We start from the raw sequence: 72,089 nt of genomic DNA, 5'->3' as shown, positions 1-72,089 counted from the left end.
AGATACAATAAATTAGCAATTTCAGTAGAGGTACAATTTGATTTACTTAGTCAAGTTAACACTAGTGAGTGGGTAACAGTTTGAAACACCGAACGCGTGTTAGAACCCGAAGAGTTTAAGTTAAACCTGAAGTACAGTGGGGAGGGGGGGGTGAATCAGGTAGCAGTAAGAGAGCAAACTACAGAAGAATAGCCTTTAAGAATTATCGAAAAAGGGTCTCCCCAAGATTGACAACGTGAGCAGAGTTAAATCATTTAAGATTGTGTATGATAGTTGTGAATACATTAGCTTTCCGTTTATGTAAGTAATTTAGTTTTTCCTAGTAAGAAAGATTGATTAGAAGTATGTTGGAAAATGAGTCATTATTGACGTAAAGTGCAAAGAATTGCAGAAGATAAGGAATGTTGTTCGGATCACAACAAAAGAGAATGATCCGCAAGTATAAGATCTTAAGCTTTGGCCTAAAGGGGAGTTGTGAAAATTATCAGTAAGTCCAGTTGGAGATTTGATACCCGAAAAGTTAGCATGGATACGAAAAATGATATAATTACCACCAGGAATGTTCCTAGCGTGTGTAAGAAATATGAAGTTAGTAGAATGTTCATGAAACTCTAATCTTCGGTGTACTGGTCAAATACTTAGCTCGCATCAATACTATAAGTGTTTGCAGGAATTACCTTAAAAAGATAGCCAAGTATGGGAAGTATAGCTCATGATTGAGGTAGACAAGAGAACTCTGGTGAAAGACGTTCACTGCTTAGTCAACTTAGGAGTTTGACTTTCGGACTTCGAAGATAATGGAGTTGTTGTCCAGAACAGGACTTGTTCCTCCTTAGTAGCCGAAGTGAACGAGAAACACTTTGATGATCCTTACTTGTTGTAGCTGAAAGAGGGGATTCACAAGCATAAGATGATGGCTTTTGAACAAAGGGGAAGATGATGGTACTTTGAGGTACCAAGAAGGATTGTGTGTCCAGACATAGATGAACTTAGAGAAGGAGGATCATGTTAGAAGCCCATAATTCCAGGTATTATATCAACCCCGGTTCCCCAATGATGTATCATGCTCAAGGAGATTTATTGGTGGAACGACATGAAAAGGAATATAGCAGACATTGTGGCCAAGTGTCCAAATTGTCAGCAAGTGAAAGTCGAGCAGCATAAAACCAAGTGTTTATCTCAGAATACACATATCCTTTAGTGGAGACGGTAAATATGGACCTTATAATAGGATATCTCGCTCATTTAGAAAGCATGATTTGTATGGGCGTAGGTGTAGATCGCCAATTGGTTGGTTCGAAGTTGGCGAAGAAGAGTTGTTGGGATCGGATTTGGTCTATCAAGCTATGGAGAAATTCAAGTTGATTCAAGAGCATTTGAAGACGGCTCAGAGTTGTCAAAAGTCCTATTCGGATGTGCAGTGTAGAGACTTAGAATTTCAAGTTGATTATTGTGTGTTTCTGAAAGTTTTGCTCATGAAAGGTATTATAAGATTTGGGAAGAAAGGAAAGCTAAGTCCCAGATATATCGGGTCATATAGGATCCTATGAAGGATTGGGCAAGTAGCTTATGAGTTAGAGGCAAGAATTGGTGGATGTACACCTAGTATTTCACGTGTCATGTTATAACATTCAAGTTTCCAGTATTCAGATCTCATGTCACGACATTTATCTTTCCAGTATTCAGATCTTATGTTAGAACATTCATGTCAGTTCAGTACTCTGATACTCATGTCAGTCCAGTACTCATATATGCATGCCAGATTAGTACTCAAATATTGATGTCAATTCAGTACTTAGATATTCACTTCACTTCAGTATTCATATATCCACGTTAGTTCAGAATTCATGTATCCATGATAGACCAATATTCACGTATATGTTTCATGTTATGTGTCTTATGATGTCTTGTGAGGCTTGTGGTATGCTCTATTAGCTGGCAGGTATTTTGGAGAAATATTGAAGGTAACTAACCTTTTCATTCAGACCTTATAATATAATCTCCATGTCTTTCAGTATTCAGTCAGCTCAGTATTCAGTCAATTCAGTAGCCATTCAGCTCAGTACCTATTCAGTTCAGTAGCTCAGCAGTTAGTAATCATGTATTCATTCAGTTTAGTATGCGTGTGTTCATGACAGTTCAGCTTTCATAGGTTTCCATCCGTCCCGTTAAGGTCCAGAGTTAGATGTAGTTATAATAAGGACAATCATTCGAGGATGAATGATCCCAAGGGGGATATAATGTAATACTTTGTAAATCTGAATTAGTTGTGGATGCATTAAATGAGTATTAATGTGACCTTTTAACATGTGAAGTCCTATCGGGATGAGTATGGGTGGAAACAATTATTTTAGAATCAAGACCGAGAGTGAGGTGCATAAAATACGATTGGATCAACTAAGTTTATGGGAGGTCTGTCTTATAGCCTTAGACAGTGCAAGGCCATAAAAATTCATAGTCATAGATAGTGCAAGACCATGAAAACTCACGGCCATAGAAATGCAAGGCCATAAAAACTCACGGCCATAGACAGCGCAAGGCAATGTCCAGGGAATTAACCTCAGTGCCCCTGACAGTTCAAGTCATTGTCCAGTACATCAAAGTCAGTGCCCCTGACAATGCAAGGCACTGTAGTTTTGGCGCCTCTGATGGCGCCTTGCACAGTTATTTTGGCGCCTCAGTTGATGCCTCGCGCCGATGATGTTTATCCGAGCTACTTTTATTTCTTTCTCAATTTTTGGGACGTGTACACTTATTTAAACCCTACCTCGTTCCCTCCAACCCCAAACACGTAAGCTTGCTCAAGAAAGGGAAGCTCTCAAGAACCCAACTTCCCCAAGGTCCCTCTCTCATCCAAGGTGAGTTCTAAAGATGATTTTAAGTTAATTTCAATTCTCCAACACCTTATTAACATGGGTAAATTCTTCAAATCATTAGATATTTGATCGAGACTCCATTGTTGAGAAAAGAAACCATAGAACTCGAATTCAAGAGGATTGAACTTCAAAAAAATAATGCTTCTACTCCTTACATTTATAACTATGAATTGATGAGTTTTTGGGAGAATAGTAAATGGGTTTGATAAAGAGAACCATAAGAACTATGCTAGGGTTTTGGATTGTTGAATTATGATTGTTGTAAATATTTGGGTGATGAGAAATTGTGTTAGTTACATCTATTTGGGATTGTAGGATCACCTAGAAGTAGTAGAATGAGAATTAGGTGAGGAAAACACCATTAATGAGGGCTATGAGACTTTACGCCCAAAAGGTGTTTGATAAAATTCCAAGGATTTCAGACCAACTAGTCTAATAGGAAGTATCTATAAATTGGTGGCGAAGATCCTTGCTGAAAGAATGAAAAGAGTTATTGGGAAGCTGGTCTCTAGCTAACAAAGTGCCTTCATCAAAAATAGGCAAATCACAGATGCATCCTTGATTGCAAATGAAGTTTTGGATTGGAGAATCAAAAACGGGGAAACTGGCTTAATGTGCAAACTCGATATTGAGAAGGCTTTAGATCAATTAAACTAGTCATACCTCATCAACATGTTGAAGATGATGAGATTTGGTGACAGATGGATTAGGTGAATTTATTTTAACATTTCTTCAGTGAAGTATTCTGTGCTGGTGAATAGGAGTCCGGTAGGTTTTTTCTCCCCACAAAAGGGCCTCGGTCAAGGAGATCATCTTTCTCCATTCCTCTTTTTACTAGCCATGGAGGGCCTTACAAAAATGTTGGTCAAAGCTAAGGAGATGAATTGGATACATGGGTTTCAAGTGGGCAGAAATCCAGCTAATTCAGTCATTGTCTCCCATTTGCTATATGCAGATGATACACTGATCTTTTGTGGAGCAGAGAGACTCCAAGTATCTCATCTCAATCTCACTTTGCTCATCTTTGAATCCATCTCTGGATTACACATCAACATGCTTAAAAGCACCATATACCCAGTCAATGAAGTCTCCAACCTAGAAGAATTGGCAGAGATCTTGTGTTGTAAAATAAGATCTTTTCCCACTACATACCTTTGGGTGCTAAATATAAATCAATCGGAGTATGGAGCGATGTTCTAGAAAAAGTGGAAAAGAGACTTGTAACTTGGCAAATGCAGTATCTCTCAATGGATGGCAGACTCACTTTAATTAGCAGTGTTCTTGACAGCACCCCTACTTACTGTATGTCCTTATACCCTATGCCAAGCTCAGTTCTAAAACAGCTAGACAGATTGAGAAGGAGGTTTCTATGGGAGGGCAACAACACAACTCACAAATTCCCTTTGGTGAAATGGGCCAAAGTTATTCAGCCTAAATCTAATTGGGGAATGGGACTCATGAACCTAAAGCTCCATAACAAAAGCATGTTAATAAAGTGGCTATGGAGGTATGGGCAACCTGAACCAGTTTATTGGAAGGAGGTCATTACGGCAAAGCATGGAGCTCAAAACCAGTGGTGCACCAAAGAAAACAATGCCCCATATGAGGTGGAACTATGGAAACATATCAGATCTCTTCAAACTGATTTTCTCCAGGAAATAACATACAGAGTTGGCAATGGCTCTCATGTAAAATTCTGGGAGGACAGATGGATTGGTAACACAACACTGAGAGAATTATATCCTGGGTTGTATCAGATAGCTAGTCGACAGAATTCAATGGTTGCTCACAACAGAGAGGGGAACACTTGGAATCCTCTATTCAGAAGAAACCTCCAAGACTGGAAAATTAATGATCTACTTCTTCTATTATCCACATTGGAAGAATGCAAAATTGAATAGCATCAACCTGACAAACTCATATGGGGAAACTCAACAAGAGGAAAGTACACAATCAAGGCCAGCTATAACCTCATATGTTCACAGAATGAAATGCTTGAGGACTGGCCTTGGAAACATGTCTGGAGGACTAGACAACCACTCAAAGTATCTTGCTTCACCTGGTTAGCTCTCAGAGAAGCTTTCTTGACACAAGATAACCTAAGAAGAAGAGGTATTGTACTAGCTAACAGTTGCTATCTATGCCAGCAAAATTCAGAGAGTGTCAACCATTTGTTTCTTCATTACCCAATAGCAGGTGACATCTGAAATTTCTTCTACTCTATTTTTGACTTAGCATGGGTGATGCCTTTCCACATCAAAGATGCATATGTTAGCTGGATTTTTTGGAGAGTTGATAAAGCCATCAAGAGGATCTGGAGAATGATCTCGACTATAATTTTTTAGTGCTTATGGAACGAAAGGAACCGCAGATGTTTTGATAGAATCTCAACTCCATTACACTCTTTAAAAGCTACTCTCTCTGTTCCAGTTTATGTGAACCTATTTCCTTTTTGGTCCGTTTCAAAAAGAATGATCTCTTTCTAAATTTGGTAATAATTTATCTTAAACTTACAATTCTACCTTAATGAGAAACTTTTATAACCACACAAATACTCTGGGTCCCTTTTTGATTTGTTTAGAAGCACAAATTTCAAAAGTCTTTATTTTTTCTTAAACTTCGTGCCCAATCAAGTAGGTTCACATAAATTGGAACGGATGGAGTATCTGTTTAGTTAGCCTGTTTAGTTGGAACTTCCATACTCCTGTTAATAGTGTGGATAATTTTTTGGATTTTGTTAGCTCCATGATCTTAGCTTAAACATTGTACAGGAGCTAATTCAGTGTCTTCTTAGACACTGTACACTTTTGTCATCTTTTGTAATTTGCATCTTCTGGATGCCTTATTAATACAATCTCTTACTTCATCAAAAAAAAAAGGCCAAAATCTTAGATAGCCCCTTAAACTTGGCACGTTTTGTAAAATAAACATATAAACTTATGGGGTGACCAGATAGACACTTGAACTCGTTCAAAGTGTAATTTTTAAATACCTCTGTATGTTAGACTTTGTGCGTGAGGTCCAAACGCCACTTACATGGAAAATGAACGAATAATATGTTAACACGAGTATTTTTTTTGTTTTCCATGTAAGCAAATAATAGTCTAAAGCAATACCTCTCATTTGTTCATCTTCTCTCTCTTCGCTTTCTAAGACCCAACTCCCACCCCATTCCCTATCTAATTTGTATCATAGTTCTTTTAATTCTAAAGTTAAATTTCATCCAAACTACAACTAAATCAAGAGGAAATCATGTAAAGGTGGAGATTTTATTTTATGCTAGGTGAATGATGGGTTGAATGCAAATTCCGTATTCAAGGGTTTCGATTAATTTGTTCTGGAGATTTTAGTTGATTTTGTCTCTTCAGTGATAGAAACCAGTAAAATATACTTTTGTTTGCATGGATTTATAGTTTAAATGAGTTAGAGTTTTGTTGTTATTTTTGGTTAAAAGTTGGGGCATTTGTCTAAGATTTCGAAAATTTTTTTATTTTTTTTTTGCTGCAATTCCACATGGATAGTGTTATAACTGTAAGATTTCACTATGTGGGAAGAGTTATCGAGAGAGAATTTCCCAAATACGAGCGGGAGTTAAGGGAGATGTAGAAAAAAACACATAAAATGACCTCTGGAATTTTTTGGCTATGGAGAAGAGGAATATTAGGGGCTAGGACTTTTTTAATCGTTGGAGAAAAGTAGTATTGGGTATGGGTTATATAAAGAGGGGTTTTTTACCGTTAATTTTCTGACTCAACAACTTTTAAATAGGTATCACATGCTCATCAGTAAATATACAATACGCGATATGCCGGGATGGACAGAGGTGTTTAAAAATTACACTTTGGACAAGTTCAAGTGTCTATCTGGTCACCCCATAAGTTTATATGTTTATTTTACAAAATGTGCCAAGTTTAAAGGGCTATCTAAGATTTTGGCCCAAAAAATAATAATAATCAGGGATGTTTTTGGTATTTTGAAACCTTGGTTCTATGTTTTGAACTTGAAGCACTCACTCGCTAGTTCCAATTTTGTCTCTCTGCAATTGATGTTTATTAAATATTTTTCTTCACTTCTCTAGTATGCAATCAAGGTGTCATGCAGAACTGTAAGAAGAGAACACCGCTGGACTGGAAAATTGTATACAGTCAAAACCGGTTAGTCCTTCGTACGAACTGGTCGAAATGGTAATGCATTAGATCGAAGTCAGGTCATCGAGCTTCGAGCCCTAGGGACCGATCAATGTCAAGCTCGATATCATTATCGAGCTCGAATCCAAATCGAACTATGAAGAAGTTATCGCGCTTATGAGGCAGGGACCGACCAACATTGTCCCGGAATCAATACAAGGCTCCGAATCAGAATCGAGCTCGAAGTCAAGATCGAGAGCTCGAGTCGATATCGAGCTCATAGACAAGAGTCGTTGCAACCGCACTAGAGGAGAGAATCCTGGCAGGAATTATGGAAAAGCTGATTTATCATGGGTCTCCCACTATATATTTTTAATTATATCTAAAGTAGGATCCCTTCACTATAAAGGGGATGGTTATTATTTCTGTAAGGACCAAGTTTTCTACAGACATTGTAACTGAGAGATCATACACTCCTATATTGAAGAGTTATCCTTTTTTAGCTACATAGATTGATTCATCTTGCTTAATCCATAAATCATCTTCTTTCCAACTTTGCTTATTTTTTATTCTTTGCAATCAATATTCGATATTTCCATTTTTACTCTTACGATTTGTGTCAAGTTATACCACATACCCTTAGAACTACGTACAAATTCAATTCTATCCGTCTTTTGGGTAAACAGTTTGGCGCCCACCGTGGGGCTAAGGATAATAGTGATTATTTGATACGAATCTGCAAAAACACACCATTTTACGCATATTTTCGGAAGTTCCTTTGATTTCGGATTAGCAAAGAGGAACTCTCAAATTAAATGGCATTACCTATCGACAACGAAGCTGGCCTTCAAGGTGAGAACAACAACTTGACGCCCAGGGCCGGAATGTCGCTTGTCGACGCTGTTGAAGCTCGAGTTGAAGTGCCATTAGACGTTAATTCGCATGTGGCCATTGAGGCAAACCCACATTCTGAACCAGAAAATAGCATTCATGGTGGCACTCGATCTGCAGCTCGAGATACCTATAATGTCGAAGAAAATGGTGTCAGCTTGTGCATGATTTTCAAAATATTGCAAGCTCAACAGGCAGCAATAGCTCAGTTACAGAGTCAAACCCAGATACCGAGCAGGCCGGAGCCTAGTCCACCCCGAGAAATCGCCCATAGAACGGAACCAACTATAGTAAGGTCAAATGAGCAAGAGTCGGGGACTAATCCCGAAATTGCTAAGATGTTTGAAGAACTGACCAAACGAATAGAATCAGGAGAAAGGAGGATCGAAGCAAATGACAAAAAGGTGGAAACGTATAACTCCAGGGTTGATCAGATTCCGGGGGCACCACCAATATTGAAGGGCTTAAATTCCAAAAAATTCGTACAAAAGCCTTTCCCCCCAAGCGCGGCTGCTAAACCGATCCCGAAGAAGTTTCGCATGCCCGAGATTCCTAAATATAATAGAACGACCGATCCCAACGAACATGTCACCTCTTACACATGTGCCATCAAAGGGAACGATCTGGAGGACGATGAGATCGAATCTGTATTATTGAAAACATTCGGTGAAACCCTGTCAAAGGGAGCAATGATATGGTACCATAATTTACCATCTAACTCTATCGATTCTTTGGCTTTGCTTGCAGATTCTTTCGTAAAAGCACATGCTGGGGCCATAAAAATCGAGACTAGGAAGTCGGACCTATTCAAGGTAAGATAAAAGGATAACGAGATGCTAAGAGAATTCGTATCTCGTTTCCAAATGGAACGAATGGATCAACCACCAGTCGCAGGCGATTGGGCTGTTCAAGCTTTCACTCAAGGTCTAAAGGAACAAAACTCGATGGCTTCACGGTTGCTGAAGCATAACCTGATCGAGTACCCAGCTATTACTTGGGCCGATATGCATAATCGATATCAATCAAAAATAAGAGTCGAAGATGACCATTTGGGTTCTGGGTCCATTATTAAAAGGGCTGCCAATCGAGAACAAAGGTCGATCAAAGACCGATACCGGCCGTATAATGGAAATCTTACAAGCTTGGTGTGATAAACGGTTAAAATGATACTACTGCTAAGGTACGAACCCCCCCCCCCAATTCACTTATATTTCAAAACTAACCCTTGCAGGTGTTCGACTAAAGATGAGGATTAATGAATTCGATCATGAACTAAGATGGATTATTCAACACGAAGCCTTAGGTCTGAAAGCACGCGTTGCACTCTTTTTTCCTTAGATCGGTTTTGTCCCAAATAGGTTTTTCGGCAAGATTTTTTAATAAGGCAACCATTGGTCGTGCTAACTTAGAACAATTCAACAGTATCCGAGGCCTCCTTACAATCAACCTCGAATACTGGGGGGCATACCATTGTCATTGAACATATCAACGACGATTATCAAGTATGGTGAAAAGGAAGTTACTTCGTTATTTCATGGCAACAGGGTCTTGACAGGAAAAATTGTAAGGGCCAAATGGTCAAACGAGCCATGCCCATGTAGTTGGCCCGAGCCATGCCCATGTAGTTGGCCACAAAACATGAACACATGTATAATGACTTACAAAGAAAAATTTCTTCTTTACCGATATCTTAGAAAAATTCCTCTATTTTGAGATCTATTATGCAAACAAGCTTAAGGGCCGATCATTACCCCATAAATCACTTAAGTTCAAGCAATCATTCTCACTCGGGGACTATCTACGAAGCCCAAGGGCTACCCTATTTCGAGTTCGAGCAATCACTCACTCGACTACTAAGCCTACGGGCTACTCTTATTTCGAATTCGAGCAAGCACTCACTCGACCATTAAGCCTACGGGCTAAATTACTTCAAGTTCGAGCAAGCACTCACTCGACTACTAAGCCTAAGGGCTACTCTTATTTCAAGATCGAGCAAGCACTCACTCGACCATTAAGCTTACGGGCTATATTATTTCGAGTTCGAGCAAGCACTGACTCGACCATTAAATCCTACGGGCTGCATTACTTCGAGTTCAAATCACTCACTCGACTACTAAGCCTACGGGCTACTCTTATTTCGAGTTCGAGCAAGCACTCACTCGACCATTAAGGCCTACGGGCTACATTACTTCGAGTTCGAATCACTCACTTGACTACGAAGCCTACGGGCTACTCTTATTTCGAGTTTGAGAAATCACTCACTCGACCATTATAGCCTACAGGCTACATTACTTCGAGTTCGAATCACTCACTCGACTACTAAGCCTACGGGCTACTCTTATTTCGAGTTCGAGCAAGCACTCACTCAATCATTAAAGCCTACGGGCTACATTACTTCGAGTTGGAATCACTCACTCGACTACTAAGCCTACGGGCTACATTACTTCGAGTTCGAATCACTCACTCGACTACTAAGCCTACGGGCTACTCTTATTTCGAGTTCGAGCAAGCACTCACTCGACTATTAAAGCTTACGGGCTACATTACTTCGAGTTTGAATCACTCACTCGACTACTAAGCCTACGGGCTACTCTTATTTCGAGTTCGAGCAAGCACTCACTCGACCATTAAGGCCTACAGGCTACATTACTTCGAGTTCGAATCACTCACTCGACTACTAAGCCTACGGGCTACTCTTATTTCGAGTTCGAGCAAGCACTCACTCGACCATTAAAGCCTACGGGCTATATTACTTCGAGTTTGGATCACTCACTCGACTACTAAGCCTACGGGCTACTTTTATTTCGAGTTCGAGCAATCACTCCCTCGACTACTAAGCCTATGGGCTACTCTTATTTCTAGTTCGAGCAAGCATCCACTCGACCATTAAGCCTACGGGCTACATTACTTCAAGTTCGAATCACTCACTCGACTAATAAGCCTACGGGCTACATCATTTCGAGTTCGAGCAATCACTCACTCGACTAATAAGCCTACGGGCTACATCGTTTCGAGTTCAAGCAATCACTCACCCGACTATTAAGCCTACAAGCTACCTTATTTCAAGTTTGAGCAAGCACTCAAAAGGCTACAAGGTCCAAATTTGATCAAATTGCCTAAAGCCTTATAAAAACCTTCATAAGGCGTGAATGAAACAAAATCTTCACAAGGCAGAAAATAAAACAGAGGCAAGTCGGGAAAAGAAAAGATATTTATATATATATACAAGATTGTTTACAACGTCCTAAATGGAAACTAAGGGCTAAGTTTCTTAAATGGAAACTAAGGGCTAAGTTTCTTGGTTATCTCCGAGGGCGGTCTCTTCTCCATCGGGCTCCTCCCCGCTCTCGAGCCCGCTCTTGCTCCCATCATCGGCATCATCATCATCATCGTCATCACCACCAAGGCTTCAGCATCGGCTTCGAGCTCTTTATCCCTTTTTATCTCTTCAGTGAGATCGAAACCTCGAGCATGGATCTCCTCGAGGGTCTCCCTCCGAGATCGGCACTTAGCAAGTTCAGCAACCCAATGTGCTCGAGTGTTGACGATCTCGGCTGCCTCTCTTGCTTGTACCTGAGCAGCTTCAGCATCGGCCCGATAGACGGCCACGAATGCATCGGCATCGGCCTTTGCCTTTTCGGCGTCAGATTCGGCCTTGGCAAGTTCAGAGGCCAACCGAGCCTCGAGCTCCTCTATTCTTCTTGCTTGAACCGAACTTTTCTCCTTCATACTTTGAAGTTGGTTTTTGGCCGATGATAATTGGGCTCGAGCTGCCTCTTTCTCTGCAGCAAAGCGGTCTATACCTTCTTTCCACTCACTTCAAGGACTCCTCTTTTATCATATCGACCTCCTCTCGGAGTTTTCCGATCATCTCAAGTTTCTGCTGCGGCTGTGAGACCAAAAAATTAGCCACCGTTCCGGTATCGAGCCCATAGGCTTTTAATAGTATCATTACCTACTCGGATAGATCGGTCTGATCATGGTGAGACTTGGCCAACTCAACTCGGTGGTCTTTGATTTCCTCTCCCTTTTGCCCTAAGAGGAGTTTAAGGGCGTTCCTCTCCTCCGTGACCCGTTGAAGGTCGGCCTCGTATCGACGCAACTCGATTCGAGACCGAGAACATGCTTCTCAATGAACTGATGTGACCTGCAAAGAAAGAAGAAATGAAGTTAGAAAAGAAAAACAAGCATAAAGGCAATACCAACGAAGTAAGTTAAGGCTTACCCGATTCAAAGCCTGCTGCACTCCGAGAAAAAGATCCGATGCATCACTAGTACCGGCAACGTCCTCAACACCAGTAAACAAATCACAAAAAGGGTCCTCTCCCTCATGAGATCCATCTACCTCGAGGGCCCCCAAAGATTGGGCTTCCCGAATCCTCGATCTTCAACGGCTCGGGGACTTTGCCCGAATATTTCCCCGATATACCCTCAGTTTGAGGCGGAGCCTTGTAAACCACCATCGATCTAGCTGCCTGTGGGGCATCGATGGTTTTCTTCACTCGGGTCACCAGTACGGACCCGTCATCTTTTTCTTCTTCCTCCTTTTCATCCCTCAGATGCCGAACTGATTCTAAGGTTAAAGGGATGGTATTCTTCCTCGACTTACGAGCCTTCGGTTTTGGGTTATCGGAAGTAGAGGACCTTTTTCTCTTATTGTCCTTCGCCGGTTTAGAAACCGGGGCCGAAGTTTCCTGCTTGCCGGACATGGGTCTCAAAACCACATCCTTGCCCAGACCTACACACAAGAAAATTGATTTGAGTGTACGGAAAATAGTTCGAACTATCAATGGTGCAAGAAAGGAGATTACCGTAATTTTTGGCCTCCCATCGGCCCTTTGACAAATTGCGCCATGAGCGCTCGGCGTACGTAGAAGTCGAAGCCAGGGCCCATACCCAGTCCTTGAGGTCGGGAACCGCACCGGGCATCCAAGGAACTACTGCACCACAAAAGGGGATATCAGTAAGAAAGGAAACGAAGGGGACAAACAATGGGAGATAACAGCAGAGTTACACTTACGCTTCATGTTCCATTCTTCGGAAAATGGCATCTTCTCGGCCGGTATTAGGTCCGACGTCTTCACTCGAACGAACCTTCTCATTCAGCCTCGATCCTTGTCCTCATCTATGCTCGAGAACAGAACCTTGGTAGCCCGGCATTGTAGTTTTATTAACCCGCCTCGAAAGAGGCAGGGGCAGTACAATCTAATGAGGTGGTCGAGGGTGAAAGACATCCCCTCAATTTTGTTCACAAAGAAACGGATCAGAATAACGATCCGCCAAAAAGAAGGATGGATTTTGCCTAAGGTTATTTGGTATTTGCGGGAAAAATCAATGATAACAGGGTCGAGGGGGCCTAACGTGAAAGGATAAGTGTACACACTTAAAAACCCTTTCACATGAGTAGTAATATCCTCTTCGAGAGACGGGACTACCACTTCTTTGTTCTCCCAGTTACAATCTTTTCTTATCTGTTCGAGATACCCTCCGGTTATCGAACACATATGCCTTGATACTAGCTCACATCGGTCCGGAACTGATGAGCCCTTGTCGACCTTAAAATCGGAGGTAAGAACACACGCCACGGGAATGCACTCCTCAGGCCGTGGATCCACCGGTGTTTTGTCGGCGGCAGGTTGGGAAGAAGAAGCTTTTTCTTTTTGGGGGATGGTTTTTGACGTTTTCACCATCTCTGGATTTAAAGAAGGAGATAACAAAGATATGATGTTTTTGAAGAGAGATTTGCAGTAGAAAACGCAGAAGGAAAATTTTACAAACTTACAGATAAATTCAGAAAGTGCTAGAAAGAAGTTAGATAATTTAGAGTTTGGAGATGTAAAAGTGGTTAAAAGTGAAAAAAGGGTTATTTATAGGTAAAGCAATGGCGGTTCAATTTCGATAATGGCCGACCATCGTCTGACATGTATTAAATGCCTCGGTAAACTGAACCGACGGGACAGCTATCACGCACGTCATGATCGGACTCGATGCAAACGTCAGTATATATCTAATCGTACCGTGAAAAATCATGTCGTTTCTCGCTGCATCCTTCCCAAGAAATGAGGGGACTATCTGTATACGGTCAAAACCGGGTAGTCCTTCGTACGAACTGGTCAAAATGGTAATGCAGTGGATCGAAGATCAGGTTGAGGTTCGAAGTTAGGTCATCGAGCTTCGAGCCCTAGGGACCGATCAATGTCGAGCTCGATATCATTATCGAGCTCGAATCCAAATCGAACTATGAAAAAGTTATCGAGCTTATGAGGCAGAGACCGATCAACATTGTCCCCGAATCAATACAAGGCTCCGAATCAGAATCGAGCTCGAAGTCAAGATCGAGAGCTCGAGTCGATATCGAGCTCGAGTCAATATCGAGCTCATAGACAAGAGCCGTTGCAACCGCACTAGAGAAGAGAATCCTGGCAGGAATTATGAAAAAGTTGATTTATCATGGGTCTCCCACTATGTATTTTTAATTATATCTAAAGTAGGATCCCTCCACTATAAAGGGGATGGTTATTATTTCTGTAAGGACCAAATTTTCTACGGACATTGTAACTGAGAGATCATACACTCCTATATTGAAGAGTTATCATTTTTTAGCTACATAGATTGATTCATCTTGCTTAATCCATAAATCATCTTCTTTACAACTTTGCTTATTTTTTATTCTTTGCAATCAATATTCGATATTTTCATTTTTACTCATACGGTTTGTGTCAAGTTATACCACATACCCTTAGAACTACGTACAAATTCAACTCTATCCGTTTTTCGGGTAAACAAAAATCTAGCAATTCTATTATTTAACAGTGACTCTAAGTTTATTGAACAATTTTTTCCAGTGCCTCATTCTTTTCCCCTATCTCATATTAGTATGAGACTAAGGTAATTAGTGATTAAATTTAAGGTTGTATGTTGTTGCAACCTTGAAAAATTATAAGAAGCAAATTGCCTGCTTTCAAGGTTATTGGGCAGGACTTTGTAATTTTAGTTGTACATTTCAGTTTAAACTGCCACACCTTCCGAAGAAAAGATTCTTCTATGTGGATTTTTAAAGTTTTTATTTTTTACTTTTTAGGTGATGATTTGTTCTATTATTTAGCTGAGTTCAAGAAACATTTCTCAGAAAAACACACTGGATGGCAGAGTTCAGTGAGTGGACATGCTAAGCTCAATTTGCTAGTTTGGAGGGGCACGCAGATTTGCTTGTTTGCTCTTGATTTCATGATGAAAGTTTAAACCATTTTGCATCAACACTTGTAGCTGCAAGAGATCAAGAAATGAGTTGAGTGATAATCAAAATGCTGTTACATTTGGCATATATAGGGAGAGAATAACAGCTTTGCCCTACCTCTTTTGCTAGATTTATGCAATCCATTAGAGATAAGCAAAGCATGCCCTCCTGTTTCAATTAAATCTGCAAAATTTCCAATTATCTCTTGCAAATTGTTTGCAAGATGAATATAGATGTCAAGTACTCAGAGTTCCATTGCGATTGAGGGTCATATCAGAAGCGAAGATGGTCCTAAATGAAGATGTTAGAGGCAAGCTAGGGCAATGCTCAGTTAATATGGCTCAATTTTGTGGCCATAACAGCCGTCTTCATAGGAGTTAGATTGTTGTGTAAAGAACTCCAGCAGGGGCATTGTTATGAGATTGCCGAGCACTAATCGATGGAGAATTGCAGTGCGATATAAAACATGGAGGCAAGAAAAGTCAGCAGACTATCTAGCAAAGGAGGGACACGATGCAAATGGGGATGATGAGCTGGTGGTTATCGACGATCCACCACAGTACATGATGCAGTTTCTTAGGGAAGATGCTATGGGAGGAACTACCACTAGGTAGTTGGCATTTTTGGCGTGCGATGTAATTAAAAAAGGGATGAATTTTTGTGGCATAACTTATCGAATTATTCCGTGCCACTTTTGAATGAGTTTAGTGGAGGTGCTTGGAGGTTAGTGGTGTCCCGGTAGCATACACTAGGATGATTAAGGATATGTACGATGGTGCTAAGACTCGGGTGAGAACTGTGGGAGGAGACTCGAAACACTTTCCAGTTATGATGGGGCTGCACCAGGATCGGCTCTTAGCCCGTTTTTATTTGCCCTAGCGATGGACGTGCTAACGCGGCACATTCAAGGGAGCTGCCATGGTGCATGTTGTTTGCAGATGATATAGTGTTGATAGACAAGATACGAGGCGGGGTTAACGTGAGGTTGGAGGTTTGGAGACAGGCCTTGAAGTCTAAAGGTTTCAAGTTGAGCAAGATCAAAATAGAGTACTTGGAGTGCTAATTCAGTAACGGGACCCTTAAAGCAGACGTGGATGTGAAGCTCGATAGTCAAGTCATCTCCAAGAAAAGTAGTTTTAAGTATCTCGAATCTATTATACAGCGTAATGGAGAGATTGACAAGGATGTCACACATCGTATTAGAGTGGGATAGATGAAGTGGAGGCTTGCATCCGCTGTTTTATGTGATAAGAATGTGCCCCAAAACTTAAGGATAAATTTTACAGAGTGGTGGTTCGACCAACCCTGATGTATGAAACAGAGTGTTGGCCAGTCAAGAGCTTCCATGTGCAGAAGATTAAAGTAGCAGAAATGAGGATGTTGAGATAGATGTGTGGGTGTACCAGGAGGGATAAGATTAGGAATAAAGTTATTCGGGACACAGTGAGAGTGAACTCCGTGGAGGGCAAGATGCGGGAGTCAAGACTGAGATGGTTCGGACATGTTAAGAAGAGAAGTATTGACGCTCCTGTTAGGAGGTGTGAGAGGTTGGCCATGGCGAGTTTGAGAAGAGGTCGAGGCAGACCTAAGAAGTACTGGGGAGAGGTGATTAGGCAGGACATGGCGTGCCTTCAGCTCACTAAGGACATGACCCTTGATAGGAGGGTGTGGAGGTTGAAGGTTAGCAAGTAGTTGAGAGCTTCCCACTTTCTTACCAGTAGTACTAGTAGCACGCATGTACTTTCCTAGTTCTCAAATTTATATTACATCATGTTGTTTAGTTTATTTCAGTATTCTCCTGTTGTTACTATTTTGGTACTATTATTCTTTTCTCCCCTCTCTTTCTTTCTTTTTCTTCTTCTTTTTCTCCCTCTACTTCTACTTATTCTTCTTCTTCTCCCTACTTTTCTGAGTCGAGGGTCTATTGGAAACAGTCTCCCTACCTTCACTAGGTAGGGGTAAGGCTTGCGTATACACTACCCTTCCCAGACCCCACATGTGAGAATATACTGGGTATGTTATTGTTGTTGTTATTGTTTTGAATGAGTTTGGTTTAGAAATTGTGTTATTTTAACTCAATAGTCCATATGCACTTGATCTGCTTTACCATTGGTGAAAAATTATCACTAGGTAAACTGGGAAAGAATTAAGAAATTTCAAAAGAAAAAGCATTTGCTTTCATCATATACAATTTGATTGACGAAAATTGAAAACAAGATTTCTTGTTACGCTCTGTAAATATTCTTATGATTTATTTGAATTTTGAGTTGTTTTTCCATGCTCCTCAGAATATCTTTATATCTTAAAGATATGGAACTCGATAAAAAACAATTGGAGATTCCACACGAAATTGTGAGGTTAGCCTAGGGCTGTCTAAGGGGAGAATTACTCGGAACCGGTCTGGTTCGTATCGGTACCGCTGCCTCTCCGTCCAAGTCCGGTTGGGGGTTAGGGGTAAGGGATTGGGGCTTAGAGGTAGGGGAGTGGGAGGGGACCGGTCAAAGTACTGTTAGCACCGATCTGGTTGGTACCCTTAAAGTACCAAACTGGTATCGATTCGGTACCGAACTGATACCCTTAACTTTTACTTTAATCTAGTCATTTTTTGGCCATTAGCCGACGATTACTTTTTTAATAATAGCCATTACCAACAGCCAAAAAATAGACGATTACTTTTTAATCCCTAAGTTTGTTAAATTATATTTTGGTCCTAAGTTTAAAACTATAAATACCTCATTTCATTCTTTTATTTATCACACAAAACTCTTTTATTTCTCCAATTCTCTATCTCTCTCTATCTCTAGTTGCACTTAACGTTCTAGCACTCTATTATTTTAGTATAATTTTTCAAGCATCAACATCAAGTATATGACGACGTATTTTTTCTTGGCACTACACTACTAGTTGGAGCTTCATCAACATCAATTACACGTCAGCATTTGGTACATTCGTTCTAACTTTTATTAATTTTCGCACTTATTTTTTGTTATACTTGTGTGCTATTTATTTTTATTTTAATTATTTATTACTCCCTCCGTTTCAATTTAGATGAGGTAGTTTGACTCGACACGAAGTTTAAAAAAAAATAAGAAGACTTTTAAAACTTGTAGTTTTAAAAGCTAAAGGGGTAAAAGCTTTGTGGGGCATGACACTTTGTGTGGTTATAAAAGCTTTTCATTAAGGGTAAAATGGGTAAAATGAAGAGTTTAAAGTTAAATTATTTCCAAATTTAGAAATGTGTCATTTATTTTGAAACATACCAAAAAGGAAAGTACCTCATCTAATTTGAAACGGATGGAGTATTAGAAATGGTTCCTAAACTAGTAAAAAATATATTTACTAAATTGATTAAGGATAATGCTAGTTCTAGTAATTCTAATCCTATTGATGACTTCACTCATGTAGATGAAACACTTGTCTATCATGATATTAGTGTTAATTATCAATCACTAGATCATGAAGCACTAGCACAATATGGTGATTATGAAATTTTGAGTGAGGATGAAGGAGAAGAGAATGATAACTTAGATGAAATACCAACTAGTCTTGTTGTTACAGCTCCAACTCAGAGTCAATCTTAGTGTGGAGATGATGCTCTGTTACCTCCCTCTAGATATACTAGTTGAACGTAAAAAAAGATCAATTTTTTTGTAATGGTTTGTGTAGGATAAGGTTAATAGAAAAGCTGTTTTTAAAATTTGTCAACGACGGCTATCTTCTAAAACTAAATCTGATCATGGTAGAACAAGAGGTCTAAAGAAGCATATGGAAATTCATCGCAAAGTTATTTGGCTTGCTAGGGAAGGGGTCCCCATTCTGGAATAAATCCTACACAATTCGGGCATGGTTATTATACTGTACAACCACAACTTAATCCTGTGACGGGAGGTCTTCTCCATTATGACGCAAAAAAGGACAGGAAAATATAGAAAAAATGGTTGTTGTAGAGGGTTTGCCTTTTAATTTTTCGTCTTCTGACGAGTTTATTCGTTACTTATAAGAAACATACAATCCTGTTTTTCAAGGTTTTCCTAGAACAATTGTTAGAAATAATAATTTTAAATTTCAACGTGAATATTAACAATATTTATGTTGTTTATTTTTCTACCTAGACTATAGAGTTTCTATCATTTCAGACATAGGTCGTAGTGTTAATGGTTATGATTACTTAACAGTTATATGCCATTGGATAGATAACAACTAGGCTATGCAAAAATGCATTATTGGTTATAAATTGGTTGATGACCGACACATTAATATTTTGATTTCTAAACAAATTAAAAAAATAATATGATTTTTATAAAATTTCTAACAAAATTACTATAGTTACTTTAGATAATGCTTCTAGTAAGACCTCTGTTGTAGGAGTTTTGAAAACTAGATTAACTCCACCTTTCACGAAATTATTTCATATTAGATGTGCATGTCATATTTATAATTTGGTTGTTCAAGATGGACTTTTTTGTTTGCCGCTACTCTCGACAAAATTCGATTTGCAATTGGTTATGTTTTTCGCTCTCAAATACCTACTAAATGTAGAGAATTAGGACGCATTGTGAATCTTGCGAATTACCCTTTAGAAAAATTGCTAAAGAAGTTGCAACTGGATGGAATTCAGTATATGATATTTTGTCTATTGTTGCAACTAGATGGAATTCAGTATATGATATCTTGTCTGTTGCTTATAAATATTGATTGTCTATTACCAACATATTTAATGCATATGTTTTTGCTATTCAAGATATGATAACATATGATGATTGGGATACCATTTTTCATCTTATTCAATTTTTAGAAAAAAATTTCTATGCTACTAAGAATTTTTTGGGATATATTATCTAACTATTTCTAGCATGTTAATTTATATAGCTGAAATTTCGATATTATTTTTTGTATATAAACAAAAAGAATAATATAAAGATGTTGTTCAAATAATAATTGAAAATTTTTAAAAATATATTTTTCTATTCCTATTATATACGTTATTGCTGATGTATTACATCCTCAAATCAAAGTTTTTGGTGCACAAAAACTTACTGAAACGATTTACAGTACTTTAGAAATTGAAGCAACATATAGACCATCTCATGTTACTTATTTCCTTAGTGTTCATCTAAATACTAATGTTGTATATGACCATTTCCAAAGACTCATGAACTCTGTTGCACCAACTAGTGCCTTTTCTTCTTTATCATCGCAACCTCTTAAAAAGACTACTACACGTAGACCTTTTGGTGCTATTCAGGAAATGAGTAGCCAATCGCAATCTTCACAAATTAATGAGCTTTATGTTTATTTACTCGCAGGAATACTGATGATGAAGCAAATGAAGACTTGCTGAAATATTGGAGAATAAACGACAAATATTTCCGAAACGATTTAAATTAATTTAAAAATTGAAGCAACACAAAGACCATCATCTCTTGCTACTTGTTTTCTTAGTGTTCAATCAAATATTAAAGTTTTGTATGACCATTAAAGACTAATGAACTTTGTTGCACCAACTAGTGGTGTCTTTTCTTCTACATCATCACAACCTCTTAAAAAGAATGCTACACATAGACCTTTTGGTGCTATTCAGCAAATGATTAGCCAATCACAATCTTCACAAATTAACGAGCTTGATATATATTTACTTGCAGATGCCGTGGTTGAATCACAAGGAATAAAGAGGATTTATTGGTATTACCGATAACGAAGTAAATAAAGACTTGCTGAAATATTGGAGAATGAACGAACAAACATTTCTGATTCTTTCAAGAGTGGCACGAGATGTGTTAACTGTTCAAGCTTCATCAGTAGCTTCAGAAAGCGCTTTCAGTGCAACACGATTTCAAATTGGAGACCACAGACACTCGTTGGCAGAAGACACCTTAGAAACTACTATTTTATTTAGAGATTGGACTAAAGCGGAGAGAAGAAACTTTGATCTTCTAGAAATAATTCAAGAAGACGACGATGCCTATAATGAAATACTATCTAGCGAAGACGGCGGAGACGCAGAAGAATAAGTGCTATCAATTTTAAGCGAAGAACCACAAAAAGTTATTGAAAAATTATGTAAATCTTTTAAGAGAAATATGCAATTTTATTTATTGAAATACATATATATACTTGTAACTTGTATTACATTGCATTAAATAAAATAAAAGGCACTCATAACCTTGAATTGTTTTCATCCCTTAAAGTGTGTATTTAAATATGATAATTTTTTAAAATTTTAATTTAAAAATGCCTCTAAGTACCTTTATCACCCCTTAAGTACCCTCCCCCACCCAGTATCGGTAGTGGTACCGATATTGTACCCCTAAAAAATCTCCTTACCCCGTACCCTTAATTCCCCTTAGCCCCAGTCCCCTCAAGGAAACCGGACAGCTCTAGGTTAGCCTGATCAAGGCACAAGAACAAATTATAAAGCAAATTCCTTTTTAGACCTCTTTCGTACATAATTCCTCCAAGGTGAACGCTATAAATATTCCGAAACTCCGTGAAAGGAAGAAAGAGTTTAAGAATATTATGTTTCTTTTCTTTTTAGAATTTAAGAATATGATCTTAAAAGGTTTGCTCAAATTGGTACTCCCTATTTATTTGACACATTTCCAAGATTCATCTAGCAAACTCAAAACAGCGGTTTCTTAAAATTCAAAAGCAGAAAAATATCATTTACGACCTTTGGCATTTCAATTTTTCCCCTTATAATAGAGGAAGAATTACAAAATTGAACTTTTTGTTAAATACACATTGGCATTCTAAAGCCTGTATCTTCTATGGCTCTGTTCCTAACCTATCTCTGCCTGCTTTGGTACTACATGACTTAACCAACCTTATGCAGCAAAAGCCACTCATTGGAATTTGCCGTAAAACAAAAAAAACAAAAAAAACACCTGCTAAAAGAATTACACATTCATGGTTCTACCTAAACAATTCTAACGACAACGTAATCTGTTAATTCAGAGTGACGAGCCAAATTGTGGAGTCTCCAACTACCTCCTCCGTCGGTTAATATAAGATTCAAAAGCCAAATGGAGACTTTCTCCTGCTTCCACCTTCACCGTACTGATCATTCCATTTTCTCAGCTCATTCATGCTCGCTGCATCATATGCGACTGATGGCCCCACCTGAGTATTGAGAACATGAAACAGTTATAGAAAAACTTAACAGAAAGCTTCATGATCTTGTCGTCACTTTACAAACCAATAGTTAAGATCAGCATATACAATGCTTGCAGCATGTATTGCTAAGCAATATCTGTTGATAACACTTTGCACACAACATTGATACTTCCTCCTGCTTTATAGAGAGAACATACCCGACATCTACCTTTACATAAATTTCAGGCCCTTCAATTAGAATTTCCAGTTTAAGATAATTTACCTTTGCTTTTGACTCAATAAAATCGTCTACACTGAGCGGTCGTAACACTGGAATTCCATCTTTTCTACCTCCCAGTGATTCAACCTGAGAAAAGAAATAAAGGTATTAACAACAATTTATCATCATTGATTGACAAAGTAAATGGCAGAATAAATCTCCGTGGAAAAGTTCCATTTAGAAAAAGAAAGTCTTTGATTCAACACATATAAAGGAGAATAAAACGCCACGTGGGATAGCCACCTAAAATATGCTAGCCCAAGCTTAATCATCCATTTTAAAACAAAGTCAATGTTGAACCTTTTTTACTTCAAGGTAATTCCTTCGAGTCCACGCAGGATGAGAACACTAAACTGCATGAGTAGCTACGTGGTCTGGAAAAACATAACAATGTACTCTCTCTCTCTATACATAACATGATTTAATCGTCAAAGTTGAGCAAAACATTCACCGTAAAACAGGTAAATATTTGGAGGAACCTTTCTGAAACCACTATGAGAGACCATAGTTGAAGGTTTGAAAAAGGAGGAAATAATAAACAACAATCTAAGACCAACCACAACTATAGTACCTTTCGTGCCGCATCATAAGACTCATACTTGGGTATCCTAATATGGGCCAACTTACCCAAGACAAAGGACATGTCAGTCCTTGAAAAATTGCTAGATATAATCACAGCAATGACCAATTACAAATGGGACTTACCTCCTTCTCCTCTTCTAGTATTTCTTGAACAGGTCTATAAGCTGCCGCAATGCACAGGTTCTGCAGATGATGCCAGAGTAAAGAAAAAATTGGTGATGAACAAGTTACAAATAAAAAACATGCCAGCATATAAAAAGTTTGACATGGTAATCAATTACCTTCAAATCACTACCAGAATAACCTTCAGTTGCATTTGCAAGATTCTCATACGGGAAATCTGCCTCCAAATTTTCCCGAGCAAGAATTATCTTTAGTATCTTTGCGCGATTTGCTGCATCTGGTAGGTCTACATATATCCTAAAAAATAACCACATACTTATCAGCAGCTTTACATCTAAGCCGATATATGTTTTTATCCTGTTTATATCCCATTATTGGAAACGGAACCATACTATATGCATCTGGTATTAGTGATGCACCAGATTAATGAGGAAGCATATAAAGTCGGGTTAGGAATTATAGAGTACCATTTAGTAAAAAATAACAGAATGATACCTCCTAGGTAAACGGCGAATAACAGCATCATCAAGGTCAAAGGGACGATTTGTTGCACCAAGTATAAGGATCTTCTGGTTCTCCTTTGATCTCAAGCCATCCCATGCAGCCATAAACTCATTCCGCATTCTTCTGGTTGCCTCGTGCTCAAACGAACCACCACGAGCACCAAGTAAGCTGTCAACCTGTTTTGATGCAACACAATTAACAGATGAAGAAAACACACCTAAAACATCTTGTGCTGAGAAACATGATCTCAGTTTTAAGACAGGAAGAAGGATGCTGACTAACTGCTTCAGATGAGCATTAATGCTATGCAAAGATTAAATTTTCCCGCCATGTACTTACTGTGAGAAAGCACGGGGAAAATATATTATTGATATCACTTTACAATATAATATAATAAGTCCTATTTATAGCTATACTCTACATAGTACATATTACTCCTATTCCAATGTGGGACTAGACTACTTATATACATAATACATAACTATCTAACACTTACAACAACAACAACAACAACAACAACAACAACAATATACCCAGTATATTCTCACAGTGTGGGGAGGGTAATGTGCATGCAGACATTACCCCTACCTCGCACAGATAGAGAGGATGTATCCGATAGACCCTCGGCTCAAATTCTCAAGTAACTTGCTCCTCCATAACTATATCACTATTAGACCTAGCTCGTTGAGCCTTACAAAGGAAGAAGAATCCTCTGCCCGTGATGAGTTACACCTCAAGAAAGGGAAGGCGGCAATAAATGTGAATTATCATCCTAATCACCCATCGACAGGACTCCAGCAACGTCCCTGAAATAGTAAACTTCTGTAAACCCATTTTCTTATTCACCAACGGGGTTGCTGGGATATGAAAATATTGCTAATAGGAGAAGTATCACTGTGATCTTGTTAAAGGAGCCTCAGATTTCTAATTTTCCATCAATTTCACGCATAAATTATCAAGCCCACACGGCCACACCTGCTTTCATACCTCATGACAATTCATGCCTAGGTTCCAGCTTAACAATTGTTTTTAAAGATGTGTTTTTTAACAAAGAATAGATAAAAAAGGGTAAAATAGTCAGATCATAATTCTTTTACATTGATGATAAATAGGTTAAAAGAAGTGTTACTAGAAAATCAGAATAAGGGAAGCCAGTGCTATGAAGCCATAAGCGTAATATCGTAAACCACAAGGGAACCTATCTCGCCATGTACTTGCTTTATTTAAAGTACTTCTATCTCGCATTTCAAGAGGTATATATTTATGGAAACTGTTTCATTAACTAACATCTCCACAATCACATGACAGTGTTCTAAAGTGAAATAGAATTTATTAGAAGGATGTATATTAAGTTTTATCCTTAACAAGATAATCAAGGTACCTACAGCTCTACTTTCCAGAAGGAATCAGTTAAGCAACTACATTAGTTTATCTGAATGCCAATATGCATCCTAAGTTTGATATTACAGTTCTTCCGCAACGGGTAACAAAATCATGGCCTTGAGTGTCTAACAGTTTGGAGTTCTTTTGTGGTGGCGGGGAGGGGAACTGTTGCTAAACAAGGGACCCACTGAAGATAGTACGTATGTGCATAACATGGATTGAATAATGATTTTAAGGAGATTAACAAAGATGAGATTCTCAATCGCAATCTTACAAAACTTAAATGTAAACAAATTGGCTGACATCTTCAAATTTCCAAGTTGTTTTGTCCATAGTTAACAACTTGTGGGCATCAAAGCATCTCAATTTAAGGCTACATGTCGTCAAAAGAAAACAATCTATTGAATGTGGAGATGTGGAGTGTTGGCTAATATAGGTAAAATTATTAGCAGATACCTACCGGTAGGCGTGACAAAACTAGCCCACAATTAACAACTTGTGGGCATCAAAACATGACAATTTAAGGCTACATGTCAAAACACAAACAATCTATCGAATGTGGAGATGTGGAGTGTTGGCTAATACAACAACAACAAAAAAAAAAAAAAAAATTCCAGTGTAATCTCACAAATGGGGTCTCGGGAGGGTAGTGTGTACGCAGACCTTAGTCCTACCTTTAAGAAGGTAGAGAGGTTGTTTCCGGTAGACCCTTGGCTCAGGAAAGAAAAAATGAAAGAGCAACAAAAAGCAAACCAATCAGAAAACCGAAGCGAACATACAAGACTAACATTAAGTACTGCAATCAAAAAATCGAAGCGAAAAAAAAAAGCAATACCAGAAATATAATAACAAGAAATACAAGACTAACACTAAGTAATGCACTACAACTACTGGAACGAACAAGGACAGCGCTTGGCTACCTACCCTCTGCCTTAATTCTCAACATTCACACATTCCTATCCAGGGTCATGTCCTCTGTAAGTTGGAGCATCGTCATGTCTTGCCTAATCACCTCTCCTCAATACTTCTTCAGTTTACCTCTACCTCTCCTTCAGCCCTCCAAGACCAACCTCTCACACCTCCTCACTGGGGCATCTGTGTCTCTCCTCTTCACATGTTCTTAATTCTATCTAATCTGGTATGCCCGCACATCCATCTCAACATCCTCATTTCTGCCACCTTCATCTTCTAGACATGGGAGTTCTTGACTGGCCGGAGTGTTGGCTAATATTGGTAAAATTATTAGCAGATACCTACTGGTAGGCATGGCAAAACGTGCCAATGAAAAGACTACCTGCCATTCTGCCAAGTTTGGGCGAGTTAATGACCCTCACATTTATTTACTTAGCCTCTTTTGACCTGCCTAATCAGCCCATTTAAAAGTTGGGCTGATTTGAGCTAAATATAGCGATATTTATGGCTCAATCCCTAGCTATCTATTTGCCAATTTTGGCCAGTTGCTACTTTATTACTCGTTTTAGTCCACTTAGCCAGGTTTTTGTAAAACCCTAGTCCCTACTTCTCCCACGTGACTATCATCATGCCCTATTCCCTTCTCTCCTCTCATTTTAGTTAGCTCATTTACTCATTTTCTCTCCCTTGTGCAGCAGTCGGGAATAGCCGCCGCCACAGACCACCACGTAACAACCGCCTTCCGCCCTATCTCCGCTAGCCGGAAATTGCCGTCGTCGGCCGCACAAGGGAGTCGTCTCTTTCTCCTCTACCAAGATCCATAACCCAAAACCTTCAAAACTCACTCCATCTCGACGAATTTCAGAATATCCGAAATCCCTAGTTTCTTTTTCTCAAATTCGTGAATCTACACTCATCTCTACAACACAAAACCTACATAAATGGATAGATCTTGGACGGATCTATCATTTGGCATCGGTTTCAATATGACTCTCCGGCAATCAGTTTTTCCGGCGAGTCACTAGAAACCGCCTTAAAGCTCCAGCCTTGCTGTCTCAAGTAACTGAACATGAAGAGCCGAATTTCGACATAGTGAATGAACGCAACACAACGCCCAAAGTCCGGTGGTTGCCTTTGGATATTCTGTTGGTTATTTGATATCGGGGTTCGCGCTCTGTGGTTTACGAACCTCATTTGGTTATTGTTAAACCCTTAATATTTGTCAGCTAAATAGTTGATAATTCAAGTGCTTTGTGTTGATTGCCATGCTCCTTAGTTTAGTTCAATGTTGTCTTGATTAGTTGTTGATTAATCGAAGAAGAGTAGTTGAATGATCTAACTAGTTGTTAACTAAGCTACATGTTTAATTCAGTTAATATTTTAAAGGGAGTAAATGAGGTGATTTATGATGTGTATATACTTTGTATATATGTATATGATTTTTATATAAATGTATATGCATATGCTTTGTCCATATATGTGTATAATTTACACGGTTATGTTGTGCATAATGGTAGAAAAGAGCTTGGATTTTTATATTTACTGTATAACAATGTATACCTACTGTATATACTTGTATAATTAATGTACATACACAACAGTGCATATAAGGTGGTGTAAAAATAAAAATAAAAAGCACTTAAAGTACATGAGTAATAGGTATACAGCGTTGAGAAATGCAAAAGTAAAATTGGAAAAAGTTAAAAAGTAAAATTAAAAGAGAACACTTATTAAAAGCAATTTGGCTATTCTAAATGTAAAACTTATTGGGCTATACTCGTTTTAAATTACTCAAATTGGCCCATGAGAGAAACCTTGTCAAAATACTAAAAAATAATGTTTTTTGTTTGATTTGTTACATATAACCATAATAAAGAAAAAAAGGTTTTATTAGTTATGTCCGGCAATTAAAGAAACAAAATAAACAAAGAAATTAAAACTTTGTAAGAGTTACGTTTTTTGGGCTATGACCCATTGTTTAGCCCACCTTGACCTAGATCTTCTCCGCCCAAGTAACCTTTAGGCAGGACCGGGCATGACCCATTCATTGATTCAACGTATTTTGACTAGCCAAGATTCAGCCCAAACAACCCATTTGCACCCCTACCTACTCGTGGTGCAATGAGAAACAGTTGATGTTTTGAAATGGTAAGTAATCAATGAGGAACAGTCGATTGCAGATTCGACATGGTGTGATCCATTTTTCCATTCGAAGACTTCTCTAGAAGATATGCAGAAAGATTGAAGACCAATTTCGCTTATTATGTCGCACCTAAAGGTGTAGTCTAGTGGTTAATGAGGTGATGCAAAAACCTTGAAGACCAAGATTCAAATCCCAATAAGACAAAAACATTAGGTAACTTCTCCCTATTTAACTAAGCCTTGGTAGGAAATTTTCGGTACCTCTGTTGGTGGGAGCTAGCAGGTACCTGAAGATGTACGTGCAAGCTTACTCAATCAGCATCGTTATCACAAAAAAAAAAATTGACTATCTAAGATATTACACATTCTCCCAACTTGTTGACCTGTCATCCTTTCCCCTTCAAAGCTATGAATGACATTTGATCCATATTATTAATGCCTCAAAAGGTACTTCTTGTTTTTAGATATAAAAATGTTGCATTATTTAAGACTTCAATGCATGTCATCAAATATGAATCCATGATAAAGAGTTAGATGATGTTTTTGAATATCTAAATTCTTCCCGGAGACAACTTGAATATCAGATTTTATTCGGAGGACGCCTTCACAGCCGATGCGCTAAGCTCCTGCTATGCGCGGGGTCCGAGTAATATCAGATTTTACTCGGAGGACGCCTTCACAAAAATGTAAATTGACAAAGCTAAAATAAAAAGTATATCAAACCAATTAATCAACTATGCCTTCATCTAAACTAGTCGGGATAGGCTACACGTATCTTCTATATCCATTCTCCTCTATCAGGCCCCCCATCTCATACACAATGAAAATTGAAAAGTAAATTGCAATATTTTAATTCAAACCTATGTTACAGGGATTCGTTTAGGGGTATGTATCTGGTTCAGGTGTTTGTACTCCAATAAGAGTACACCAAGTTTTTCCCTAATTTTGAGTGTATTTTGAAGCGCCAGTACGAGGTATCCACATGATTAACCCACCTATTCGACATGGATATGTTAAGGCAAAATGGAGGATCCATACGATCCAAACACACCGTAAACCTTGAAAAAGATCAACACTTAAACAAGGTGGGTGAAGTCGCCAAACCTTCTTATTACATCTTTGAAGTGCTCTCAAAAAAAAAATACCAGTGCATACAAATCATCATTGGGGTTCCTCTGATGCACAAAGCAATAAATTCTTATAGAAAGACCAACAATAGTTATTACTAATAAGTTATTTTAACTCTTGTTTCAGATTTAGAAAGAACAAAAGTCAATAGGCTACTATGTGTGAAGAGGCTGAGACAATTCAATCATTTTATTTTTGCGTTAGACGATTACTGAGCAAATATGGAGGATTTTCATTAATCTGATAAAGTGGGTAATGCCTACGGATATAATTGATATTCTAAGATGTCGGAGCAAATATAGTACCTTCCCCCGCCAGAAAGAAAGATGAAAGATTGTCCCAACTTGTATTTGGTGGACAGTTTGGTCAGAGAGAAACCAAAGATGTTTGGAAGACAGAAGATGCTCCATCTAGAAACTAAAAATGTAATATTTAGTCCTTTTCGATTTTCGGTGTAAACAAGAGTATTTGGAAGATCCAGAATCCATTGTTGAAGGTCTTAGGGGCCTTGTAGTATAGTAGAAATTATCAGATGTTGATGTAGAAATTCATTGTTGATGTATTTTATTTCCTGGATTTACTAGGAGGGTTTCTAAGGTGCTCTTTGTAACATTTTGTACCACCTTTGGTACCTTGTTAATAAAACTTTTACCTTATCAAAAAAAAAGAAATTATCAGATCTTCCTATATTTGTTTTGTAAATTTGCGTGACCTTGCTCCCTTTGGTACAGTCAATATACAACAACAACAACAACAACGACCCAGTGAAATCCCACTAGTGGAGTCTGGGGAGGGTAGTGTGTACGCAAACCTTACCCCTACCCCGAGGGAGTAAAGAAGTTGTGTCCGATAGACCCTCGACTCAAGAAGACGAAAAAAAGACGAAAAGAGGCAATATATCAGTACCATCAATAAAAACCATAGAAAAAAATAACAGCATCACCAGAACCAGAAAATAGATGAAAACCAAAAATAATAACCAGTAGATAAAGCCCCGCACTAAGAGGAACTTTGGTACAGCCAATATATACATAAAAAATGATACCTTCTCAAAAAAAAAAAAAACATAGGCTACTTGATGAAAACAATGTTTGTCCTCTCCTCAGTTTCAACATCTCCCAAACACCGCTTACATAAATAATAGCTTGTTTGGCCAAGCTTCGCCAAAAGCACTTTTTTTTCAAAAAAAAGTATTTTTTTTTCAAAGTTGAAGTGTTTGGCCAAGCTTTTAGAAAGAAAAAAAATGTTTTTGAGTAAAGGCAGAAGAAATTTTGGAGAAGTAGAAGAAAGGACATGGAACAAAGGAATTACAGGTTTACTCGAGGAGAAATTGGGACCAAGAAAAAGAGATTAAAGACTCTCAACAGAACCAAACGTCGCACCCAAGGGTGTGGCCTAGTGGTCAATGAAGTGAGTAAGAACCATGAGGTAATCCCAGTGGAGGCAAAAAAAACACTAGCTGATTTCTTCCAATCTATCCAAGCCTTGGTGGATAGAGTTATCTACTACTTGTTGGTAGGAGGTGGCAGTTACCATGTGGAATTGGTTAAGGTACACGCAAGCTGGCCCAGACACCACGGTTATAAAAAAAACAGAAGAAAAAAAAAAAAAAAAAAGTCCCCCCGTAAGATCTCACTGAAAATTCTACAAAACCTAACACTGCTTTACCCCTTGTTTATTTAGACCTTCACCTTCCGATTACCAAACGTAAAAGGGTAAGAAAAGTCACCAAGCATCCCATGTCAAATTTTAGGTCATATAGAAACTTGTCCCCTTTCCTATATAGCGTTTCTTTCTTAGTTATCAGGAATGGACATACCGAGAAATGTGCTGGATGCTTTGAATATTCCCTAGTGGAAGGAGGCAATTCAAGAGGAGATGAACGCTCTTGATAGAAATGAAACCTGGGAAATGGTAGAACTACCACGTGGAAGAAAATAGTGGGCTGCAAGTGGGGTAGCAAAAGGGTTCACTCAAACCTATGGGATTGACTATCTCGAGACATTCGCAGCCAAGCTGAATTCAATTAGGGTCCTTCTAACCATTGCTGCCAACCTTGATTGGCCCCTTCAACAACTACAAGTGAAGAATGCATTCTTGAATGGAAAACTTGAAGAAGAAGTCATAGATCCTCCTCCGGGTTTTGAAGAAAGGTATGGAACTAGAGTGTGCAAAAAATCTCTCTACTGGCTCAAGCAATCTCCAAGAGCTTGGTTTGAGAGGTTTGAGAGGTTTGTGAGAAAACAAGGGTACACTCAAGGGCAAGCAAATTATACTATATTCATTCGACATTCACTTGAGGGAAAGACAACCTAAGTTGCACGGACTCTGCACTTTTAGTGCCGTACCCGTGTCGACACGATGTGGGTGTAGGTATGGGATCCGTACCACATCTGGTCAACTGATTTTGGGTACTTTGACCAAAATCGACGGAGAAATTCGGGACACATACAATGATTTTTGAAAACAAAACAAAAGCTAGGGTGATATTGAAGAAAATGGAATACCTTGTATATAAAAATTTCTATGTCAGTCCTTTTCCTTTTATCTCCATCTCGGATTCTCCTCTTGTTCAATTTCTCCTTCTCGGAATACCTTGTGAGTTTTTCACATAATGTCTCATAATTTAGACATATTTTTATAACTCTATTTTTAAATATTTAAATTATTTAAGCCGAACCCCGCACCTGTATCCATACCTGGATCCGCACCCCCGAATCTTAAAATTTAGATCATGAAGGATCCGACCTCTAGATCCGCACCCGTGTCAGACACCTGCACTCGAGTCCGAGCAACTTAGAAGACAACTATCTTGATAAGTGTACATCGATGATATTATACTTACAGGAAATGACTTGTTGAAAATGAAGAATTTAAAATATCAGTTGGCATCGGAGTTCGAGATCAAAGATTTGGGCCAGTTGAAATTTTTTCTTGGAATGGAAGTGGCGAGATCAAAAGACGGCATTATGGTCTCACAAACGAAGTATGTGCTAAATCTTCTAAAAGAGACAGGGATGAGTGGTTGTCGTCCAGCTGTGACACCTATTGATCCAAAAATATAATTCGGAAACAAAGAAGGAAATTCAATTGACAAAAGTCAATATCAGAGACTAGTGGGGAAGTTGATTTACTTGTCACACACGCGGCCTGATATAGCTTTTGCAGTAAGCTTAGTCGGTCAATTTATGCACTCTCCGATGGAAGGGCACCAAGAAGCAGTCTACAGGATTCCAAGATATCTGAAAAGTTAGGGTTGCTTTTCAGGAAAAATCAACAAAGGGGCATAGAAAGCTTTACGGATGCGGACTGGGCAGGTTCTACTACTGACAGGAGGTCTCCTTCTGGATATTGTACATTCATCTGGGGAAATCTCATGAATTGGAGGAGTAAAAAGCTGAATGCCGTAGCCCGTAGCAGTGCAGAAGCTGAATATCGATCTATAGCCCAGGGGATATATGAGATGATTTGGCTCAAGAAGATGATGGAAGAACTAAAAATGGCAATTGCTCTACCAATGAAGTTATACTGTGACAACAAGGCCGCCATAGGCATTGCTCACAATCCAGTTCAACATGATAGAACAAAGTATGTTGAAGTGGATAGGCACTTCATAAAAGAAGAGACTGAAGAAGGAAGTATCTGCATGCCTTTCGCCCCAACAAATCAGCAAATTGTGGATATTTTCACAAAAGGCTTGTTTACAAAATTTGAATTTCTTGTAAGCAAGTTAGGCATGACAGATATTTACATGCCAACTTGAAGAGAAGTGTTGATTTGTGAATATTTGATTATGCTTTGTAGGATCTAAATAAAATCCGATCTGCTAGGTTGTTAAGTATTTTTAGGAATCTGTTAAGCTGAAATCATGCCTTGATTGTTTCCTAGTTGTTTCTTTCTCTGTGCTATAAAATTGTACCTCTACACATGAATATATTGAGGTAATTTGGTACCAAAACTAACAGAAGGGAAAGCTGACCAAGTGATATTTATATTGATCTAACTGGTCTCACCATATCCAAATAAGAAATGTTCACCATTAAACCTTCATGTAATGAACTATAAATAATCAAATGTGAGTCCACTGCTCCCATAATTAGAGGCAGTTAGCGGGTAATTACCGTTCCAAATGCATTAGACACTTAATGCTGACACATGGAACTAATATGGATTAAGCACAGTAGAATTTTGTCAAGAAAGTGAGACAAACACAAGGAGTTTATGATAAGATGTTTAAGCATAATGAGAAAAAGTGGCATCACATGAAAAGGGGTTTTTACCTCATCAACAAAAATTATTACAGGAGCCAGCTTACTGGCAAATGAGAAGAGTGCCTTGGTAAGCTTTTCAGCGTCTCCAAACCACTGCAAAAGGAGAAAGGAGGTAAAATATAAAATAGTTAAATAAAGTTTAAGAGGAAGCAATCAAGCTTTCCAGAAATAAGACAGTGAAAACATCGAAAAGAGACGCAAAACACACCCTTGAGAGGCAGAAGAGGTAGATTGACAACATGAATACTGTTTTATTTTGTTTTAATAGTCGGTAACAAGAACTTTTCTGATGTCAACATGATTAAAAACACAGCTCCACTCACAACAGCATTCTATCATAAAAAATGCAAAGTAAGACTAATTGTTCCTGCAAACAACGTTTAAGTCCATTAAGAATCCTTTTCAGCCTTTTTAGAATAAAACTACAGGAAGAAAGATGGAAATACTCATGAATCTAGAAAATTTAAACAAGACTCATTCCTTCGTGCAATACAAACTAATTTCATGCCAGTCAATACCAAAGGACGAGAATTATGCCAAATATAAAATAAATAGGTTACTGAATACAGTAGTTGCAACTCTGGATTTTCCTTTAATAAAAGTCTTAACTAATAACGCAATATACCAACTATGATAGGATAAGGATTTAATAACAATTAGTTGAATTAATGAACAACCAACTACCTCCTCCACATCCCCATTCCCCAGGCAAATCCCAAAAAAATTGCTAAACAGACACATTCATGGTACACATTGGTAATCAGGACAAAAGAAGCTTCTTGTTTCCTTATCATTAAGAAAGCTAACTTCCCCTGGTAGCTGATAACTTGATAAATTGCTAAACAGACACTTCCTCTTACATGGTCTCTTCAGTTCAGGAAGCTTGGCCGTTAACTTGGTATTACTTAATGCTGAGACAAGACAAGTTGTCAGATTGTGTATAATGCGTAGCAAACAGGGCACATCGGCATTCATTTTACACTTCTTAGTTCCAGCAGTGAATCATGCATAATAAAAATTAAAGCTCGTTAATGGCTGTCATATTTTTTGAATTTTCCAGCAACACTAGTAACTGTAAGGCTCCAGTCTGTCATGACAAATATTTGCCTTCAGCAGAGATTTTCCTTTATTAATTCTATCACATTTGCAGAGGACCAGAGACTTTATTACCCATAAATTTTCTTTTTTCGATAACCGAGAAATCCCCGAGGGCCAGTGACGCACGGTTTGAAACTCGATGGATACTGAACGGCCCCTCTACCCTTCTCCACTTCACTACCAAGCTTTTGACTGCGGCAGGGTTCACCCATGACGTATTACCCATATTTTGTTTCTTTTTAGTATAAAAACATGTCAATATATGAGTTATGCTCTGGTCTAATTAATAATTTTAATCTTTTCAGATGATGATGATGATGATAACATAAATCACAAGACAAAGTACATAATTGGAAATTGTCCCAGCAAGACAAAAAAGAATTGAAAATAAAGAGAGAGCATTTGCTTAACTTACCTTTGATGTAAGGGTTGAACCAGTAATACTAATGAAATTAGCTCCTGCTTCTGTTGCAAGCGCCTTAGCAACAAGAGTTTTTCCAGTTCCAGGAGGCCCAAAAAGTAAGATCCCCTTGCAAGGCTGATCAAAAGAAAAAGGTAACTAAGCAGTACCTAAAACGTTCTCTTTTGTTTCTTTTTCAGGAGGATGACTAGCAAGACAGATAAAATACCCGCAACAGATTTCCACGGGAGAAAAGCTCTGGTCGCCACATTGGTAGGATTACAAGTTCATTCAGTGCCTTCTTTACTTCTTCAAGAGCACCAATATCATCAAATTTGATTCCGATTTCACCTGGTGGAACGACTGCTGAGACAAAGTTGTTCTCATACTCATCCTTGGCAAGATTCTGCAAATTTGAAAGTGATCCATGGTAATAAGCTAGAACTCTGAATATATTTTTTTAGCATTAAAGCAGGGGATAATACCTTAAGATTCTGAGACGGCTTTTTTGACATTGTTTCCTGCTCCTTCAACCTCAAAATTGTGGCTTCAAGGCTTCGCATGATAAACAGCAGAAATTAACTTCAAACTCATGCAAAACGTAAGTCCGTTCACACGTACAGAAAAGCAAAAAAGAATTACCTTTCACGAGGCAGATACAATCTATCCCCTTTAATAGATGGTTGGAGGCACGTGTACAGGTAATGATTTTTTGCCCAACCAATAACTTTTTCAGCTTCTGTAGATGTAAGAGAAACCAAAGATCAGACCATTAATGCAAAAGCTTTTAGCTTTCCCTTAAAATTTATGAAATTATGATCTACCTTCCCATATAAACTAACAGCATTCTTTATTTTAATGCAGGTTTCTCCTTAAACTGCGTCCCATTTTATATGACACTACTACTATTTGGGAAATCAGACAATTTTTTCTTTAATGATACTTTTTCAATTATTTCTTAAATATTTTATTTTGACTTAATCATTTCTTAAATACTTACAATTATAATGATTGAACTTCACAGTACTGTTTACCATTGTTTTTAAAGACGAAAAGCAAAAAAATGACAGGGTTCATGACCTTGAAGCGAAAAGTGAGAATTTAAGTGCACACTTCTTTGAAGTTAAGTGTAGAATTCGTGACTTTAAAGAATACCAAACGTATTCATTCTCAAAAAAAGAGTACCAAACGTATATGGATTTAGTACTACAGCAATCAAATTACAATTAATTCAATATACAATATGATATTAATCCAACTCCTCAAATTTAGATTCAAAGGACCAACCGCATCTCGTTGGGATCACTTTGCGCATCATAGTTTGAAGCACATGGCTTCACCCATAAAGCGATAACCTGTAGCTTTGCATCACGATGGTTCTTAATAACACTACTTTATACATATTTTACAAATATGTAAATTTTTACTTTTAAAAAAATTAGGAATCAATATCCTAATTCAATCAGTGTTGTCAAACGCTCATTTAAGGCAAGCTTAAGCCCTGAAGCTCAAAAAAGCTCAAGGAGGGTGCTTCGCCTCGCTTAAGTTGCGGTTCAAGGTAGGCAAGGCACTAAGGCGTGCACCTCATTGCCAATGATTTCTATCTTTGATTGAGTGGTAATAAACAACAAATATAATCAGCAAAGAAGTGCATTAGTTAAGGAAAATATTATGAATGAATTTGTAACTTTTTTCTTAAATTACTTGTATATTTTTATCACTGTCCTTCATTGCGCTTTTTTTACTAAAGCTCACACTTTAATTGCGCTTTGCGCTTAAAGCCCCAGTAGAGCGCTTTTTAGACCTTTTCGCCTTTGACAATACTGAATTCAATGAAGTATAGATACTTTGACACAATGTACTTTGAACCCGTCATTCTTTTCTGGATAGAGTATTATTTACGAGATAACTCCAAGAAACCATAATATAATCTCAGTAACCTATACTTCCTAGATCTCCATTCTTGATAAAACTGGAGAAAGACACAAAAGTTGAATTCGGATATTAGTATATCTATGACCAAGTGAGAGCTGAACATTCCATTCTGATTTGTTCAATTAAAAGAAACAATATATTATGATTTCACACAAAACACTTACTCTGCTTTGTCAGAATTACACCATCAGTATTTACATGCAACAAATCAATGCATGAAAGCTCATGCTCTTCCAGAACCTGAAATATAGATATTTATAGTGACAACTCCACCAATCAAAAAGAACCACCAATACAGAGACGATAAAGATGTGCGACTAAATGAACATATAGAGGTACCCAACCATCAGTTTAGAAGATCTAAAATAGAATAAAATTCAAACGAATACATCCAAAAGCACATATCTTTCTCCATACCTTGTACAATTCATTTAGGTTACTACGAGCTATTACAATTCTCCTGTCTTCTTCAATCTGTTTATTAAATGTGCTAAGGAGATCTTCCTCCTGTAAACAGAAAAACCGTGGCAGGATGAGAAACCACCAAACTGAATACAATGCTTAAGAAGACAAATGTACGAAAAGAATAACTTGAAAAAACTATTTTCACCAATGAGGCATCAAACAACAACACAAAGAAAGTGCTGTGACAAAGAAAAATCATGTTTTAACCTATTAGTGTTCCGAATGTCAAGCGTATGGAAGCAAGAAGTGTTTGTGCTCTACTTGCACTCATGTGGACCATTTCAAGAGAGAGAAATAGGAGAGCTTTGATGGAATAGAGAAGAACTTGTACATTTGAGGATTAGCCTCTTTTCCCATATTAGGTTTTAGTGCACCCATGAGAGATCTTTAAGCATAGAAGATTGGGTGTCTTTCGTAGAGAACCGTATTTCTTTGAGAGGTTTCTCTATTTTTTGGTATACTTCTGGTATACGGGTATTTATGCCCTTCATTAATGAAATCTTATCACCTTATAAAAAATGAGAAGCAAATGACATGATAAACGCAACACTAAAACTGCTAAAATTAGGAAAAGAAGTACTTAATTGCATTTCCTGTAGTTAGAAACTACACAAAATGTATACTTTAAAGAGAATTTCAAATTTCACTGGAACAAAAATGACTTTAAACAAATGGATCTTCAAACCAAAATCATAAAAATCGGCATAATAAACAGCTTCAGGTGACAAAATCATTCCATCTTTCATCATGGCTTAATGATTCATTTGGCTTAATGCACAGTTTCAAAAGGAAAAAAAAAAATCTTTGATTAATATGAGGAACAAGTAAATTAGGAATTATGAGTCCTTTCCTTAAAGTATAGCAAAACAATACAACAATTATGAGAAACTATAAGCACTGTTATTGTTTCTGGTAACATACCACAGAAATATAAGCAATTACAGCTCTGTATGATCAAAAAGACAAAAACTACTTCAACAACAGTAAGAAATTTTTAGTACTTAACCATCTAAATAGTACGTGCCATGTCAAACGCCTATTTGTAGGTATGGGTTCATCAACATATTTCAGTATCTGACAAGACATTTTCTGGTAACAATACAACAATTATGAGAAACTATAAGCACTGTTATTGTTTCTGGTAACATACCACAGAAATATAAGCAATTACAGCTCTCTATGATCAAAAAGACAAAAACTACTTCAACAACAGTAAGAAATTTTTAGTAGTTAACCATCTAAATGGTACGTGCCATGTCAACCGCCTATTTGTAGGTATGGGTTCATCAACATATTTCAGTATCTGACAAGACATTTTCGCATTCCACTACAACTAACTGCAAATGTTAGTCTACTATGAATCAAATAGATGCAGGGAGTGAGCAGAATCCTGCTTCTTAAAAAGTAGTGGATGGCGTCAATCATTTGCTTGTACTTCCACTTCAACAACAGATTGTGGAAAGCTGTTTGGAACTTCTCCGGATAGAGTGGGTGATATATGGTAATGTTAAGAATATGTTATTGAGCTGGACGTATTAGGGAAAGAAATTGCTTTTTAGATGAGTCACACAGGTTAGTAGTTAACCATCTAAATAGTACGTGCCATGTCAAGCGCCTATTTGTAGGTATGGGTTCATCAACATATTTCAGTATCTGACAAGACATTTTCGCATTCCACTACAACTAACTGCAAATGTTAGTCTACTATGAATCAAATAGATGCAGGGAGTGAGCAGAATCCTGCTTCTTAAAAAGTAGTGGATGGCGTCAATCATTTGCTTGTACTTCCACTTCAACAACAGATTGTGGAAAGCTGTTTTGAACTTCTCCAGATAGAGTGGGTGATATATGGTAATGTTAAGAATATGTTATTGAGCTGGACGTATTAGGGAAAGAAATTGCTTTTTAGATGAGTCACACAGGTTAGTCTACTACTCTACTATGAATCAAGTAACTGTAGGGAGTGAGTGAATCTTGCATATTAAAAATCAGGGGAGGGCATAAATCACTTGGTTTTGCACTGTTTGCCAACAGATTGTGGAGCTGTTTGGAATTTTTCCAGATAGAATGGGTGATGTTTGGTAATCTTAAGGTTATGCTATTGAGCTGGATGTATAATGGAAGAAATTCAATATGAAAAATCCCATACTATTAAGAAAGAATTCTTTTCCGGACTCCAGGTATGGAGTATATATATCTTTTCTTCAGCTAAGTTGCTCGGACACGGGTGCGGATCTAGAGGTCGGATCTTTCAAGATGTAAATTTTAAGATTCGGGGATACGGATCGTAGTACGGATACGGGTGCGGGGATCCGGCTAAAAATAATTAAAAAGAATAAAAATCTCTCTAATTTATGAGAAATTTTGTGGAATACTTACGTATAGCTTGTAAAGTGTGGATTTCCTTTTTATTCTCAAGTTGTAGATAAGTAAAAGATTATTTTTCTAGATAAGATATGCTATTTTCTTCAAATTTACCCTAGTTTTACTTTTGATTTCGGTAATCAAATTGTATCTCGTCTCGAATTTTTCTGTCCGTCGTGGTCAAAGTACCCAAAATTGTTTGACCAGATCCGGTACGGATCCCATACCCACACCCATACTAGTGTCGTGTCGACACAGGTGCGGCACCTAAACTGCCATGTCGGAGCAACTTAGTTCTTCAATGACTTCCCTTTTGTCTTATCATTAAACACTAACCAAAGACAACAGACATGTATCCTACGGAACCTTCTTAAAATTTGAAACACCAGCAGACCTTTCTGGATCGCGTAAAAATGAATTTATAAAAAGGGCAGCCTTGTGCACTAAGCTCCTACTCTGCGCACGGAAATTTCTGAGTAGGAAAAAATTTATACTCAGAAAAATAGCTCCCTGATATATGGATCACATATGGGGAAATTTACAAATTGCACAAAATACTGTTTCCAAATTACACAGAAAAAGACAATAAATCATCTGATCAACTAGCACGATCGCAGAGAGTTTTCGGTTATAATGCTACTAAGATTAAGTGGCACGAAATTAGTACATAATAAGACACGGCGATGCGGTTTCTAAACCCCCCCCCCCCCCCGCGGCTATAGCAGCAGCCAATACATTTCAAATTACTAATAAAGCAATAAAGCACAAAAAACTAACCTTTGGAGGATGAATACTCATAACATTAGAGAAGAGCTTATGTATATCATCATCTACAGAACGTTTTGTTGCTCTTAATCCCTCTGTTAGTCGCTTCAGAGAAAGAGGCTGCAAAAATAAAATATTGAAAAAAAACTAGCGCATCAAATATTGGGAAAATATATCAACAAAATGTAACAAATAAGGGGGAAAAAACAATTCACAAGGAAACCATAGATGAAGCCACCTATAAATGATAGAGTAAAAGCCAGTACACTTGAAATGAGATATCAAGAACAAACTAGGATATGATTTTACAGCACGACCAACTAGTAAGAAATTGATTACAGCCCCGAGTCACTGAAATATCATCTGTTAGGAAGGTCATCATTCCATACCCAACTCATAGCAGCTAAAGCCAATATTGATGTACCCATAAAAACAAATAGTAGTTGCTTAAAAAGTTCAAACAATCATATAATTTGATTAAAGATCACGAGAATTACCAACTTCGCAAGGCGGCCCAAGTTGGGAAGAATCATGGTCTGTTGACAGAAAAAAAAAGAAGTGAAGACGCAAAATAAAAAACCTTAAAAAGTCAAGGAATAAGACAGGTCAGATAATGGACTTACAAATTTCTCTTTTTCTTTTGACCCTGTTTCAACCTTGTTTCGACCGCAGATCAGGACAACAGGTCCTGATAATTGGTCGAACATTTCTTGCACTTTGTGGACAAATTCTTTCCTATTTGCCTTGGAAACAGCTCTAGACAGCCATAAAGAAGAATCCGGAAAGTATACAATAATAGGTTGTGCAGACTTCAAGACCTGCACACAATTAAATGAAGTCTCAAAAAAGTTGGACAAACTTGAACTTGAAATCAAAGTGGTAAACGAACATAAGACTATTGATCAATTAAGTATCACACCTCACATAGTGCCTCCATGGCAATGTAGCAGTCTTCAGCCTGAGCATCGAGATCGTGTTCAATCTCATTGGCTGTGAACAGAGGAGACAGTTAAAATCTTAATTTTTTTAATTATGCATATACGTTCAGAGATTAAATACCACGGTACTACTCAATATACAGACTATGGTTGAAATTTGGAAACTCAATATAAATAATCTCTTTATCACAAACAAATTTCATGTTGAATAGCCTATCCGGAAACAAATACTTTGACAAGTTATACAAGAAGTCAAATAAAAGTCTCCCCCAATAATATTTATGGCAATTGCTTGTCGTCTATTGAGACTGATAGTTTTTATATCATCCAGTGTGAAGTCAAAGTCAGTTTTTAGATCATCCAGTCTGAAGTCACAATCAGCAGCCGAATAGGCCACTCATTTCGTACTGAAGAAACAACATATTGAGACTTAAACAGCTTTTCAATCATAAACTGCAGAGTTCCGTCTAGCCCCTTTGTCATCCACCCTCTCCTCTCCCCCTACCCAACCACAAAAAGGGAAAAAAAGTATCAGGGGCATACCACGTTGAAGCATAAAACCTTTGGAAATCAGTAGAATTTATCACAGAAAACCTAGTTGAAAGGACATATGAGAGCAAATCCAAATGCATTTAGTAGACCCATAGAAACAACGCCTCTGGCATTATAGATAAATATTCTTTTGTTTGTATTTTCTTTTTTGAGGGGGGAGGGAGGTTGGCCTCAAATGGGAATCCAAATCTTTTGAGAAAACTTAGTCATGGAAACCAGCCCAGTTAGTTTTCCTTTCCTTTGAATACATTCTTATGTGTCTATGCAACTAACTTCTCTCCCAAGATCAGACCTTGCTCGAAAATCTAATATGTCCGATATAGCCCCAGTTTATCTTGGATTTAACCTACGCTAAAGCAGTGTTGTCAAAAGCTCATTAAAGGCGCGCTTAAGTCCTGAAGCTCAGAAAAGCTCAGGGAAGGTGCTTCGCCTCGCTTAAGTTGTGCTTCAGTGCAGGCAAGGCACTAAAGTGTGCACCTCATTGCCCATGAGTTCTATCTTGAATCGAGTGGTACTAAACGATAAATATTATCGGCAAATAAGTGTATTAGTTGTTGTTGAAGACAGTAGGAATGATTTTGTTTCTTTTTTCTTGAATTGCATTTGTATTTTTATTTTTCCCTTAGTTGTGCCTTTTTTTTTTACTAAAGCCCGCACTTTAGTTAAGTTTTGCGCTTAAAGCCCCAATCGACCTAGAGCGCTTTTAGAGCTTTTGTCAACACTGCGCTAAAGCCCCCTATGCTGCCACCACAACCTTCTCATGTTACCAGCAAAGCTCACCTCCATCTGAAATTCACTCTTGTATCTGCCGCATGCTTGTCTTCCTAGGAACCTGTATTAAAATGTAGTGTCAAAGGATAATGCACTTCTTCTTCCATGCTTGATCTTGCCATGACCATGGTACCCTTACTTCAAGCTTTGCTCTGGGCGAATGGCTCCATCAAATGTGATCGACATTGCATCTCGACCTTTTCATGCTGCGGAGCGAACCCTACTTTGAGGAGAAAGAAATACTTTCCTAAAGTTAAAGTGAATTCAAGCCCGTCTTCAACATGCAGAATAATTGTCCGGAGAAAGCAAAAGGTTCTTGGAAGGGTATGTGTGTGTGTGTGTATATATATATAGATAGTATCAAGACTTCAACATCATCAGTTCAGGGATACTTCTGTGAGTGCTGCTAGTTGAGGGGCATACCACTATGTGTTCTCAACAGTCGAGGGGCATAGAAGGCATACTTCTACAATGCTGCTAATTGTACAATAATTATTTGAACCATTTACCCCTCCCGGGGGGGAGGGGGAGGGGGGGGGTTAGATCTTTGAGACACTTTCCTACTGAAAGATTCCCCTTGTTCTCCAGCCAACCCCAAAAAAAAAAAGAAAACCCCAAAAAAAGTAGGTAAATGAATAAGAATTTAAAGATAATCACTCAGTAACTGATAATAAAAATACATGAATGCAGCGCAAATTCTACCAAAGGACACTCAAATAACATTCAGCAACAGAGAGGGCAAAATTACGGTTCAACACATTATCGTTCATTCTACAGTGATCTGATTTATAGTTTTTTTTTTCCTAGGTACATTTCGAGTCTATTAGAACGCAGCTTCTTCTTGTTACCTCACCGGTCTATTGATCCACAGGAGTGTCTGTTCCCTAGTTGTCTTAGGACTTAACTTATTTTCATTTCTTTTAACATACCCTCTGTCCCACAAAGAATGGCAGTGTAGGGAATATGAGGGTCAACATTCATATCATTTTCGGCGTGAACTCAGATATTGATGTCTTAGAATTTTTTTAAAATAAAATATACATATTTAGAAACTACACTAGATAAATACTACAAATAACAATTTTTGTTGTTTCTGTATCAGTAACAATTTTCTTAGTGTTTAAAAAGGAGATCTTTACAGAAATAATCGGCCGGATTCACTATTTACTTTCCCTATTATACACTGATTATACACGGTTATACACATATTATACATGAATTATACATATATTATACCTCCACCGGCTATTTTTAGTTTAAGCAGTTGGATGGACAGCTATTTAGGTTAATTCTTCTAAAAAAAAGTCAAACGTTTTAAGAAATTTTAGTGAAAGAAAAAATTGGTTGATTTTCCAAATAGTAATAGTACAATTCTTTTTTGGACACGGAGAATAGTTACTTAATTGACAAGAATTAGGAATCCTAGATTGATTTGCATAGAATTCTTATTCCTTTTTCTTATATATATGACTAGATTTCAATTATTTGGGATTTGAGGCATACTCGATCAATCGATTGACATAACTGGATTCCACTTTCTCAACAAACAAAAATATATCAACCTATATTAATAACAACTTTTTTTGCCTTTTGGCTTTTAGCATTCTCTTTAAAGACCACAAGGATTTGCTCAAAGTTAACCCCTAAGCCAAGCTCTTTTTCCTTGGTTTCCCTCTAACCTACAAAACTACAGATTCTACCTGAGTTGAGTAAAACCTCTTCCTACCTAATCCCCCCTTCGTCCCAGACAAATGAGATGAAACCCTCTTTGAATTTAACCCAGTATGCTTAAAGATGTAACATCATGGAAAAAATGAAAATTCTGAAACTACAAGAGAAAGAAGATGGATTTATCTTTCTTTTTTCCAAGGAAAAAAGAAGATGATTTATCACAAATTTATTGCAATCTCAGATGACAAATACATACCAGGAATCCAGTATATTGATGGTTTCACATCTTGTGATTTGGGTTTCTCGTCTTTCTCTTCTTCCGTTGTTTGCTTTTCACTAGCATCAAAAATTACAGCAATCTGATCACCATTCACCTCATACACCTCACCACGTTGACCACTGGACATGGACCTGTAAAAGCATATTGGTTGTAACAACTTATATGCGTCTGTTAAAATGACATTTAAGCAACTCTTTACTTAAATACCTTTTAGGCAGATACATTTGTAAAACACATTAACTGCTAAAAAGATGCTTCAAAGTTAAATAACAAATTCGCATCTTAAACATCTAAAAGAGCTAGGTGCATAGATGTTGGCTTTACTATTGAGAATAACAAACAAATAAACAAAAATGATCAGGACAATGACAGTGATGGAAAATAATGATACGACAACTTATTTCACTGCAGATGCCTAGACCAAATGCAGAACCTTCATACTCTCATTATCTTAGATATAAAGCCGAGCACTTGCACTAGCACAAGAGCATTGCACTATATCACTATGAGCATCAAAAAGGACATTAAGACAGAAGCCGCAAGGAATCCTGGTGGATGATGAGCAAAAAAGCCCAACTACCATCGCAAATATTTTATATCTTTCCAGTGAGAAGGAACGTCAAAGATACAATCATGCGTCCAAGCACCAAATGGAGAAAACAATTCTCTATAGCACTTGCGACGACTTACCAACCCACCTTCCATGAATAACAGTGTAAGCATTTGTTGGACCACCAGAAGTAGGTATCCTCCCCAATAAAATCCTGTGATGAATTGGATTATGTCAATTACTAAATGCTGCTTAATCCAAAGTTCACATGGGTTATACTAATGGTAAGACCTCCACTTCGCGACAAAACTCTCAGCTCTCTAAACAAGCAAAGCACAGACAGGAAAGCAAAAAATAAAGCTGCATGACTCTCTCAGAGTAAAATTTCTTAATAAAGCAATAAGACACCCCCAAAACTGTTTTTAGTACAGCAAAGAAATGTAAACAAGAATAGAATGCTTCTAACTCCTAAGCTTTAAACATGATGCACCTCTTAATTCTTTGAGACTATCCTTTTTCCTCTCTTTTCAGTTTCCTACAAAAGCAAATCTACCAAATACAAAGAAATTCAGATATCCATTTAAAAGTTACCCAACTCCAAATAACATGCAACAACCCACTTTAAGTTGTTTTGGCCTTGCTATGATATACCACATTTATCCATTCAAATATATGTGTCCTAATTGCCACTAGTATATAGGGTCATCTGAAGTCTGAAACACAAAGTTTGACAACAACAACAACAACAACAACCCAGTGGAATCCTACAAGTGGGGTTTGGAGAGGGTAGTGTGTACGCAGACCTTACACCCCTACCTATGAAGGTAGAGAGGCTGTTTCCGAAAGACCCTCGGCTCAAGAACATTAAAAAAAAAAAAAAAAAAAAAAAAGAGCAATATAGAAACAATAGCAACAACAATGTAATAAGACAGTGTAAGCAAATAATATAACGAATAATGACAGAGATCCAAGGAAATGAAACAACAAGAATAGTGCCAATCTCACCGCTACTACTGACATACCGTATATAAACAAAGGACTAGGAATAGGAAGGTACCCGACTAGTACAACTACTACTAGTAAGACAAGGCAAACTCTAGACTGTCTATCAACCCACCACCCTAATTTTCGACCTCCACATATTTTCATGTCCTTGGTGAGCTGGAGCAGAGCCATGTCCTACCTAATCACCTCACCCCAATTCTTCTTTGACAGATATTTCAAAATAATCTGCTCTTAGGAAGACTGAACTGGCAGTTTATTTTGTTGTCAATCATATTGTAGTAGAGCATTACTAAGCACTACAACTCATATTGGAAGAAAAGGAAGTTGATATTTCATCTACTTAACATGGATTCCTCCACATACACACTACTGCACGGTGTAAGAGGATAACCTTTTAGCGACCTATAAAGGGCCTTCACGCACTTATTGTTTAGAGCTTTTACTTTCTTTTTTCTATATCTTCTTTACTAGTGAATTTAGGAAATTTACTCCTCCGTGTTTTTCATTATCTTTTGAGTGAATCACTTCTTTCAAGGAGTCGATTGAACATCTCAGCTATTGACAGTAATTTAGCTTGCATTGACTAAGGCCTCATTTATTTGCACTTAATGAAGGTCTACAATCTGATCATCCAGACCTCAGTTATTAAGTGTGTTTAGTCACTAAGTGCGGTTTTTTTTATGTTTGAATCTTAATCATTCAGATTTCAATCATTAAGTGCGTTTATAGCCATTTAATGAGTTTGAACATATAACAGAGTCTTACTATCATTAAGATGCTATCACCCACCTTCACAACTAACCATCAATATTGCTCACCATTAACAACAACCACCATCCTCAACCACAACCATCATCCTCAACCACAACAATCGCCACTGCTACCAACCACCACCGCTAGCCACCATTTACAATCATCACCACCAATCACCATTACCACACAACCACCAATCACCACCAACCATCACAAAAATTAGCCACCGCTAACAATTACCACCACCATCATCTATCACTATCATCCACCACAATTATTAGCCGCCGCCGCCGCCGCCACCAGCTACCACTATCAACCATCACCTTTAACATTTATTGTCAGCCACCATCACCACTACTTACCACCCGCAACCATCACCACCACTCTCAATCGGCACTAATAACAACCATGGTTAGTCATCATCACCACAAACTATTATATTATTTTAAATATATTTTATTAATATAATATTAGATTATATAATATTTTATTTGAATTTTGTATTTATTAATTTTTAAATAAAGACAAATTTTATACATTCAGATGTTGAAAAGACGAATTATCTTTTTTATTCAGTATCCTGGTCTGAATACACATCTTAAAATTCAGATGTGTATTCAAATTCACACGTCTTAATCTTAACACATCTTAATATTCAGATATGCATGTATATTTAGACATCTTAATCTATACTATATTAAAAGCACGAAGGCCCTTAGCGAAATGTCGTTCGCCTTTTTTACCCTTTAAAATTTGATTTCAAACTAGACAAGATAGTCATTTTATTATTTTCCTAAAGTTTAGGAGTTTGAAGTCAACTAAAATTATGGCCATTAAGTCATTCCTTATTTGATCAATGTAAAAGCTCTTAATATTTAAGAACTTAAAATTATCAAAATTTTACTAATATAAATCCTTTATTTATTTGAATAATTGTGTGACGTAAAGTATGTTAAAAGTGAAACTTTTAAGCTAGTTATTTAGAATACGTGATGTTAAGTATGTTAAAAATTAGTGTATTATATGTGAAACTCTTGGCATTAAAGACTTCTAAGTTCAACTAAAACTAAGCATGTTATAAGTTATTTAATGTTCTTTTACATGATTAGTTTCTTATTATGTAGTGAAATAACATTTTTATCATTACTTTGATAAGTTTAAAGTTATCATCAATCTTTTGTTAGATTGTTTTTATTAAATGTGGCTCATAAATTATTTTTTTCGCCTTTTTAGTTCTTTAACCCATTGGCTGCTAATTGTAGTTCTTTATATCATCTAATTTGTGGTATAATGGTTCGACATTAGTTATTTTGTAGGCTCTAAATTGTCAATTATTCATTTTATTTTCTAGGAATTGTAGGACCAACCTTTACTCCCAAATTTCAAACAAACAAAATTTTGATTTTTTTCATGTTATTGACAAATCTTTGAATAATTATGATAAAAGTATGTCACAGAAGATATTTAACTAAATTAAATGTTCATAGGCTTTTCAACTTAAAAAATGAAGAATTAACCAAAATAGCCGCTTTAACTAAATTTAATGTTGATAGGCTTTTCAACTTAAAAAATGAAGAATTAACCAAAATAGCCGCTCATCCAACCGCTTAACTAAAAATAGCCAGCGAATGTATAATACCAGGTAGGAAAAGTAAATAGTGAATCCGTCCGGCTATTTATATAAAAATTCCTTTTGAAAATAGATTTTACACTACACAAAGTTATCCTTTAATTATTCTCTTAATATTTAAGATTTTAAAATCAACTAAAATTTATAGTTCAAAATGTAGCTGTTGGATTATACTTTTGCTATAGTAATATATTATTTTTTAATCTGTTAGAAACAATTCATATAGTAGTTCTTATTGATTAAAGAAAAATAGACTGTCTTTTGTTAGTTAGTTGAACATGTTTGAGTCTATTAGAATGAACTTGAAAATTACCACACACAAAAAAATGAACTTGAACATAGCTTTTCAAAAAAAAAAAAATCTTAAATCTTCAAACGCTATGTTTTCTTACTGAAATTAAAAGGAAGTATGATAACTTGTGAAATTAAGTTGATAAAATTATAAAGATGGCAATGAGTTTAAGTTGAATATATAGAATGATGATTGAGGAATTTTATGAGACAGTTTCTCTTTATTTATTGAGTTATCTATATTGGATTAATATTCATCAATTTCAAAAGTTTAAACTTTTATTTTGTAATTCAGATATAATTTTAATATACTATTTATGTGATTTTTATAAAAAGCTTACTCATTAAAGTTGGATACACGCGCAACGCGCGTATCCTAAGACTAGACTTAATAAATAAATGAGGCCCAAGAGAAGCAAGGACTTCTAGAAGAAGATGCTGATTTGATGAGAAATAAAAAGGAATAATAAAAATTCAAGTGGATGAAACTGATGCAGCTACTTTCGAAGTAACAGAACAATAGCAACAACTTGGTAAAATTCGATAGCCAAAGCTAAATTTGTGGAAAGCCTTGTAATTTGCTACGCTTGCTTGCACCTATCCGCTGATTCTGATGCCCATCAGATAGCAGAACTTTTTCAGTAGTACAAATCACTACACTTCACCTCTTTCTATATGAAATGGAATTTTTTTTTTACAAAGGTACCCTTCAGCTAAAATTTAGATCATGAAGGATCCGACCTCTAGATCTGCACCCGTATCGGACACCTGCAACCGAATCCGAGCAACTTAGCCCTCCATAGCCCTCCAGCCAGACAACATAGTAGTCTTCGGGATCAGAAGATGTTAACCAAAGATACAAACCCTATAGGTCATAGGTAGGTCATCCCGTTTGAATTGGTTAAACTTAAAAGCAAATTCTAACCTTATCTATCTAAACTTTGGTGGACAGAGTTACTCGATAATTGTGTTGGTGGGGAGGTAGCAAGTACCCGGTGGATTTAGTCGAGCCAGTGCGAGCGAGCCAGCCAAACACCATCGCTATTAAAAAGAAAAAAGAAAAAGCAGATTCTACCTCTTGTTCTTACATTAGAAAATTCCATTGTGGTGGTGTATTCAAGAATGAGCACTCATGTATAAGACTCTGACAGGGAGTTCTTAAGAATTATTACAATATTGCGCATGTGAGCAACATGTGCAATATTGATTAAGCCAACTAGTTTAGTACTAGAGGAATAGTAGTCTTATAAAAAATTTACTGTTTAGTAGTCTTACAAAAAAATTCAGAATACAGGGTATTTAGATTCTTCCTAGCAAAACCATATGTTCTCAAGGTTTAACCATCAACGTCCTAGTCTAAGATACGACGCGACAGTGAATTCCTACTTTTAATTTTGATAATGGACAGTGAATCCACACATAACCCGCTCGAATGCCATTTTTAACACTCGGTCAAGACAACGTATTGGGTTATTTGTTGCTCATTAAAAGCTAAGTCTAAGCTTTTTGGGAAGCAGATAACTCAAAAGCCTAACAGATTATGCAATGATGCGTAACAACCCAAAGTGAGGAGAGGTATTACAGGCACTTTCTTTCTTTCAATTGAAAATATTTCAATTCATAAAGGTTGCAAGAAAAGTTGGAGGGCTACATGAAAGCAAATGTTCATGCAATGGTAATCGTGAAAATATAGATGAACTGGTAAGAAAAATGGAAAGAAAGGTTACTCCTGTAGATCAGCACGTATAAATAAAATTTACCAGCTAATTCGCAGAAAGTTAAAGACTCTAGAAGCAGGACGATTTTGATTATTTAAGATATCAAAGAAGACAAATACTAGAGAGATGTGCCACATAGAAGAACTAACCTGTTATCGGCTTTAACAACACCAGAAGGTCCAGTATATTTTACTCGATCCCCTGTATGTAGATAAAAATGTAAATATAACAAAGGAAAACTACCATGACAAAGTAAAAACAGATACTCCTCAAAAGATAGTAAATATGATTATTGCAGTTATCAAAATTGAATATCACGTTTGCTATTTTAAGCGTCAAACTTAAATATATTGTACTGAAGCTCCCAAATTAAGTTGTAATGAATTTCAAAGTAGAATAACTGCATCTGGTAATAACATTAAGCAGTTGCTACATCTGCATGCTTTATTTAATTTAATAAAATAAATCAAGCATCTTCTAATTGACCCCACTAGTGGTATTCTACTGGGTTGTTGTTGTTGCATCTTCTAATTGAGTTACAATTGGGAAATATGTGCTTTGAGATACCCATACTTTCTAGAATTTGCTCCAGTCTTCCAAGACTCTCTCTCCCTCTCTTACCTTTCTTTCTACTTTGTTACTGTTTCTTGGCCACGCTTTTAAGTTTTCTATCCAGAATTTTTCAATCTGGTTTGAGTTTTGCTCTGGCGTTGCGATACTTATTTATGAATAATAACTGGCTTTTAGAATCTCTGAGTCATGAAGAGAATTTTGGACTTGCGTACAATTTTTTGGACAACAATACTATTGGCGCAGATAAGATTTGAGAACAGAACCTAGCTCTCTCTGCCATTAACACAGCCGCCCAGCAACACCGCCGGCGACCCAAGGTGAGGTACCCACCCTTCATCTCTCCTCCCTCTCTTGCTTTCTCATACATCCTCCATTCTTCCTCTTTCTCTCTCTCTTTCCCCCTCCTTCCCGTCTTTCTCTGTTTTGTTTCTCCACCGCGACGGGTCGCGGAGTTCAGCGTCGGAACTCCTTGAAGCTTGGCACTTCTCCCTTTCTATTTCTCTCCCCTTCGCCTCATGCGTCTGTGTGGGGAAACATCGGCTGAGTCCGTCAAGATCAGTCGATTTTCCGGCGTAGATCCCGTCACGCGCCGACGCGTGAGATCCTATCCAGGTGGTTTTCCAGCGCGTGCATCTCCTCTCAGTGATCAAAGCTCAAGAACGACCGCTCCAGGTGTCTCGGATTGTCCCTTCCAGCCAGCTCGCCGCGAGCCATCCTCGCCGGTCAGATTTTCGTTAACTTCAGGGGCTGCCATCCATGTTCTATCGTTCCTCTCTTGTCCTGTTATTTCGATTGTGATATTCTAGCTTAATGGTATCCTCTCTTGTCCTGTTATTTCGATATTTTGATATTCTAGCTTAATTGTATCCTCTCTTGTTCTGTTATTTTGATATTTTGATATTCTAGATTAATTGTATCCTCTGGTTTGCCTATTTTTGTTCTTGAATCTTCACTTAATGTTGGCCCTAGCATTGTCAAATTAGTTGCACTAGTTATAGCTTTGCCTACCTGTATTATATTACTCTATTCATGTTTATAGTTTTCTTTTGAATCTTTATTTAGTATATCCCATAGTAACTTTGTCCATTTTCTCTGTGACCTCTAGTTGTTTTTTGTCAATATTAGTTGGAGATTATATTTCGGTTATTCATTTAATTTTTGTCTCGTGTTTTCGGGGTAGTGTTTGCGTAGTGTCTCCTAGATTATAGTGGCTTTGGTGAACGATGGTAGGGTAAGGTCTTGTCCTCGGGAGTGTCTTGGCGGGGAGGGAGTGCGGGGGTAAGGGGGGTAAGGGAGCCTCCAGGCTGAGAATGGGGTCTTGGAACATAGGAACTTTGACCGGAAAGTCTATAGAGTTAGCGAGGATTCTCGAAAAAAGAAAGATTAATATAGCTTGTATACAAGAGACTAGATGGGTAGGAGATAAGGCGCGGGATGTGGGCAAGTTCAAACTATGGTATTCTGGGAGGGCGGGGGGCAGGAACGGGGTAGGTATCTTGGTTGATGAGGACCTCTGTGATCTAGTGGTGGAGGTTAGGAGGGTGAACGATGATGACTATTAAGCTGGTTGTTGGAGGATTCATTTTGAACATAATCAGTGCGTACGCACCCCAAGCAGGCTTGGACGAGGAAGTCAAAAGGCGTTTGTGGGAGGATTTGGATGAGATGGTGCGTGGTATTCCGCATACTAAGAAGCTTTTCATAGAAGGAGATTTCAACGGCCACATTGGAGCGATGTCTGGGGTTATGATGATGTGCATGGTGGCTTCGGTTTTGGAGATAGGAATGGAGGAGGAACTTCTCTGTTGGACTTTGCTAGAGCGTTTGATTTGGTGATAGCAAACTCGAGTTTCTCGAAGAAGGTGGAGCACTTGGTCACCTTCCGGAGTTCGGTGGCCATGACTTAGATTGATTATCTTCTCTGCAGGAAGTCAGTCCGATAGAGGTCTTTGCACGGATTGCAAAGTCATCCCGAGTGAGAACCTCACGACCCTTCATATGCTCCTGGTCATGGACCTTGAGATCACGAGGAAGAGGAGGAAGAGGGCAGTGTATAGCCAAAGCGCAGGAGTTAGGGGTTAAGTTGATGACTAAGGGGGGCTAGGAGGAGTAGCGGGGACGCAAGCGCTATGTGGACCACGACTGCGCAGTGCACTAGGGAAGCCGCTAAAGAGGTATTAGGGATCTCGAAGGGTTACTCTGGTGGTGACATAGGAGACTGGTGGTGGAATGGAGAGGCACAAGGAAAAGTGGAGACCAAGAAAGCGGCGTATCTGAAGCTAGTAGAAAGTGTAGACGAGGAGGAGAGACGGGTGAATAAGGAGCAATATAAGTTAGCTAAGAAGGAGGCGAAATTAGCAGTTACGGCAGCCAAGACTGCAGCTTTTGGTCGTTTGTATGAAGAACTCGAGGGCCAAGGTGGGGATAAGAGGTTGTTCAGGTTAGCCAAGGTGAGAGAAAGGAAGGTTCGTGACTTGGATCAAGTGAAGTGCATCAAGGATGAAGAAAGTAGAGTTTTGTTAGATGAGGGGCTTATCCGTCGGAGATGGCAGACCCACTTCCATAGTCTCTTGAACAAGGAGGGGAACAGGAACATTGTACTGGGTGATTTGGAACTCTCCGGGAGTCGTTGCGACTAAGGGTATTGTAGGCAGATTAGAGTTGAGGAGGTTGAGGGGGTTATGCGTAAGATGAGCAGGGGCAAAGCGACCGGGCCAGATGAAATCCCGGTGGAGTTTTGGAAGAGTGCGGGCAAGGTGGGCTTGGAGTGGCTCACTAGGTTATTTAATGTCATTTTTAGAATGAAGAAGATGCCCGAGAAGTAGAGGAGGAGCACGATGGTTCCTTTATACAAAAACAAGGGTGATATCCAAAATTGCAATAACTATCGGGGTATCAAGCTGCTTAGCCATACTATGAAAGTTTGGTAGAGGGTGGTGGAGCTAAGGGTGAGGAGGAGTGTGTCTATTTCCGAGAACCAATTCGGGTTTATGTCGAGGCGCTCGATTATAGAGGCCATTCACCTTGTTAGGAGTTTGATGGAGCAGTATAGGGAGAGGAAGAGGGACTTGCATATGATTTTCATCGACTTAGAAAAGGCGTACGATAAAGTCTCGAGGGAGGTTTTGTGGAGATGATTGGAGGTTAGAGGTGTACTTGTTGCCTACATTAGGGTGATTAAGGACATGTATGATGGAGCGAAGACCCCAGTGAGAACGGTGGGTGGGGACTCAGACCATTTTCCGGTCATGATGGGGTTGCACCAGGGGTCGGCACCCAGCCCTTTTTTGTTTGCCCTGGCGATGAACGTTCTGACGCGTCATATCCAAGGGGACGTATCGTGGTACATGTTATTTGCAGATGATATTGTATTGATTGACGAGACGCGAGGCGGTGTGAACGCGAGGTTAGAGGTGTGGAGGCAGATCCTGGAGTCTAAAGGTTTCAAGCTGAGCAGGACCAAGACAGAATACTTGGAGTGTAAGTTCAGTGGTGAGACTCAGGGAGGGGAAATAGAGGTGAGGCTGGACTCGCAAGTCATCCCTAGGAGAGGAAGTTTTAAGTACTTTGAATCTATTATTCAGGGGGATGGAGAGATTGATGAAGATGTCACACATCGTATTGGGGCAGGATGGATGAAATGGAGAGTCGCTTCTGGTGTTTTGTTTGACAAGAAGATGCCACCAAAACTTAAAGGTAAGTTCTACAGAATGGTGGTCAGGCCGACTATGTTGTATGGGGCTGAGTGTTGGCCTGTGAAGATCGTCCATGTCCAGAAGATGAAGGTAGCAGAGATGAGGATGTTGAGATGGATGTGCAGGCATACCGGGTTAGATAGGATTAGGAATGAGGTTATTCGCGACAAGGTGGGTGTGGCCCCTATTGAGGACAAGATGCGGGAAGCGAGGCTTAGGTGGTTTGGACATATGAGGAGGAGTAGCACAGATGCCCCGATGAGGAGGTGTGAGAGGTTGACATTGAAGGACCTACGGAGAGGTAGAGGTAGGCCGAAGAAGAAGTTGGGAGAGGTGATTAGGCAAGACATGCGTAGCTTCAGCCGACCGAAGACATGATCCTTGATAGGAAGGTGTGGAGGTAGAGGATTAGGATAGTAGGGTAGGTACATGATCCTTGATAGGAAGGTGTGGAGGTCGAGGATTTGGGTAGTAGGGTAGGTGATCTAGATTGTTCATACCGGTAGTATTAGTACGCACTCTCACATTCTGTTGGTAGTAGGTTTCTTTGACTACCCGTCGTTTTCTTTCATTTTGATCATCTTATTATCGTGTTGTTTTTATGCTGCTTTTACATGGCTTTTTGGTGTTGTCCCTCCTTGTCTATCTTTTAATTAATGTGGTGCTTATGTTTTCCTGAGCCGAAGGTCTATTGGAAACAACCCCTCTACCTCCACAAAGGTAAGGGTAAGGTTTGCGTACACACTACCCTCCCCAGACCACACAATGTGGGATAATATTGGGTATGTTGTTGTTGTGCTTTTAGTCCCTCAAATATCAACAAATTTGGGTTTTGGTCCTTGTGATTTGTGTATTAAAAAATGTGGGCGTGAGGTAAGGCTTTTTATCTAGCGCGTGGCGAGGCGTAAGCCCCGGGCGCAGGGCTTAACCCCTCATGGATCATTAATTTTAATATTTTGTAAATTAATAAAATAAATATATAAATAAAAAAGTAAAAATTACATTTAAAATGTAGAAAATTATAAAATTAGTAGGAACATGTATATATCTATTTAAACATGCTAACATGTGCATAAACATTATAAAAGAATTTTTTTTCTTATTTGAAAAAGTGAAAGACGTTGAGATGCAATACACCTATAACATGACTATGATGGAACATACTTAGAGTTGTAAAAATGATACTCTAGTTCCTAATAATTCAAAAAATACAAAAGACAAGAATATAAAATTATTGTTAGAAAACCTAAAACTAAAAAAAAATCACAAATACTCATTATAATAAAAAACGAGCATTTTTTAAGAGTCTCCAGAACGAATAAAAACTAGAGTGATACCAAAAGAAATTCTAAAACCATAAACTAACTTGAAAATTAAAGAAAGCAAAAAAAACTTGAAGAAAATGAAGCAAAGGAAGGAAGTTGCAAGTACAGAAGCAGAGCAAGCATCGGAGGACCAAACGTTTGCTTTGTAGTTTGCACTTTGAAAACAAAGAGGAAGAATATTCGTTACTCAATAAACGAAAAAAAGAGGATTATGAATTAGGATAAGCAATTAGTAAAGATCTATGAATTTTGAATTTTTTCAGTTTAAGAATTTACTATGAGTTAATTTATGAGCACGTAAGTATTAAAAAAAGAATTTATTAAGCAATTTTGGCTCCAACTTGACAAAGTTCTCTTGCCCAAAATGAATGCCCAAAATGTTGGGACTCACGCCTAAGGGAACGGGCAGAAGGTTAGCACTTACGGCTGCAATACTTGCACCATGCCAATACGCCTCAATGCGTTTTTAGTGCACTTGCTCGTGGCTCGCCCGCCTTTTAAAACACTCTTGTAATTTCTGGTTAAGCATATTTAACCTTCAATCAAATTGATAGGAGCACTTTCGATCCCTATGACTTGTGAATCTTCACAAAGATAACGATTATTAAGTGCTAAACTATTTACTTATTGATGTGATATGTTAAAGTTGTATTGTTACTATATATTTGAGGGTAATACAGTTCTATAAATAGTCTAAATATCACATATTTCCTATATAAAGGGACCAAAATAACACATTTCATTTAATTGAAGGTTAAGCATGCTTAGCCGAATATTTAGAGGACCAAAATAAGAATTTATCAATAACTAAAGGACTAAAAGTGCAATTATCCGGTTACAGTTTTCCTCAATGGAAAGGTCAAATAACATGAATATATAGTTATATACCGAACCAACTAATAAACTGCCACAATCACAAATTATCGATCTCTTACTACTACTAATAACAATGTTTTAGAAGGCAAAAGTGTGAGCAAGGTGATTTCTTGTGGTAAGGCAAGTTATATGCCTCAATCTGTGAGGCGGACCTTTTTTTCTTAATATCTTTTAGAAGTAAACAGCTTTCAATGTAGTAACAGCAGAAACATGGGGGATTAAGAAAGAGGGAAAAAAGAGAAAATAGTAGAGCAGTAAGGAGCACTACCAGTAGATAACCCGGGGGGGTTGTGTGTGAGTGAGAGAGAGAGAGGAGGCACAGATTCATCGACTTTAACCTTTCTTGACCATCTATAAATGGGTCTAAAATGACGTAACTACCCCTTGTCAATCAAAACTTTGAAGAAAACAACTCCGGCGAGACATAAAATTTACGTTTTTCCTATTTAGACTTTTGGTGCAACAAGAGAATCCAATATTGTATAGATAGTTTTATAGATCTGTAAAAAAGACTGATCTAGGAAGTATTAAAAGTCATTTATTCTATTTATACTTTTGATGTAAAGAAAGAATACAATATTGTAAAGATAGTTGGCCAGATAAAAATGACGGATTGAAACGCATCACTGATTTGTCCTTAATTTTGACATACTCAAGTGCGTCATTAATGAAAGATTTTTGATATATCAAAAGAATACAACTCAAGTATTGCATACACATCATCTGAAAAGTGCTAGTAGGCAAATACAGCACGATACTCCATAGCCTTTTCTTTCTTTTTTTCAGTTTAATACTTTCTACATATCTATCCACCACCTGAAATGAATTGTTAGGTGTCCACATTCTCTATTGCCGAACCCTAACCATTATCACTAGTCGCTTCTTATCACTTTCATGACTGTCCATTCCCCATATCTCTTTACAATTAAGTTTCCTGGCTAGACTCTAGAGAGTACTCTCCGGTCTCGTATGTCGCTCAAAAATCAAGATTGTTGCATGTCCCAATCAGTACCACCGCGTACTCTTTGTTTATTTGAGTGATTTTTGGAAGGTCTGTTGTAATATTCAAATGGGAGGCCTATTGTCATTAGATAGATTGGACTTAACAACCCACATTACTGCCAAAATTGTAACACTTGCACTACTTCAAGAACCAATCTAACCAAATCAAGTAATTTACTACCTCTTTAGTGACGAGGCTCTGAATTTTTTTCTCACTCCATCCTAATCAATACCATATCTTTGTGTTCACCCATCTAAAAGGGCTAACGAATTCACCTTCCTTCTAATATATATAAACATACTAGTGGCGCCGGATACCGACATCCTCCCACCATTACAAGAATGGGTAACTCAATTCACCAAAGAAGGGCAAATGGGACTGAGCTTTTTCGCATATGCTAGGACTTGAATCCTAGTCTCTCATGGACTTCATCCCTCTTCATCAATTGCTAGACGACACCAGTGACTGCGCACTTTCTTTTCAAATATAATATTTGAAGAACTAAAGGTTTATTTTGTGATATCAGAACTGAAGGATTATTTGTTCACTTACACTAATCTATTAGATTTTCTGTTGACCTATGACCTAATTTTAATGCGGAAAGAAAAGAGGACTAGATTAGTGTATGTGATGCTTGGAACAAGCCTTATTCATTCTTGACTGTCAACCAAATGTAACAAAGGAACTTCTTTGTCAGAATGACACGTTAGGGATAGTTAAGTGGAGAAATGATACTGAGAGACTAAGAGTGACAATCATCTCCTCCCCCCCCCCCCCAAGAGTTTCAAGTACCACAATTTTACAAGATCTCAACCCAAAACACGAAGTTTCAATTTGTGACCGAGGGAGCATGAAAACTACTTTTTTCTTTGGGAATAATTGGGAGTAAGGCCAAACACTATGTCATTAATTATACCCCTTCATGAACTAATTGGTCAATTTGCCTTGGGTAACATGTAAGGATGCCCAATCAACTCTTTCAAGTGCAAAACATTTACCAATCTCATGTTGCGACTACAAAAGTGTGCACGACAACCACCACTAAGTGCCCAAATCAGTTGGTTAATGAACAACAAATTGCCCCAGGGCTTTGATCTAGTGATAAGGGTGCAGACTTGTGATATGTAGGTTAGGTGTATGCCATGGGTTCGAACCATGCCGCACACAAAAGCCTGATAGATAAGTGGAGAAAGATATAGGGATGGGACCATCATCCACCGAGTTTTACGCCATTAACCCTTGGGATTCCTCAAATTAAAAAAAAAAGCAAATTCTAAAAAGTTGTTAACAAATATCTCATTTAAGAAACTCCTAAACACAAAATGGGGGTCCAAAAAGAGACTTTGGTAAAAAAAAAAAAAAAAAAAAAAAAGGGAAGTGATAAAATAAATACTCCTTCTACCGGGCAACTGGATGAAGTGGCTGGAAGATGAACTTACTAAGTCAGTTCCTAGAAAATTGATAAGAGAAATGATCGAGACTTTTTTTTACACCCGAAGGTGTAGCCTAACAGTCAATGAAGTCGGTAAAAACTTCAAAGACCAAGGTTCAATTCCCAACGAAAACAAAAATACTAGGTGATTTCTTCTCATCTATCTAACCTTGTTGGGCAAAGTTATCCAGTATAAGTACTGTTGCGAAGTAGCAGTTTCGCGGCGGAATAGTAAAGGTGCGCGCAATCTGGTCCAAACACCACCTTTACATATAAAAAAGATGATTGAGACTTTTTTTATGCCGCAAGTATATATATAAATTTTTTCGATCACCATCTTCTAGAATCTACCCTACAAAGACTACAGCAGATAGCTGGTTTCACGAAAACGATAAACCAAACAAAACAAAAGATGTTAGCACAGCCTATGAGGAATCCTGCTGCAAAATGGCACTTCATACCTTTTCTGAAGGGCCGTTGAGTTTTCTCTGATTGATCAACAGCCTCCGAGGTTGATTCTGAGGAACTTTCAAGTTCTCCAGACACTCTCTAAAATCCATGCAATGTTTAAAATCAAAACCATGAGAAATGCATATAACATCTATAATGATGGATTTCTAATTACTGACATATTGAAGAAATTGGTAACACTCAAAAAGATATGGATGTAAACTCAACCAGAGCATAATACTTATATTATAATAATAAATCATGAAGGTTCTCTTTCAAAAATAGTTACATGATATTCGAAGGAAATAGAGAAAAGCAAATATTATATTTTAAATCCAATTCTCCAACCTACTCCGAACCTCCGCCTATTGTTGACTCTTATGAAGACTAGTCAAGGAAAGATATCATTTTCCCTTTTCATGGATCATTTTATTTATACATTTTGGCTTAATATTCCTAATCCCAACCAACTGAATTACCAAGTTCTTATATTTGATACGTTTGTGCCCGTGAACAGTTTACAGCCAACAAAGTACCAGATTTCAGATTGGTTACAGCTAACTCAAAGTTTACCTTCTCAAAGTCTTCAAGGCTGAATGGAATAAGTTTTTCTAATGCTTCCACAGATGCCTCGACATCAACGTCTTCCTCACTAGCTTCTGACTTTGTCTCAGCACTGCTTGTCCATTCTTCCTCATTACTTGCATCATTTGCGTCTTCCATTTCAGAATCCGACGTACACTCTTCACCTGATTCTACATCTGATTCGCTTTCAGATGAGCAATCTTCACCAAAATCCTGTGCGTAAGTAACTTTATGAAGATATGGGATAAAAAGCAAAATAATGGTACACAGAGCTTGTTTAGTCAAAAGGAACCAATGATATGTTGATATGTTGAAATATATATATATATATATATGAATAACTTACATATGGAGCTAGAATGCTGCTATCAAGCACCAGCAATGGTACTTTTAAATCTCGAGCAAGGGTTCGAACAAGTCTTTCTCGATAAAGCTCAGTCCCTGCAAAATCATCAAGAATTCAGTATTTATTTCTAACAAGCACTAATAAAAAGCTAAATTGTCTTAGGAATCTCATACCAGTCTAGAAAACTCTACCTGGTATACTTTGAAGCAGGATTCTCCCACTTGAAGAACTCAAGCGGCCACCATAAGCCACAGTAACCTTCTTATGCTTTAAATGGGAAGCAACACACTCCACCAAAACGTTCTTTGTATGTTCGCTGCAAATTTTGTTGACATAAATTAACCCAAATAGCAACTTGGCAGCAAGAGAAATAGATCTGAAAGGCAGGAACTCACTGGATATAATAAGGAAATGTATCCCATGATAGAGCTATTTTCTCCCACGGAACAACCCTCCTTGAGAACTCGTTTTTAAATCTTTCTCGTCTACTTAGGAAAGGCGATTCTTTCTTCTTACTCTCGATCGACAGCTTTTCATTCCGGAGCCACTCCTTCTGCTCTTGATCACCAAGCTGAGCATGTGCATCACAATGTCTCACATCTTCACCGCCTTTTTCCTGCCGAACTGTTCCTTTATCAGAGCTCCCACTATCTCTCGTGTGTACATGTTTATCCTCACTCGCATCCCTACCATCACCTTTAGAACTAAAATACCTTAAATGTGTTGCAGGTGAACTCCTCAACAATCTTATATTCCCTCGTTGAGAAGCAGTCTGTATTGACTTAGATGTATCTAACAAAGCTCGTCCTATCACACTCCCTAGAGAAATGCAGTCTGAAGGTATATGGGTAACGCTTGAGGTTTGTGTAGGGGAGTAAGTTCTGTAGCCAGAACTAACATAGTGGTTGAAATGCTGAAATGCAAGATTCCATCTTTGGTTGTTGCTTCTTATTCTCCTCACATACATTGCAAATTATTAAAGGTATAATAGATACCTAATAACAAGCAAAGTTTATAGGGTTAGTCCACAATTGTCTGAAAGCAAAATGAAAACTTGCTATTTTTCCTGAGAAAACTAAAATCATAATAAGCTTCATACTGCTTTTAGCTGCAAAAGAAATCACATTTCTTAACCTTACAAAGTTTTGTTATCATATGAAATAGACAATTAACAGTGATCAAATTCCTAACTGATGGACATGAAATCACACAATAAGCTATATTGACGGATAAAAAGAATCGTGAACACAACACAAAATAGTCAAGAAGACAAACAGAAATTCAAAAGCCAAGATAAAAAGTGGAAATTGGGATCCAAAAAAAACCAATACAAAGAGCAAAAGCCATTAGAATCAATAAAAAAGACTCATTCTTTAGCATGCCCAGGATTAAAATTCAATCTTCTATTTTATGTAAATGGGGTGCTTTTTTGCATATTATCTTAGCTAATTACAATGTAAAATCAAGAACAGACCTTTCTTTGGTTATAAATAATAATCCTGATAATAATGTAAACTCAGAAGCTAGAAACAGCAGTGGCCATATGGGTTATAAACAGAGGGTCATGTAACAAAAAAGGCTTTTACCAGTGGAAATAGGGATGACCCTTGAAAGGGGGAGGTGACAGAAGGGGAGAGATTACCGTTTGGGAGAAGAGAGATAAGAGTTATTTTGTGCTAAAGAGGTAACCTAGGAGGAAGTGACTCCTAGTTTTTTCTGAGTTAGGAGACACGAGAACTGTCCAAAAACAAGCATCCGCCGCACATGTTAACTGAGTTAGGCTTATGGCCCAATAGATTTAAGGAGGAAGGGGAGAAGTGCACACTTAGCCACTAATAGAACTTTATTTACTTTTAAGCCACTATTTAAAATGTATTTACTCTTTAGCTATTGTTTTAATAAACTTTTACCTACCCAGACAAAATACAATTTCGCTGAAACCTTCGCTTATTTATGTGCAGATTTTAGGAGAGAAACCTTCCCTCAAATCTTACGTGTTGCATAAACCTTCCCTCGTCCAAATTACAGAAGGTTTTCTCCTCCTTTCTCCTCTTATTTCAAACTAGAGAATTCAACTTTCTCATCCAAATTTTACCATAAAATTACAGTAAGTTCTAAATTTTCAGATATCTCTATATGCTTTTGTGTGTTTGTGTAGATTTTTATTTGGTTGCTGGAGAATAAGATGCAAGGGAATTGATTTTTTTATTTTCCTTTTCTGGATTGTATTTTCATGGAGAAAACAAAGTATAGAGGAAAAAAAGTTAGGACATCGTGTCCTTAACTTCATGATTATTGTGTAAATATTAAGGACAAAGTATTATGTATTTGCAACTTGTATTGATAAAAGTTAGGACATTGTGTCCTTAACTTCATGATTGTTGTGTAAATATTAAGGACAAAGTGTCCTGTATTTGCAACTTGTATTGATAAAGTTTAGGACATCGTGTCCTTAACTTCATGATTGCTGTGTAAATATTATAGACAAAGTGTCCTGTATTTGCAACTTATATTGATAAAGTTTAGGACATCGTGTCCTTAACTTCATGACTGTTGTGTAAATATTAAGGACATAGTGTCCTGTATTTGCAAATTGTATTGATAAAGTTTAGGACATCGTGCCCTTAACTTCATGACTGATGTATAAATATTAAGGATAAAGTATCATGTATTTGCACTGATAAAGTTTAGGACATCGTATCCTTAACTTCATGACTGTTGTGTAAATATTAAGGATAAAGTGTCCTGAATTTTCCCTTTTCTTGACTTGCAGGATGGATACAATATGTATTATTATTGCTTTTAATGGAAGATGGACCACATACTATAAGTATCTGGATCATTAAACAAAGCTTGTTCTAGTAGCTGAGGCAATTCGATTTGAAGATTTCGTCAACCAGGTCTTTAAAGTTATTGAATTGGATAGAGACAAGTTTGAAACAATGATATGATTTGATATCAACCTGGGAACAAGCAAGGGAATGCTTGTATCCAAAGATTTAGATCTTCACACATGTATAGAGTTATTAAAAAGTCATTTACTCTTCAAGGGTTGTCGTTTCATTGTTGATATTTCGGAAAGAGTTTTTGGCTCTATAAGCACCTTTGAACATGTCAACATAGAAAGTCAACAAGACAATCAAGACAAATGCCAACAGATAATGGAAATAGATGTGGTTGAACCTAAACTAATAATTGAAGAGATGCTTCAAACATTCAATTCTATTCAAATAGAAGGACAAAGCATTATAGAGATTGACAACCAATAAGCTTTAGGTGTTCAATTCTTAGAGAGTGCACCAGTAATTGAAAAGGTTGCTGAAAAATCCTCTACTCAACTAATTAAACGAAGGTCAAAGTCGAAATAAAAAGAATCCTCAACTACAATATTTAGAGAAAATACTTTGTTGGATTAAATAAAAGGGGATCAATATTTGACAAAAAAGATATAATTAACTGTTTTTCGATTATAGCAATTAAAGGACATTTTGAATTCAAGGTTGTTAGATCAAGCTCAACAAGATATTCTTTGAAATGCAATGATGAAAGGTGTGGGTGGTGTGTGCGTGCTTTCAGAATTAAAGATTCAACACTATTCAAGATAGTAAAGGATGAGAAAAATCATGACTACTCAGTTAACACTATGAAAATTGATCAAAGGCATGCAACTTCAAAGTTGATTAGTGGTTACATTATTGACAATCTTCAAGACCCAAGGTTTGAAGTTACACTAGCCTTTGTCATGGTAGAATGCAAAAATTACACGGACTAGACATTGGGTATCACAAGGCATGGTGTGATATTCAACATGCTTCAACTTTAATAAGAGGAACTCCTGAAGAGAATTATGAATTGTTGTCTTCATACTTGTACATGATGAAAAGCAAAAACCCGAGAACATACACTAACATAAAGACAAATGATGACAACAGGTAAATAATCAAAAAGAGTTTATTAGTCATTTCATCTGCTATGCATATATAAAGTGCTGTAACTAAATATTAAGGACAAAGTGTCCTGCATTAGCACCTTTTGTTTTAAACTTTAGGATATCTCGTCCTTAACTTCATGTGTGCAATGTAAATATTAAGGACACGGTGTCCTTAACTTCATGTATGTAGTATAAATGTTAAGGACACGGTGTCGTTAACTTCATATGTGCAGTGTAAATGTTAAGGACATAATGTCCTTAACTTCATCTAATTAGTGTAAATGTTAAGCACATGGTGTCCTTAACTTCATGTGTGTAGTGTAAATATTAAGGACATGGTATCCTTAACTTCATGTGAAGTGTAAATGTTAAGGACATGGTGTCCTTAACTTGACGTGTGTAGTGTAAATGTTAAGGACAAAGTGTCCTATATTTGCACCTTCTGTTTTTAAACTTTAGGACATTTTGTCCTTAACTTCATGTGTGCAGTGTTAAATGTTAAGGACATGGTGTCCTTAACTTTATGTGTGCAGTATAAATATTAAGGACATGGTGTCCTTAACTTCATATGTTCAGTATAAATGTTAAGAACATATTATCCTTAACTTCATGTGTGCAGTATAAATATTAAGGACATGGTGTCCTTAACTTCATGTGTGCTGTGTAAATGTTAAAAACATGATATCCTGAACTGTAACGACCCAACCGGTCATTTTGAGCTCTAGCGCATCGCTCGGCGGTTTGAGGCCTTGGGTAGCTTCACTTCATGTTTTATGACTTGTACGCGTAGTCGGAATCGAATTTCGGGAAGTTTAGAGTTGATTCGGATGGAATATTCTAATTTTGGAAGCTTTAAGTTGGAAGAATTGACTAACGCTTGACTTTTGAGTAAACGACCTCGGAATCGGGATTTGAAGATTCCAATAAGTTCGTATGATAATTTCGGACTTGGACATATGTTCAGGTTGAGTATCGGGTCGCCCGGGAGCATTTCGGCGCTTGTTGTAAAAAGTTGGCATTTTAAAAGTTTTAGAATTTTCTAAATTTGGTTTGAGGTGGACTTTGGTGGTATTGATGTTTGTTTGGGGTTCTGAGCCTTGGAATAGGTTTGTGTCGTAATTTGTGACTTGTGCGTAAAGTTTGGCGTCATTCCTGAATGTTTTGATATGTTTCGGACGCGTTCGTCGCAGTTTGGATGTTTGAAAGTTGAAAGAAAGTTTTTTATCGTCGATTCATGATTTTTATGTTATTTGTGATGTTTCGAGCCTTTGGATAAGTTTGTATAAGGTATTGGGACTTGTTGGTATGTTCGGACAGGGCCCTGGGGGGCTCAGGTGAGTTTCGGGTTGGTTTTGGACCATTTATAGGCCATTTTTAATTGCTAGTTTTTGGCTACAGCAGTGTGCATCGCGATCGCGGACATTGGATCGCGTTCGCGAAGAGCAAAATGGGAGAAAAGGGTCTGTGAATCACATTCGCGAAGACAGATTCGCGTTCACGAAGAAGAAATTTCTGCTGTATAGGGCTGATTTTGGAAGCTCATATCTTGCAATCTATAAGGAAGTTGGAGATGATCTAAAAATGACAGTTGTAGCCCTTCTAGTTTTCAGAAAGTCAAACCATTTGTCATTTGGAGTTTTGTATGAAAAGTTATGGCCATTTTACTAGAGGTTGTCTGGAGGAGTTGGGCAGCTTGTCCTTCGCGATCGCGATTGGTTTTATGCGATCGCGAAGGGCAATTTTGAGCTGAGAAAAGTTGTGCTTTGCGATCGCGAAGTATAAATACCTGGGCAGAAGCTATATTGTAACACCTCGAAAAATTTTGAAGTATTTCAGTGTAAAGCCCCGTAAATTTCGCAAATGAATTCAAGGTTTCGTGATGCCGGAGTAGGCTTACGTGTTTGAGGATGGTAAGCTCGCCGCGGTTCGGACTTTTTGGGTTGAACAATGCACCGGAAAGTAAAGAAAAAAGTTTTGGTGGAAAAACGCATTTCTGCGGTCCATTATGCAACCGCAGAACCACTCTGCGGGCCGCATAATGGCCGCAGAAGTGAGCAGGAGAAGGGCCAGTCTGGGGGCAATTATGCGGTCGACTATGCGAGCACATAACTGTTATGCGGTGTATTATGCGATCGCATAACAGTTATGCGGACCACATAGTAACCGCATACACTGACACATTTTTGATCGTTTTGGTCTGTAATTATGCGACCAATATGCGGTCCGCATATCCATTATGCGGTCGCATATGCGACCGCAGAACCTGTTCCGGAGCTCCATTTTTGGGTTTTTAAAACTCGACCCTACTTCGTTAAATACACGCTTTGGGTTATTTTTGAGCAAAATTCTGATGTTTTAGAGAGAAGGGAGAGTGTTTTAGAGAGAGAGAGAGGAAACCCTAGGCTAATTATTCATCAAGTCTTGCTCAAATCTTGGAAGATTAACAAGAAAAACCCACAAGTTCTTTATCTAAGAGGTAAGGTTCCATACCCTAGTTTTCAATATCGAATTTGGATAGAAGATGGTTGATTAGGAGTATGATTCATGGGTATGAGATTATTATTTATACATGCATGTACCAATAAGAATTGTGGAAAGATTGTTGAGCTGAAATAAGTAAGGATTGGGTTGTGGAGTGAAGGAAATCTTATAGAAGAACCTTGTGGTTAAATTTGCACACCTAGTGTGTGATAAAATGCTCAAATGAGCAGAGACCATGAATATCTTCCTAATTATGGTTCAGTTTTGTTATGTCTCAAACTAGATTGGGATTGCTAAGAATTTCGGATCATTCTAGAGTTAAGGAAGCTCGATTGAGGTATGTTGGCTAAACTTTCTCTCTTGGAATCGAATTCCATAATATTTCCGTAAGTTTCAAAGTATGGGTTGCGTATTAAAAGGTTATGGCTTTGAGTCGTGTTTCAATGAAAGATAGTATGCCAAATTGTGTGAGAAAATCTCAATATTCTTAAGACTCTTAATTGCTCATATGTGTACCTAAAGTCTTGATTTGGAAATGTCTTATTGTTGATAATCTATAAAGATAGTTGGAAGTGAAATAAGTTAATTGGGAATATAGAGTGTGGCCAACGTGCCAAGAATTTAAGTTATGATTGTGTCTAGTAGTGCAAATGATTTGAGAAGATGCGATAAAGAATATGAAATGAGCCTCGACTCAATTGTTTAAAAATGACTTCGAAGATAGAATTACCTAAAAGCTTTTGTACTCAATTCATGCCCATTAGTGGTTGCTTTAACTAATGCTTTGCTTTATAAATATATCTAGTGTGATTCGAGTTCTATATACTCATGTGTTGAACTGGAACATTGTCATTGCTAGGGAAGAGCATTGTAAGAATAAATGGTGTATTGATTGTTTATGATTTTCATGTGTGTTTCCATTGTTGGATGGTGTGCCTCATTCTTTGGGAAGAAACCATTTGTGTTTGAAGTTTCCATTTCAAATGGATTTGAAGTATATGATTTCTGAAATATCCTATATGTTGATACTTGACGGTGATCTTTGAAATTGAAAGAGATAAAAGTGTGGAATATGAAATACGGCCATCGTGCCAGGAATAAAGAATCTTATAAATGGCCTAATGAGCTAAGGAAATATTGTCGTTATGAATGACTGGGAATACTAATGAGAATTTATACAATGTGAAAGATGTTGAGGTGAGTACAATTGTATTTATGATACTTCTGTTTGCAAATCAAATCAAAAAATATTTTTGGGAGCATCATTAGCAAAACCGAGGAAGGGTGGGTCATAAGGCCCACACCTGAAACTACACGTGCCGTTGTAGGGGTGGATTGTGATATTATTTTCCTTAATTGGGATGAAACTGGAACCTTTGTGGATTGAAAAAGTCAACCCGCACGGCATATGTAGGAAGGCGGCCTAGCTGATCGGGTAGAGATCAGACGCCATATTGCGCATATGGTGGTACTACTCTTGGTAACAACTTTCTTTCGCATCACATGTCAAATCACATTGTTCGTGGGGAGATGGCCTAGCCGATCGAGCGTGATCGGACTCCGTGCTAACAAACGGTGGTATATCGGTGCTAATGATCTCCCAACCAAAATTGTATATGAAGTTCGTATTTTGAAAATTATTATGTTTTAACTGAACATTTGGATATTGTTGATTATGACTTGTTGTTTCTATGTGTTGCCTTTTCTTATATGGGCATTCTATTTTGAAAGAGGAGTTTTAGCTATGCATACTAGTGCTATTCGACAGTACTAACGTCCCTTTTATCGGGGGCGCTGCATGGTGGTTCTACAGTAAGCGGCATTGATCAATGATAGTAATGCACTCTTTTCAGCTGATTTGGTGAGCCCCACTTCATTTCGGGGTCATGTATCTTTTGTTTCTTATGTACTGTATTTTGAGGTATAGTCGGGGCCTTGTTGGTGGCATTTTCATATTACTCTTCTATTTTGTTTAGAGGCTCCGTAAATAGGTTGTGGGTTGTGGTTGAAGTTGGGAATTGAACTAGAAATGTTAGTATTTGGAAATCATGTTTTTCATTAATTCTATAAACTCGTAATATTTTGGAAATTATGAATGAAGCTGCTAATGAGAATGAAAAAGGAAGTTGTTAATAAAATCTTTTCAGTGAATGATTAATGGAGTACATCTCCTTTTTATTCATGGGTGAGTTTGGGTAGAAGGAAATCTAATAGCCTTGCTCGGCCGGGTTCTCTCGGTTGAGCACCGGTCGTGCTCCCCGAGTTTGGGGCGTGACATATATTTCGGGGGTTTCGATCATTTTATCATTCTTGGAGCTATGGAGCTCGGATTGAAGCGATTTTCGCCATATGGATTGGGGTAAGTGTTATCTACTCTGTTTTGAATATATTTCATGAATCTATCCTCATTTTTGGCATTTGGTTGATGATTTAAAAAGAGAAATTGGGGGGTTTTGTCTAAAATTTCATAGAGTGAATTTTTGAATTTTTGAACGTCGATTCGGAGTCGGGTTAGAGCCGTTCGCCTTGGCAATGTCGTGCGTAATATTTGACAAGAAACCAACATATCTGTGTGTTTTCCTTATTTTAGTTGTGACGACCTATCTGGTGAGGTCCATTTCATATATACTCCGGTTGAGGAGGTAACTGATAATTGAGAGCTTAAATTTACTGTTTAGGGGAGGATTGTACCACGTACCTATATTTGTTTATATTGTTTATTACCATGTCGTATATTTGTTTACTTCCTACCGTATTTGAGTCATTAGACCAATAGTAAGTGTTGATGTCGACCCCTCGTCACTGCTTCTCTGGGGTTAGGCTAGATACTTACTAGGTACGTGTTGATTTACGTACTCATGCTACACTTGCTGCATATGTATGTATGTATATATATATATATATATATATATATATATATATATATATATATATATATATATATATATATATATATATATATATGTTTGGTGGTCTTTTGGGCGCAAATGCGCGGTTGTTGCGTGGACTTGATGGTGAGTTGCATTCCGTGTTACGATTCGTAACATACGGAGTCTCCATCTAAGTTATTTATATTCTCCTGTCTAACTTGTATTCCAGACAGATGTTGTATTATTATTGTACTCCTTAGTAGATGCTCATGCATTTGTGACACCAGGTTTTGGGTGTTCCTATTAGATATTCATTATTGTAGTTCACGTAATTATTATCATTTCACCTTGTAATTTATATTTTATACGGAAATTGGAAAATAAAATCACGAATTTTCTGCGTGTACCAGATTTTACTCTAGTTATTTAATGGGATTCATGATTTCGAAAATAATAAAATGAGTAACTAAGTTGATTAATCACCGTTGGCTTGCCTGACGGCGGCGTTAGGTGCCATCACGACCTATAGTGGATTTTGGGTCGTGACAGCTTGGTATCAGAGCTCTAGGTTCACTTGGGTCTCATGAGTCATGAGCAAGTCTAGTAGAGTCTTGCGTATCGGTACGGAGACGTCTGTACTTATCTACAGGGCTGTTAGGAGCACTTCCCTTCTTGATTCCTCGTCGTGCGATTTGATCTCCATTGAAGCATATGCCTTCATTCCCTTCCTACTCATTCTTATACGATCTTGAGCGCTCGTGTCAATTGGGCATCGAGGAGTTGCAGTGGTACTGCAGATGTGGAGCAGGATGTTTCTCTCTGTGTATTTGAGTGAGTTATTATCGTCTTCTTGTGGAAGGGTGTTCTGTCATCTCAGCCATGTATCAGTATTACCTATAATTTTGAGGCTATGCACAGATTGTTATGATGTTCGTGCATTGTTACTGTGTTGTGTTGTTGTGAATGGTAGGTTGCTCATTTATGGATCGCGACAGTAAATGGCTCGGGAAAAATGATCTTGAGGAGGCTCAGAGTTGGTGGAAATTTACCTGTTCGGGTGCTACAAAGATGGATTATGATTTGAGGCAGTATTTTGGCAGCAAAGGATGAGGAAGGACATGGTGGGAGGTGTCCCACGGTGGTTGAATTACTAGAAGATCAAGTGTGAACAATAAAGGTCGAGTTAAGGAGATGGTTTAACCGAAGTGGGAGTGGTAGAGTAGCGTATGGATTCTGTGGTAGGATAGCCACGTGCCTTGAGAAAGTTTAGAGCGGTTTGGGAGTCATGGTGGAAAGGTCTACGGATTTTATTTGGATGAAGGCTACAGTACTGTGGAAGATTGAATATGGCAGAAAGGAATTTGCTTGAAATGAAAGGGGTGTGAAAACTTGATTATCATTTTGGATGCAACATGACTTTGAGTTTGGGATGTATTGTCGGACTTTCAATTGATGTTAATGGGGAATGGGGAGGCTTGTACAGCCGGTGGACGAGCATAGGCTTAGGAGGGTTTACTAATTTCGTAGTAGTTGTACCCAGTGCAATGTTGTTGGAAGATGTCGGTATGAAATTCCATATATGGGTTATCTCCTGTGAGCAGGTTAGCGGTTGTATGATTTTGATGAAGTTTCTACGAAGAGTTCTACCTACTACACCAGTTGAGGATCGAACATACGATTGTGGCTGATAATTCGGAATGTTTATGAAAAGTTTAACAAGGGATTACGAGTAATTTGGCGAGATGATGGTGCAAGATCATGGTAATTGAGAAGGAGGAATCTTTGTGG

The 72,089-nt window shown here is 37.8% G+C and overlaps 2 protein-coding genes across 12 annotated transcripts in view; one reads left to right on the top strand and one right to left on the bottom strand.

Annotated features, from left to right (window-relative positions):
• The window catches only part of LOC142167239 (uncharacterized), a 9,701-nt gene extending 4,924 nt beyond the window's left edge, over nucleotides 1-4,777 (top strand). Inside the window, exons 2-3 of the mRNA XM_075227397.1 lie at nucleotides 3,613-3,962; nucleotides 4,115-4,777. Coding sequence (XP_075083498.1) covers nucleotides 3,613-3,962; nucleotides 4,115-4,777 — 1,013 coding nt within the window. The remainder of the gene's footprint in view (nucleotides 1-3,612; nucleotides 3,963-4,114) is intronic.
• A 16,985-nt stretch (nucleotides 4,778-21,762) lies between these two features.
• On the bottom strand, nucleotides 21,763-62,791 carry LOC107793587 (uncharacterized). 11 transcript variants are annotated; one of them, XM_075226645.1, is made up of 26 exons: nucleotides 62,494-62,781; nucleotides 61,415-62,014; nucleotides 61,211-61,335; nucleotides 61,020-61,114; nucleotides 60,662-60,886; nucleotides 60,100-60,187; nucleotides 50,884-50,935; nucleotides 45,486-45,551; nucleotides 44,764-44,918; nucleotides 41,495-41,565; nucleotides 41,199-41,393; nucleotides 41,073-41,111; nucleotides 40,588-40,695; nucleotides 37,399-37,488; nucleotides 37,146-37,221; nucleotides 35,689-35,785; nucleotides 35,532-35,601; nucleotides 35,276-35,452; nucleotides 35,062-35,184; nucleotides 33,558-33,641; nucleotides 23,704-23,888; nucleotides 23,367-23,505; nucleotides 23,209-23,268; nucleotides 23,075-23,125; nucleotides 22,507-22,590; nucleotides 21,763-22,250 (listed from the first exon to the last, which is right to left on the bottom strand). In XM_075226645.1, the coding sequence occupies exons 2-26, from the start codon at nucleotides 61,984-61,986 to the stop codon at nucleotides 22,143-22,145; spliced, it is 3,135 nt and encodes a 1,044-aa protein (XP_075082746.1). In that variant the 5' UTR covers nucleotides 61,987-62,014; nucleotides 62,494-62,781; the 3' UTR covers nucleotides 21,763-22,142. The 11 variants fall into 11 exon arrangements, with proteins under 11 accessions (XP_075082746.1, XP_075082748.1, XP_075082747.1 ...); XM_075226647.1 differs by having other exon boundaries at nucleotides 62,662-62,779; XM_075226646.1 differs by having other exon boundaries at nucleotides 62,606-62,735.
• Nucleotides 62,792-72,089: the final 9,298 nt, after the last annotated feature.

Source organism: Nicotiana tabacum, chromosome 12 (assembly GCF_000715075.1).
Source record: "Nicotiana tabacum cultivar K326 chromosome 12, ASM71507v2, whole genome shotgun sequence".
NCBI classification, from domain to species: Eukaryota; Viridiplantae; Streptophyta; class Magnoliopsida; order Solanales; family Solanaceae; genus Nicotiana; species Nicotiana tabacum.
This window is presented reverse-complemented; position numbering and strand designations above follow the sequence as displayed.

Excerpts from the sequence above, each read along its gene's own strand:
- LOC107793587 (XM_075226645.1), bottom strand. The coding sequence starts at position 61,986 with ATGTATGTGAGGAGAATAAGAAGCAACAACCAAAGATGGAATCTTGCA. Across the intron at positions 23,889-33,557 it reads TAATAATTTTTGTTGATGAG|GTTGACAGCTTACTTGGTGC; the intron begins GTAAAAACCCCT and ends GCATCAAAACAG. Across the intron at positions 23,506-23,703 it reads ATTCGCCGTTTACCTAGGAG|GATATATGTAGACCTACCAG; the intron begins GTATCATTCTGT and ends GTTATTTTTTAG.